A 57,991-nucleotide genomic window follows, 5' to 3' on the forward strand; every position below is an offset into this window, starting at 1 on the left:
GTTCAGAATGTAGCTTTACAGTGTGGCAGCATAAAACTAAGGCTTTCCTTTTTTGAAGGATTTTCTCTTTTATGGTAAGGATTCTTGTTTTTTTAAAAAACTAGGTTTTTTAGAGTACAAATATAAGAAAGGGGGGGGGGGGAGAGAAAACCAAGTACCTTGGTTTAAAAGGGTATACAAATTCATTGCGGTCTAGATTGTCAAGTAAGAAATTACACATAGCAGTTGGATCCAGCCTTAGATGTATTTAAAGAAGAGGCAGTAAAATAAATTGGACAAGTGTGATTCAGTTCCTGCACATTTACAATATAATACTGTTGTTCTCTTTTGGTTTTTACTCCAGATTTATCTAAGCCATCTGTATGTATCCCTTACGCATTTACATAAGCAGTGAAAAAATCACCACACATTAACTATGAAACTTTATATATTCAACTCTGTAGCACAATTATTTTTATATCTGTTCACTTCAGAAGGACAGATACCTGTGCAATTATTCACTTGTGAATCCTGGCAAAGATCAAATGTAATCAGAATAACATCTAATACTCACTAACATATTCTCACTTGGACTCAATTGAGCTAGTGCATAATATCTCTTGCAATATACACCCCATTATAAAAGAAAATAAACCTGCAAAGCTCTGATAAGGACTTCTGGATCTCATTATTTTAAAAGATTATACCACTATAACTGAATAAGGGAAAAACAGATGTCTAGAAGTGTTTGTCTTCTTTCTCAGCAAATTTTTGGATGAATGAAGTTGAAAATGTGTTCTCAGCTCTCCCAAAGGCAAAAGTCATGGTTGCAAACTCTGCATATTAAGAAGAAAGTACATGTCTTCTTTTTAGCTACTGAAGAAAGGAAAACTACAAAGTCATGAATTGTTTTTGCATAGGCCAATCCCAGTTTGATAAACTAACACAGAGATAGGCATTTTTGGCCATTCAAGCCATTCAACACAAATAAGCAAACAAACCAGAAATCTTCCATTAAGTATAGTTTCCCATTTCACCTGAAGTAGGCAATAGTGTTTCATAGCTTTAGAACGAGTCACAACATGATACTGAAATTGGAAAAGTGAAGCTAGCTATATTTTCCAAATTCAGATGAAACAAGAAATTATAGGTAAGAATTTCTGGTTCACTTCTCCCCTTAGGCAAAGGGGCTGCATGTGCAACTAAAAGATTTGTTCCTATTTCATTTTATTAAGCTAAGATACAATACTCCAAATGAAACATCCATTATGCTCTATTTATTCTAATATATGTTTGGCATTCTTTGTTGCTGTGTGCCTTCAAGTCATTTCTGACTTACGCTGACCCTACGATGATCCTTACCATGAGATTTTCTTCGCAGGCTTTGTTCAGAGGGGGTTTATGCTTGCCCTCCACTGAGGTTGAGAGAGTGTGACTTACCCAAGGCCATTCATTGGCCTTCCATGGTAGAGAGCAGATTCAACATCTCCAGCAAGAACTTCAATGAAATCCTGAGGAAGCACAGCCCACATTCATCTCAACATGGAGGGAAATTACTGTCCCCATTATGTAAGAGGTGAAAAAAGGTGAAGTGTGAGTCACTGGTGGCTTCTCCCCATTTCCCCACCCGATTTCCATGTGACACCAATAGCTGCCCTAACAGGAGAGCTTTGAAAAATTACTTTTTTGCATTACAAACTAAATCTCCTCCCTACCCAGACTAGATGATGCTATCATCCCCAGAGAATGTACAAAAGACAATACTGACATGGTACAAGTGCCTGTGTTTCTCCTCCAGGACAGCCACTCTAGGGAGTAAACTAGAACAAGAAGAGTTTGGCATCTCTCCAGTGATCTCCCACATCACCAGTTTGAGTCTTACATCAAGATCTTATATCAGTGTTATTGTGGGGGAAGGTGCAGAATTTGGGATACTCCAGATGCTTTAAACTAAACTTCTAATAATGTCTTACCATTGCCCATGTGTTCCATGGCACCACAAGTGAATGCAAAGCTTTGAGGCCCACTGTGTGATCAGTTGCACAACGAACAGATTCAGCTTAACTCTGCCAGCATTTATTTGACCTATACTAAAAGTAGCTTTTTTTTCTTTTTTGCCCCAGAAAATCTCTGCCTCAGCAAACAAAACACTGAAGATGGTCTCCCACTGGTAAAATCACTGGTCACAACTGCATGTGCCTGTATGCTTTGGCAATGAAAATGATACAAAACTACTTTAGCTGGCAGGGCAGCAGGGTAGGAAAACTTTAACAAAAAATGCAAAAGAAGGTGCTATTTCCTTCCACTGCATTTTGGACCCAATCCAGATTGCCCACCTACAGCTGATTTTTATACAAGATAAAGGTTTCTTTGTATAGATGTTTTTAATCATCAAAAGACCACTTTCAGTGAAGGGAATTTTGATTAGAACAAACTACACAAAAACAAACAGCTTCATTTATATACCGCTTCATACTGAACTGACAGTGTCTAAGTGGTTTACAATTGTAAGCTAACTGCTCTAACTGCCATGGCTCAACACACATTTGGGAGAGAAAAAAGGAGTCAGCAGCTATTGACTACATGACTATGAGAAAAAGGAAGAAGCACATGGCAGTAAGTAGCGTCCCAAGAGCATCATTCTAAGAGGGAAAATAGAGGAAACAAGACACTAGGGAAGGGAAACTATTTGTCCCTTCTTCTATTGCCACCTAGTGGTGACATATGCGCATATTTCTCCATTTAAAGTAGTGAGAAATCAAGGGAACAAATATACACTCGTCCCTCCACATTGGGAACATGACTCTTCTAGAATCCAGCAGAGCTTCTACAGCTGCATTTAAATAGTAATTAGTTAACAGTGATAATGCTCCCAAGCCCCTCAAATTTTAGATATATTGTATTTTTACAAAGCAATTCTTTACATACTAGTTTCCAGAAGTAATTAAAATGGTACTGTATGCTACAAACTGATTTTAATGTACCATAATGTACAAAACTGAAGTTATCCCTCATTAAAATACAATCTTAATGACATATGGGCCCGAACAGACAGGCCAAAATAAAGCTGCTTCGTCACTTTGGAAGTATGCTGTTTAAATGATGCATGCGCCCTAAGAGGCCGGAAGCTGCACCAAAGACACACTCCAGTCCTAAGGACTAATGTGCAGCTTTGGCACAGCTTCTGGCCTCTTAAGATGCATGTGGCATTTAAACACCATACCTCCAAAGTGACCCAAAGTAGTTTTATTTTGGACTGTCTGTTTGGGCCCATATATTAGTATCTTAAGTAAAATCTGCACTGTAGAAATAATGCAGTTTGACACCACTTTAACTGCCATGGCTCAATGCTATGGAATTCTGGGATTTGTAGTTCGATTAGATTTTTAGCCATCTCTGTCAGAGAGCTCTTCTGCCACAACAAATGACAAATTCTCTAAGATGGAGCTATGACATTTAAAGCAGCGTCAAACTGCATTCATCAGCTTCTTTGACTTCCAGTTTTTTGGGAGGATGGGCTATTAATCTTAATCATTATCATCATCATCATCATCATCTGCAATATGGCAGAAGCCTTAGTCACTACAAGGTAAAGATAAAAATAAATAATTACTTTCCAAATGACACCACTGTATTGTTATTTTTGCAGTAATTTATATACATGTAGAACAGTTACTATTCTTACACAATATGGCTCTTCCAAGATCCTAAAACTGTGTAACACTGTGCTTGTCATCTCTGTCCCTTTGTCCCAAAACTAGTTCATTATTGTTAAATGAATCTTCAATGTTGGTTGTTTGTCTATTCCTAAGATGTCCTTTTGCTTTATTGTTCCAAGTAAACCTATACATTGCTCTTATTTTCATTAAATAGCCTACTTTACTAATATGTATCACTATTTAAATTGTTCCAGTAATCATCTGTGTAGTGGTCAGGCTCATTACTAATACACTTAATTCAGTCAGCTATAACACAATGTCATCATAATACTTGATCCTTCATTTTTGTTACAAAACAGTAGTACATGTTTAAGCAAATTCCACAAAAATCTAACAACTTAATTGCTATAAGCCATAACACAAAATGGTAACATAACCCACTGTTACCATCTCTATACTGCAGGTAACTATCTGAGAGGATAATGACTTACCTAAAGCCATCCACCAAGTTCTGAATGCATTGGGAACTCCTGGCCCACAAGACTGCTTCCAAAATTACTATAATAGAAGAAAAGGTCAGGCAAGGAAAAGTACATTCTGCTTCCTGACAACATGAGGAACACGAGGAACAATTACTTTTGTTCCCTTTGGCAAGTTATCAGCTTTCACTGCAAACATTAATTTCCTGATATTTTTGTTCATGATTGTAATTTCGCCTAGATATAGTGGAACTGTAAACCCACTGGTATGTTTTATTGATTCTCTAAACAGCTCCTTCTTCTCCACCTATTACCGGTGGCATTGCAAGCCTACAAAAGCAAAAAGGCAGTTTGGTAATAGAAAGTACAAGAAATCTCCACAAGCCAACTTTCCCTAGCCTCAAATCCTATGCATATTTGCTAACTAAATACATTTGCTATTCTATGTAATAGTGTCAAGGATTGTGCTATTCATCTGGGCTTTTCTAGTGGAATACCCTGGTAATCAGACTTTTTTGAACATGGATTCTGTGTGCCATTCGCCAAATTATCAAGAGATTGATAACTCTGGATTCTATGTTCACTCTACTGGACAAGATTACTGAAAGAAAATATCAAAACCTGGTACAAAATATTTTATTTTAGGGTTGCCATAAGTGGAAAACAGCTTGAAAGCCAACAACAGCAACACACTTTGGAAGTTAAAAGTGTGTAATTCTGAGGCCTGTATCCAAAACAAATAGTTGAATATGTTATGCAGAGTGCCAAAGATCAACTCTCTCAGTTAATTCATATCACAGAATAATAGGAAGAAATACAAGATGCAATCAGCACAAAGTTCTTTCTGTGTATCTAAAAGTAAACGAGACCTTACATGAATGAAATGCAAAGGACTGAAAATGAAAAACTGAAGAATTTCTAAGGTAAATCAATATGGAAATCATGAATACATTTCTACATTCTACATTTAAATTAAAGATACCTTGCACAATTCTGCACATTAATCTCAAATAATCGCCTGGCCAAAATGGTGATGGAGAAATTTTAAAATGCAGAAAGAGCTGTTTTGTCTTGACTGGCCATAAATAAATATAAAATCACCCTTCTGCCATCCCACAATTATACTTTATTTGGGATGGTCAACTGTGATCCTTCAGATGTTTGGGTGGGTTGGTCTGACCTACACCTCCCAGAAACCCTATTTGACACAACCAATGGTGAGGGATTTGGGGAGTTGCAGTTCAAAAACATCCAGAGGGCCATATATGCCCACCTCCGCTTTACACAACTGTACTAGTTCAGCATTAATAGTGTGATAATAATAAAAAATGCAGGAAAGCTGCAAAGTTCTCTTGCTAGAAAATTAAAACAATGTGGCTGTGGCCCAAGGTAAATAGACTTGGTGGGTCAGAGTAATTCTGCACACAAAATAAGTTCAGTTTAGCAGCAGACTGCCAGAACTTTCTAACATCTCACTACTATAACCAGATACTAAGAATCACTGCTGAACCAGCTGGAATCCAGATATAATGCAGTCATTTCCAAGTTAAGCAAATGGCTCCAAAGAGAGCGGTTCTTTCAAGCAGTTTTTAAAAACCCTTATCCAAGATCCCAGTGTGCTGGGTAATACCTTTGGGAACTCTTCAACTGATGAAAGCAAAAGGCCTTATTAAATTCTACAGCTCCTAAGGGATCTCTTTGTAGGAAGAATGGGAGGCGAGAATGGGAGGCGAGAGAGAGAAGATGTTCCATCAAACCATATTCTCACAAAGCTTATTAGCAATATGTAAAAGGCTTTACTCATGCCAGGCACATAGCATAGCATGACATATTAATGAAACAGCAATTACAGTAAAATTAATTAATTAATCTGCCAAGTACAGAATACAAATGTAAAGCATTTTCTAACCTTTAGTCTCACCTATTGCTGTTTAAGCCAATGGGTACCGGTCTCCTCTCAATACTGAAAAACCCATTGGGAAACATGTCAGTCTCACAGAACATTCTGCCCAGGATCTAGTAAAATACAGTATTGCCACTGAATCATCTGCCAATATCAGCAGCTCCCCTTTTCTCCCTCAACCACTCCTCCCTAAAAAAAACTGCAGAAGTCTAGAAAACTGTTTAGAGCAAATGTTTAGGGTGAACCAGGGTCTGTGATTGTTTGCTATTGTGTTATTAACTGCTATCAGACTTCAAGATATGGTGACTTTATGAATGAAAGATCTCCACCACTGTAGCTGCACTGCAGAAATAATCCAGTTTGAATAACACCACCTTAACTGCTATGGCTCAATGCTATGGAATTCTGGGAAGTGTAGTTTGTTGCATCAACAGAGCTTTCTTGGCAGGATTTCTTCAGAGCGGTTTTGCCATTGCCATTCTCTGAGGCTGAGAGAGTGTGACTTGTTCAAGGTCACCCAATGGGTTTCCATGGCCAAGTGCAGATTCAGACTCTGGTCCGCAGAGCCACTGTCCAATGCCCAAACTACGCCACTGGCTCTCAGGATGCATCTATATTGTAGAAATAATGCAGTTTGACACTACTTTAAGTGCTGTAGCTCCAGCCTATCCTGGTGCCTCTTGTTGCAGTTGTAGTTGTTGTTGTGTGCCTCCAAGTCATTTTTGACTTTTGGTGACCCTGTCATGGGGCTTGCTTGGCAACCTTCTTCCGAGGGAGCCCAAACTACAAATCCCAGGTGTGAGATACAGATTTTTCTAAGTACCAAAGTACCAAATCAAATGAATCAGGACAAAACAAGTGAAGCAGCATTTTCCAATTTATTAGTTACAATCTTGCAAGAAGGGATGTCTCAGGCAAGAGGCACGCAGTCTGAGGCGAGGTAGGCAATCTTTTTGAGCCGGGGGCCGGGTTGCTGTCCCTCATACAACTGGGGGGCCGAAGCCAAAAAATAAATAATTAAATATTTTTTTAAAAAAATTAAATATATAAATAAACCAGGACAAATGTAGGACAAATTTTTCAAATGGAAGACACTTTTTTTTAAAAAAAATGGAGGACACGCGAAAAAAATTGCTGATTTTTAAAAAAATGTTAATATAAATGCATGTTTCTGAGGCTTCTATAGACAATTGCCCCCCAAAGGCCCCGGCGGCAATCGGCGGCAGGACCGGGCTGGGGCTGGCCGGTCCCAAGGCCTCGCCGGGCTGCATCCAGCCCGCGGGCCGCAGGTTGCCTACCCCTGGTCTGAGGTTTCACACAGTATTTATAAGACATTTTCTGTTACAATATTTCTATCTCATTTTTTTATTGGCCAGATCTAGACATGTGATCAATTTTAAGACCACCTTTTTAAGTATGTAAAAACTCCACCCATAACATATATCATCATATGTCTCATGACCATTTAAATTAGCCATTATAGATTCATAGGTGTGTTCTATTATTCATCACCCCCCATTACGCATGCTCAAAAGGGGATATCTCTTGACTTTTAGTAACCCCACCAAAAAAAAATAGTGTTCTTGGCATTTAATGAGGATGGAGCTCTCTTATCAGTTGGCTCCAAAAACTGTTTTGTCTCCTTCTTTGCAAAGTTGTCCTTGAAGTCCAGGTGCAGTCTTATTTATTTATTTATTTATTTATTTATTAAACAGAACACTTAGCCATTTTGATAATCTTAACAGAGATAAAAATATTATTTAAAATAACTAAGTCCAGCATATTTTATAAGTGTATCTTATTTATTATCAACAATATAACCCCCTTTATTCTTATAAAATAATATATTTAATATTTAATAAATAACAGTGTTATATAAAGCTTATCTAAAAACTCTTTCTTTTACTAACTTATATATTTTTATAAAATTCCCTTTCAGTTAAAGGGCCTCAGCTGAGCTTTACTCAATCCTATTAGAATAGATATATTGATTATAATAATATACATGTAGATATGTAGTTTCATATTATCTATATATGTAATTTAATTATAGTATACGTTTATATAGTCTAACAAAATTTCTATTTTATTCATGTGTTTCTAACTCTTTTATTAAATCTTATGTGTTTGATTAAAATCCATTTCTCTCACCAGGATTCTGTCAAATGCAGAGTGCCCAGATTACCTAACCCCAAAGGAGGAAAAGGCACCATAAAATGTAGGACCTTGGAGAAAAGTCGGGGACAAAATAAAAGCTAACAACACTCATATAAATATAAATTCATGCTTTTATATTCCTGCTCAGAATGGAGGACATTTTGGGATTCCTCCTGGACAGAAGGATGAAATGGAAGGCAGGTCAAATTCAAAAAGGTGGTTGAGAAACTGGAGCATGTCCAGAGAAGGGTGACCAAAATGGTGAAGGAAGCCATGCTTTATCAGGAAAGACTTAGGGAACTGGGTATGTTTAGCCTGGAAAAGAAACATTTAAGAGGTGATATGTATTTGAATGGATGTCATATTGAGGAGAAAGCAAGCTTGTTTTCTGCTGCTCCAGAGAATAGAACAAGGCACAGGCCTAGAAAAAAGCACACCTGAAAGATAGGATCTGTTTAAGTGGAAATGGAGAATAATGAGTGAATGTTAAATGAAAGTGAGGATAAATAGTAAGATGAAGTAACGAGAAGATAGAGAGAGGAGAAATTAAACTATCCTCGGATCCAAGGTAAAGGAGAAGAAGGAATAAAGAAAGTGTGAGAAGTTAGAGAAAGTGTAAAAGTAGAGGAAGAGAGGGAAAGAGAAGGTAGCAAGGGAAGAAAATGAGAGATGGTAGAATTGAAGAGAGAGTAGAGGAAGAAAGGAGGAGAAACGAAGAGAAAATATGAGAATGAAATATAAGGACAGAGACGACGGAAAGGATCTGAAAATAATATAGGTATAGTTTTTTGTTTTAAGTATAAATGTGGAGTAGATTGTAGGCGGTTATTTGTATAATGTTGATTTGTAATGTTATATATATGTGTGTGTGTGTTATGTATAATTTTTCTTTTAAAGGAGGAACTTCTTGACAGTGAGAGCTGTTCAACAGTGGAATACACTCCCTCAGAGAGTGGTGGAGTCTCCTTCTTTAGAGGCTTTTAAACAGAGGATTGACGGCCATTTTGGGGGTGCTTGAATGTGAGTTCCTGCATGGCAGAGGCGCTTTGACTATGAGTTCCTGCATGACAGAATGGGGTTGGGCTGGATAGCCCTGGGGTCTCTTTATGATTCTCTCAGAGACTGAGGAGCCGAGTGACGTTGTCCCTGAGAAGTACCTCAGAGGAGCTGAGGAGATTTGGGACTGAGAGGCCTCATCCTCAAAGCTCCGGAACTGAGGGCAATCTTCAGACGATAAAGCAGCTTATTATAATATGGGGGCGTGGCCGATGGGGTGATGACGTATTAGGGACGGGGCTTAGAGGCTCGGTGCGCTAAACTCAAAATGGCGGAAGCGGAGGAGGAGAGTGTAACGGATTCGTCCCTTCGGCCTGTTTCCTTAGCAAAGAAGGCGGCGGCAGCAGCAGCAGCAGCGGCTAAGGCTAAGGCTAAGGCTTGCCCGTTCCCTTCCCCGGAGGCGGAGGTAGTGGCCGCCGGGTGGATGCTCGACTTCGCCTGCCGCTGCCTCTGCCGCCATTTTTGCGAGGAAAACCGGAAAGATTTCGAGCGGAGCCGAGAGCTGGCGCTGAGTGAGGAATGGGGGGGCGAGAGTAAGGGAAGCTCTCGCGAGACTCGGCGGGATTTGGGGAGAGTGAGGGCGGTGAGGTCAAGGCGGCCATCTTCCTCTCGGGCAATGCCCCCCATTGTGCCAGAAGCCCTCCTCGGGCTGGATATTTGGCCCTAAAAGGCACTGGTTTCCAAACTCTACTCCTCCAGATGTTTTGGACTTCAGCTCCCAGGATTCCTGACTGCTGGCCAAGCTGTCTAGGGGCTTCTGGGAGCTGAAGACCAAAGCGCTGGCTCAGTGCTAGGGAATCCTGGGAATTGTAGTTTATTGTGGCACCAGAGCGCTTTCTGACAGAGAGGTCTAAATGCCTAACAAAAGTACATTTCCCACAGTTCCCTAGCACTGAGCCAGGGCAGTTCAAGGGGTCTCAAACTGGATCATTTCTGCAGTGTCTTCGGGACCAGAGTCGAAGTCTTTGAGAACTACCGCAATTAGGCTGCGGAGCAGGGACTGGTCGCTCATGTGACCAACACTGAAGGCATAATAAAGTGTTCGTTTTAAAAAGTATTGGGTTAAATCTAGTTCTTCGTTTTGAAAACAAACACATATTCATTTGTCACTGAGTTATTTTCCAAGGAGTAGCATCCAAGTTTACTTGGAAGTAATATGTTAGCAATATACAGTGACAGCCAAAATCCACAGAACAGTCATACCTTTCTTGGGCAGCTGAAATGCACAAAATGCATGATGCACCCTTTTGGAGCTCCACTGGATTCTTCATCAGGAAATACAGTCAGCCCTCCTCCGTGTTTGAGGCTTTGACTTTTGTGGATCTCATTATTTGCAGTTTTGACTAATATGTTCTCTCTAGGAATCTCAGTGTCCTCCAACGCAACTCTGCTGAAAGTTGACCATAGAGTTGTGCTGGAGAACCTAGAAGTTCCTAGAGAAAACACTTCTCTAGGCGTTTGTGGATCCTCCAACTTCTTGAAGATGCTGACCATAGAGTTGCATTGGAGGATCTGGAGATTCCTAGAGAGGTGTTCTTTCCGGTTAAAAGAAAATAGTGTGTGTGTTTTTAGTTGCGTTTCCCCCCACTTTTCATGGGGCTCCTGTACCCCTAACCCCAGCGAATGTGGAGGGACCACTGTATGTTACTTTCTAAAGCATGTTTTAAGAAACATGAGCAAAATCAAAAATGGCCCTGAATGACCCTATAATAAGCAATGAGCAAAATAACAATGGTCACATTACTATTATTATTATTATTATTATTATTATTATTATTTTAAATAGCATCATTGCCTCCCTTGTTACCATCAAAACCATTCAGTACTCTTAAGTACTCTGGCTCCCTCTGCAGTCTAGAATAACTATAAAACGCAGTTTAAAGGGGAACAAATGTAAATGTAATTTGGCAGTCTGACCAGTCATGTGGGCTTTATTGAAAGAGCATTAGTGGCAATGACTAAATATAAATTGCCCCTCAGTACTCCAGTCCTAAATACATTTATTTGGAAAGTAGTTCCATTTTGGGCGCCATGGTTTCAAGTAACAACATATGGGATTACTGGCCAAGTTGCTGATACTGGTAACCACACAGTGGCACTGCAGGAACAAAAATCAGTTAACCATATCTGCTTTCTTTATTTCAGCTATTATCAAAGGGTTACGCAAAATAGAAATTCATCAGGTGAAAACAGTGTGCCTTTGTCAGCTGCTGGCATATGTCGGAGAAGGAAAGTTGCTCGGTAAAACATGTTGCTGTTTTTCCCTCTCATGTTTCACTTTAAATTATAATTGCAGACAGGTTAATCAGATGAGGCTGCTGTAATTGTTTAGTGCCATCAGTGCACATGGTAATTCATAGTGACATAATATAAAGTGATAGAAGACCTCCTTCTTTTGAGGAGCTTAACAGTCTCTACCAATGATTCCCAAGCTTTGGTCCTCTACACATTTTGGACTTCAACTCCCAGAATTCCTGACTGTTGGCCAAGTTGACTGGGGCTATTGGGAGTTGAAGTACAAAACAGCTGGAGGGCCAGATTTTGGGAACCACTGGTCTTCCCTTTGACATAGTTTAGATAAGGAGGGAACACACGGCAGATATTATTGGGGTCTAAAATAGCAATAGCAAGTGCGTTTCTACACCACTTATCAGTGCACTTAAGCACTCCCTAAGTGGTTTACAAAATGTAAGCTAATCTGGGTACTCATTTTAGCAACTTCCTCGGAAGGATGCAAGCCTGAGTCGAGCTTGAACCCTTTTGCTGGTCTTGAACTCGCAACCTTATAGATTGTGAGTGAGTGGCTGCAGTACAGGCATTTATCCACTGCACCACCAGGGCTCCTGTCTGTACTGTCTGTTCTTGACAGAGCTTGTCTTGTGATTCTTCTACACACTGCTGGTGGCTCAGTAGTTAAATGCCAGTACTGCAGCCACTCACAGTTGTAAGGTTCAATACCAGCCAGGGGCTCCAAGGTCGATTCAGCCTGGCATCCTTCCAAGGTCAATAAAATTAGTACCCAGCTTGTTGTGGGCAATTGGTTTACACATTGTAAACCGCTTAGGGAGTGCTTAAGTGCACTGATAAGTGGTATAGAAATGTACTGTACAGTACTTGCTATTCTTGTTGTTGGTCGAAAATGTGGTACAAACTGAGAAAATGATTGTGGCCCTCTGAACCCAAAACAAAGGCACTCTTTATTTGGCCTGAGCAATGAAGATGTATGCAAACAAGTGTGTGTTACTGCTTCAAGGGGCTACCTGGCAAACAGTGAGAGGCTGATTTCCAAATCTTCTGGCAGAGGACTCATGTATCCATACAACTCAGTGGTAAGGTAGGAGCCAGCAGTGTCATGTCTGTTCACAAATATGTGAGATCTCCAGCAAGTGATTTGTGGTTGCTGAAGGGGACCTGGCAGCCACATTCAGAGAAGGCAGTCTATCTGGGTTGTTGGTTTTTATCCCCCCAAAAAGATTTTTGCTTCCTTAAGCAAACCACAAGGGAGAAGAAACTTCAAGCCATTAACTTACTTTTTTGAAGCGTTACATTTCACCTGAAATGGTAATCTGTTTTTAGTGGAGAATTTGTTGCATCAGTGAAGTGCATAAGAACCAGTGTTTGCTGAGCAGTAAAAATGCAAATTAGAAATGTTTCTTAAATATGGACTAAAATCAGTAGCAATAAACAGTTTATTTTTCTATAGTTTTATGTGGGTTTTTCAGGCTATGTGGCCATGCTCTAGAAGAGTTTCTTCTTGGCGTTTCGCCAGCATCTGTGGCTGGCATCTTCAGAGTTTATTTTTTCTCCTGCATGGGAATATTTTCTTTTAATACCCAGTGATAGCAGAGCATGATTGATGCTTCAGTCAAAAGGTGGACAGGCAAGCAAGTTTTCCTAAGTAACAAAGGCTGATGTTAAGTTGCAAAAGACTAAAGGAGCTGATACAGTAACACTGGGATATCTGCTGCTTTTAGTAAGGAGATGGGTGCATAGACTTCTCAGCGGGTTCAGTGAGACTGGCTATTTACTCTAGCTGCTCAGAAAATGTTGAAAATGAGTGCTGTAGTTCTACAAATAATTGCTTTAAAAGGTGATTTTTGTCTTCTATCTTGAGTCACAAAAAGCAAATAAGGTGGAGGTTATTTGTGTTTTACACTCTAGAATTGAGATAAGAATTTGATATTTCTTATTTTCATACATTTTCTAAATTATTTGTTGAATGTAAATCCCAAATAACCTGCTGAGTATATCTTAAACAGTGGTCAGTATTATCCACCTGTTCTGTTCATACAATAATTTATGGAAAGTTTTACTTAATAATCATTAAATACTATGACTGGTCTGGGTGATGTTGGAAGAGGAATGAACAGACATGAAGAGTGTACTAGAATTGTGGTTGTGATGGAAAATCCAATTGATAACTATACAGTCAAAATTGGTGTTCTACATGATTGTAGATACCATTTTGTAATATTGCAAATGGTGTATTTTAGAATTTCTGAGTTAAAGGTTACTGTCTTGAAACAGTAACATTTAATTTGTTTGTGTTTGTAATATCTGTCTGGTTACACTAGTCTAACCAAACCCAGTGTGCAAACAATAGAGGTCTGACTTCTTGTATAACTGGTAAATTGGTGTGTTTAAATGTTTTTTAGTCTGCAAAGAGTTATAAGATTATTGTTAAACTTTATCAATTTATTTCCTCATAAGAGTCTCATTTTGAGAGTGAACAAAGACTATCACCACTGGAAAATGCTTTCTTGGTTTGGACTTCATTTCTAAAATCGCAAAACAAACAAGAGAAACTACATGAAGATATCAAGCGCTTGATTCAGATTCAGGTCTGTTTATAGCTCTTACTAGCCTTCTGAATGGGCGATTGAAGGAAGTCAGAATACAATTTCTTTATAGGTTGTATCTCTCTTATGTGGAATTCCAAAATCCAAAACATTTTTCATGGGTAGCTGAGATAGTGACACATTTGTTTTCTGATGGTTCAGTATACAAAAACTTTGTTTCAGACTCAAAATTATTTTAATTTTTTTAAAAAAAATCCTTTCAGGTTATGTATATGAAGGTATATAAAAACATAAATGAATTCCATGGTTAGACCTGGGTCCCATCTGCAAAATATCTCCTTATGTATATGCAAATATTCCAATATCAGAAAGAATCCAAAACACTTATGGTCCCAAACATTTCAGATAAGGGACAATCAACCTGTACTACTTCATGGACTCTTAGATAAAGCATAACCATCATGCCATTAGAATAAAGTCTTAGAAAAGAAAACTAACTGGTCACTGGAACGTTTGATTGGTCATAATGTTAAGCTTTGGTCTCAAATTTCTTAGAAATTATGGATTTTTCTGAAACTGGCCTTCCCAATCTGATCTTCTAGGTGTATTGGACTAACTCCCAGTATCCTTTAGAACTGGTCATATTAATTGGAGCTGATGTGAATTGCAATCCAAAACATCTGAGAGATACAAGGTTAGCAAGGTTTACCACAATTACTTACCAGCCCAGAATTTATTAGATGGAAAACAATATGTTCACTTTTTTTTCTTTTCAGGCTGTAGCAGTGTATATGGAGAAGGGATATTTTAAGGAGGCTGCAGAGGTCATAGAAAGATTATTTCCAGATTCTCTCTCAAATGAGGTAATACTGGATAAGCAAGACATGTTTTGAAACCCTCTTAAATAGAAATAGATCAAACTACCTAAAAGGACTAGTATTTTTGCCAGTGAACATCTGTTTGTAAAAGTATAAGGCAGGGGTAGGCAACCTGCGGTCCGCGGGCCGGATGTGGCCTGGCGAGGCCTTGGGACTGGCCCCAGCCCAGTCCTGCCGCCGATTGCCGCCGGGGCCTTTGGGGGGCGATTGTCTATAGAAGTCTCAGAAACATGCATTTATCTTAACATGTTTTAAAAAATCAGCAAATTTTTTCACGTGTCCTCTATTTTTTAATCTAAAAAGTGCCCTCCATTTGAAATTTTTGTCCTACATTTGTCCCGGTTTATTTATTTATTTAATTCTTTAAAAATTATTTAATTATTTATTTTTTGGCTTTGGCCCCCCAGTTGTCTGAGGGACAGCAACCCGGCCCCCGGCTCAAAAGAGTTGCCTACCCCTGGTATAAGGCCTAAATGAAGGCTGAAATTCTAGATCTGTTCTCCAGCCCACTCCCTGTCCTGCCAGTGATCTGCAGTGTGATAATCAAAAACAGGATCCCTGTTGCAATTCCTCCTTACACCAGAGAATGCTCACAGGAGTAGAGTGGAAACATCAGTCTGCTGTGTCCCAATCTACAGGAGAACAGATCCATCACTCACAGTGGCTGATGCCTAGTAAGTCCTGATTGGAAACTCTTATTATCCCTATGTATTCCTTACACCATTGAATATGTAAGGGTCACAGATGTGAATCAGTAGTAGTAGTAATAATAATAATAATAATAATAATAATAATAAAATTTATTTCTATACCGCTTTTCCGCAGTGATCAAAGCGGTGTACATAGTGATCATGAATTCCCAAGGCAGTTGTTAATCTCTGTTATAGATCCATTAGATCTTTCAAACTTGGTAAGTCTAAACTTATGTAAATATTTAATTTATACCTTTTTCCCAATATAGGGCCTAGGATGGCTCACAGCATACTTTAAAAATATAACTAAAAAGAGTGATTATAATTTTAAAAGTTTTTTTAAAAATAAACTATTATGTTAAAACAGCCCAAATTTAAACCAGAACCAGCATGGTTTGAGTATTGGAATAGGACTCTGGGAGATCAAGGTTCATATCTCCAACTAAGCCATGGAAACCCTCTGCATGGCCTTGGACAAGTTACAGACACTTAGCCTCAGAGGAAAACAATGCTAAACCTGTAAAGAAATCCTGCCAAGAAAACCCCATAATAGGTTCACCTTAGAGTTTCTGTATGTCAGAAATGCCCTGAAGGCACACAACAGTAATAATTTAAAGCATTAAAAGCATAACAATGAATAAAAGTACAACACCACATATTCAAAGACCTTTCTGAAACATCCAGTTATGTAGATTAATTGAATGAATTAAATCTTATTTATTTGATATGTCTAGTCTATTTAGAATTAAAAATTTGTTTTGGTCTATGTCATAAGGATGTAATTGACAACATTAACACTGTATATTTTGAATTTTCTGGATTTAGCCTTTGAGAATGAAGCTGTCTGCAGTAGCAAAACAGAAAGATCCATACCATCCATTTCTTCAGTATTTCAGTTTCAGTCTTCTGATTGAAAAAATCAAGTCTTACATCACTGTTTTCTTGAATGATGAATCTAATAATTTTCTAATGAAGGTATGTTGAAAACAAGAGAACTAAACACTAAAATCTGAATAACATTGGATAATATTGCTTCAAAGGCAAAACAAAATACTAAGGACTTGGAGCTGAAAAATACCCAGTTCATGTTCAGTTGCCATTTTATATGGTGAATGAATTCATTACTCATTTTGAAATATGCTCATTAAAATATGTACAGCAAAACAGCTTCATTTATATGTCGCTTCATACCAAACTAGCAGTGTCTAAGCGGTTTACAATTGTAAGCTAATTGCCCCCAACAATCTGGGTACTCATTTTAGCGACCTCGGAAGGATGTAAGCCTGAATCAAGCTTGAGCCCTTTCGCTGGTATTGAACTCGCAACCCCTATGGTTTTGAGTGAGTGGCTGCAGTACAGGCATTTAACCACTGCATACAGCACTACAAAAAGAATAAAATTGTAGTTGATGGGCACAATAGTTTTCAAGACTAATGCATTACTGTTAATGTTAATGGTTTAGAATGATGTTAATGAAGAAATGCCTGCACCTGTATAAATGTGTCTGGATCTGAAAAATCAGCCATAGACTCCCTTCTTGTATTTGTTGTTGTTGTGTGCCTTCAAGTAATTTCTGGCAAATATCACATGGCTTTCTTGGCAAAATTTGTCCAGAAGCGGTTTTGCCTTCTCAGGAACAGAGAGAATGTGTCTTACCCAAGGTCACCCAGTAGGTTTCCACGGCTGAGCAGGAATTCAAACCCTGGTCTCCAGAGTCATAGTCCAACATTCAGATCACTAAACTATGTTGGTTCTCTGATTTGTAGTATATCTGTGAATAATTTGTCCTAATTAGTACTGAATGAGTTTGCAATTATTGTACGTCAGGAGTGGACAAAATGCAGCTTCATGTAGCTTCATCCTATCGAATCTAGGATTCGAACCCTGGTCTGTAGGGTTGTAGTCCATTGCTCAAACCACTACCTACTTGTATGCCTGAGGTGACTATATAGAATTCTCTCTTAAGGGAAGTTAAAGCCTTTCTTTCCTACATTTAGGCAGGTTTTAAACTTTTTGTTTATATCTGTCTTGGGTGAAATGATGGTTTGGTTTTTAAAGACTTACTGTGCAGGTTATTTGTCTGAATCAGAAACTGTTTTACTTTGCTCTTCTTAATGTAAAATTTTTAGTTATTTAAAAACTTACATTTTAAATCTTTCATGACACTGGTGGTAAAATGCTCTAGAAAGAGGTCTGGCATAAATATGCTAGTATTGGAGTAGATTCAGTGGAAGTTATATATAGGTTCCATTGATTCAATGGGCTTGCTCAAACTGGGAGTAACAATTGCATTTAGGGCTTTGTCTTTAAAAAAAAAGAATGTGCTGTAGTAGTTTGAATGTCATACTAAGATTCCAGAAGATCAAGGTTTGAATACCCTCTCAGCCATGGAAAACCATGGGATGACCTTGGGCAAGATCATAATGGCAAACCACCTCTTAATAAATCTTGCCCTCAAAATGTTACAGTATGACAGGGTGGCCATAAGCCAGAGTCAGCTCGAAGGCTCCTAGCAACAATTTGAAAATCAGTATAAAAATCTTTAAATAAGGTTGTTTTGTTTTACAGGAAGCTACAAAAGAGGTAGAAACTAAATATTCAGAAAAAATCATGGTCCCTGTAGAATATGATAAATTAATGGAAGTAAACATAGAAAACTATTTTGAAATTACGCAAAGGTTAGTACCATAAGTCTCCTATTGAAACACAGTACTTCAGTACTTTGGGATGTTATTGTACTTTGCTGTTTGGCCAACACAGCTATGCTGGATATGAAGTATAGTTTTGTTGCTGAAATTTTATTAAAACATAGATAATACTGTACATGTCCTTATGCAGGTTTATGCTGAAATTCCTGGAAATCTGTAGTCCAAAACACACTGCAGAAATAATCCAATTTGAAACCACTTTAACTGCTCTGGCTCAGTGCTATGAATTTTGGGAACTGTAGCTTTGTTTAACATTTAGCCTTCTCTGGCAGAGAGCTGTGATGCCACAATAAACTACAATTCCCAAGATTCCCTAGCATTGAGTCAGGGCGGTTAAAGCAGTCTCTAACTGGATTATTTCAGCAGTGTGTTTGAACCTATGATTTCTTTTGTTTTTTACCTTTATCTTGTTGTGTGCCTTCAAGTTGTTTCTGCCTTGAACCTAAGACTTTGCCATTATCATCCTGAGGCTGAGAGTATGAGACTTGCTCAAGGTCACCCAGTAGGTATCATGGCTCAATGAAGATTTGACCCCTGGTCTCCAGAGTCATAGTCCAGCACTCAGACCTCTATACCACACTGGCTAACTAAAAATTGTGTTTGCTTTTTTCTTTACTACATAGGTCTCTTTTGTAATGTATCTTAACAATTGTTCAAGAGTGCTGTTATGTTACCTTGGGTTTATTCTCAATTATATACTTGTACTATATATAAATTGTATGTAAATTATATACACTTATCTGTCCATATTTGCTAGAGTTAGGGGTATAAGACCCCCGTGAATATGGAAAAACTGCAAATAACAAAAGCATGTTTTTACCTGCGAGGGCACCTCTCTAGGAATCTCTGGGTCCTCCAAAGCAACTCTATGGTCAACATTCAACAAACACTGACCATAGAACTGCCCTGGGGGAGCTACAAAGTCCTAGTAGAGTATTCTCTCTAGGAACCTCTAGGTCTTTCAGTACATTTTAGTTACAGTTGACTGTAGGGCTGCACTGGAGGACCTAGATACTCGTAGAGAAGACATATTAATCAAATCCTTGAATAATCAAAGCCGCAAATATGGAGGAATGAGTGTACTAATATATTTGTTCTCAAATTATGTTCAGCTTCTTCCCAATTAATAATAGAGCAAGGTGGTAGAAACGCCATGAAGCAAGAAACTGGTGGCCACATACAGAGGAAAAATCATTTTTCAAGCACTGTATTCAGTATTATTAGCTAAATGTCAAAGTTTGAAATATCTGTCTTTCCAATTCTGTTACAGATCTGATAAACAGTTTTATTCCTTCGCTGATGAAACATTTATTAATCCAGGGCAGATAAAACCGTCCTTGAGACCAAAAAAGAGGAAACAAAATGTTCTTAAAAGTAAGTGTTACAGATCCTGTCAGCTGATACAATCCCTATTTTAATTTTGCTGAAGAAATGATTAGGCTTGTGTTCTTAGTTTCAAACTTGTGAAAATGCTGAAAAACATTATGCACTAATACTGGAGTTGCAGCCTTAAATTTTATGTAATAGTTATAATTTAATTCTATTTTAATGTTGACTTTCTGTAGGTTTTTAATTATATTGTTTCATAAGCCATCTTGAGCCCCAGTCTTGTGGGGAATAGGCAGGATATAGATGATGAAAATGAGCTTTTTACATGACAGTTTCCTGTGGTCATTTCAGGCAATGAGGCATGTGTATCAGCATGATTATGTTTTGAAGTACATTCGGCCCTTCTTATACACAGATTTTTTAATATACGGATTCAAGGATCCACAGTCTGAAAAGGTTCAAAAAAAGTATAAATTTCAAATATCAAACCTTGATTTTCCATTTTTTTATAAGGGACACCATTTTGCTATGTCATTATATTTAATGGGACTTGAACATCCATGGATTTTGTTATCCATGGAGGATTTTGGAACCAAACCCCAGCGTATAACAAGGGTCCACTGTACAGTCGTCCTCCATATTTGCGGGGGTTAAGGGAACAAGACCCCCACAAATATAGAAAATTTGTGAATAGTGCAAGTCATGCCCCCTCTTCCTCCAATGCCTGGAAAAGCTGCAGCCACCTGTCCTGCGCATGAGAGAAGGAGACTGGGCAGCTAGAGGGAGAGCCCCGCCCACCTTCTCCTGTGCCTGGGACAGCTGCAGCCGATCATGTTGAGATTGCAAATAATCAAATTCACAAATCCACAAATGGGAAGGGAGGACTGTATAATTTTTTTACCTATAAATACTTTATGTTTTAATTTGTCAAAAAGAGGTAGAAACCTAACCTTTTAACTCCTCTCTATGAAATAGCCTACCAAGTAAGAGTTCTGGAAATCTGTTGCTCTTAATCAACAACATAACACATCTTGTATGATGTGTCTAGATATGTCTATTTGTTCATTTCATTTTAAATTACTGCTGTGACATTCATTTGTTGCTATGTAAAATCAGACAAATGTAATGATGGCCATGTCTGTGTCTTATCAGGGACTAATTTCAATGCATTTTTCACAATATAAAATCATGGAATCATAGAGTTGGAAGAGACCACAAGAGCCATCCCCCCTGCCGTGCAGGAACTTTCAATAAAAAGCATACCTGACTGATTGAAAATGTAGTGTATCAGAACAATAGTCCCTGCTCAATGTATTGCACGAAGTTTCCATTGTATCTACATAAATGGCTATTTTTGTTACTGTGTTTAAATATTACAGTTAAGCTATGAATTAAATCTGCTTCTACTTGGTCTTAAGTCAGCCTGCAATAAACAAATAATCACAGTATAAGGCTATTAATAATACATTCAGTTTAAAGAATATGAAATACTTATTTTGTGTATCTTAACTAGGTAAGAAAGAGTTGCAGAATATTGAAAATGGTCAACAAAGTTGTCTGTCAACAGGTCAAAAGAAACAGGTATGAATGGGGAAGATTCTGAAATCTTGTTCATATTATATTATCACATTAGGAGGATGTTAAAAACTACCATGGAGTCAGCAAAATTCCAGTTTAAAGAAGCTTCCTGCAGGTGACTATCCTCCTATAACCATGCATTTTCTATGTGGTCAAGCAAACCAGTAACTTGGAACAGCCTCCAGCCACACCCTGTTTGGCATGAGACCGCAACAACCAGACACCACAGTCCCAAGGCTGGCTGCAACCACAATCCCAAATGGGCTGGCAGCAAGGAGCACTTTTTTGCACTCCATTTCCCAGTGGCCCCAAGCCACCTTAGTTACCCAGAGCACAGCTTCAGCTCTATCTGAGGGCATGCATCATCTGAACACCACGTCCCCAGATCAGGCCAAAGCTGGTGCTTTTTGCCCATCTGTTTCAGGCCTATTTTAGCCTACTTCTCCAAGGTTTTGAAAATACATAAATTAGGACGATGTGAGACAAAAGTATCTAGCTGCTTCTACTTTCAACAGAACATTCTACTCAGCATAGGAACTTGCTATGTATCAATTAGTGAGAAGAACTAAGTGGTACTGTCACATATTTATTTACTTATAATATTTATATTCTACCCAATAATAATCTTCTGGACAGTTTGCATTAAAACTTGTAGTCAAAGTATGCAAAGTAAAACAAACGGTAGAACAGAATAAAATGAAAATAAAGCCAGTGACAGAGAATAACAAGATTGCAAAAGATCCAAAAAGGACAAAACAGAAATCCTGGGACAATAAAGTGTTCATCTGACACCAAAAAGAGCAAAGACCAGGTGAAACTATCACTGAAGAGAGCATTCTACAATCAGGGCACCACCACTGAAAAGGCCCTTTGTCTAGTAGTTACCTGCGTCACCTCTTCTGGCACTTTTGTTGAAACTACTTAGCCAAAGAAAGGCAAAAAGCTCCTGCCCTCACATAATCCTCCTCTGTGCTCAGACCTTGGCAAAGACATCAAAGCTTGGCAGGAGAGGTTCTTGGCTCATCAGGCTTGGGAAGCTGGCAATCCCTGGCTTACATCTGCCTTCTCCTTGAACAATTCCAAGTTTCTCCTACAATAAGCAGGCATATGACTTTTTCTATTTATCCAAATTCTTTATTATTGAAAACTTAGGCAGAAGGCAGCTCTTCTGATATTACAAATGACTTGAGTGTCCTCATGTCAATAGTGATGGCTATTGAATGTCATAGCAGTAGTTCATGTCAATCTTCTGGTTCCCACCGAGTTATTGTCATAGTTAATTTACATATATGGGTCTGTATCTTGATCTTAAACTTTTGCAGTTCAAGATATAATCCAGAAGGTCATGTTACAGTCATGTCTTAAACCATTGGTCATAGAGCATATATTATGATAGATATGGAAATCAAGTAATTGGCAACTTTTGGTTGATGTGGCTTAGAAAAAAAATCATACTATAATATACAGTGGCCATTGTATTATCTGTGATGTCTCGTCTACATTTACACATCAGATTTGATGCTTTCTGTAAAGTACAGTATTTCTAGAACTTTCCACATAAACAGTTTAGACAGCAGATCTCATTCAGGGTGGGGGGGGGGGGTGGATGGACCATTTTGCTATGCCCTGTAGAGCAAATCCTTGAAATGCTTCACATCTATAGGATGCAAATATGCAAAGACTTAATATTAACTTTTTCCATCCTAGAAATATAAGTTGCCAGGAACTGAAGGTTTCTTTCAACTCATTACTGAAACTGAAGATTTAAGCATTTTAAAAGTTAAGTGTGTATTTAAACACCGCTGTCTTTTTTTCCCCCTTCCCTAAAGCGATGGAGTTGGGAAGAAGATCAGAAACTTAAAAATGGTGTGGAGAAGTTTGGAGTAGGAAACTGGATTAAAATTCTTCAACATTATGACTTTAATGAACGAACTAACGTAATGCTGAAAGACAGATGGAGAACTATGGTCCGATTAGGCATGGTTTAAACTGCCTTTTCCACATTCCTTAGCTGTTTCCCTGTCCTTCCCTCACCGTGGTGTCTTGATTTAAATGTGTGATCAGGTGTCATTTTTACATGTACACTATATTTATGAGGTTTGTATTTAATTAATGTACATGGGTCTATAACATTTTAATGCTTTTTATGCATCTTAAGGTATTCAGAATTGCAGAGGGAATGGTAAGAGGTTTTCTATTTGATTTTCAACTGAATAGAATGGTGACGCCATGTAGCATCAGAATGATTCATTTGTATCTCCTGCATTACTGCATAAAATACTGCTACAAAACTATTCTAAGGATAAAAATAAAAGAAAAGGTAAAACCCAACTGAAGACTTGAACATCCATGGACTGTGCTGTTATCTATCATAAGCAAACTAAAGGCCCTTCACAGAGTTCTCCATAAGAAAAATATGGCTAGTTAACTATTTGGTGCCAAATGTCAAAAAACAATGAAATTATGCTTCTGGGAACAGGAAAGGGGTTAACTCCAGACAACTGTCACTTGTTCAAAACTGCCAGTATTAATATTGTGCTGTAACAGTTCTTAGTAGTTATAAGAGTGCTGCCTTTTTAACTTAAGCATTGGAAAAACCAAGGTTGGCTGGCTTAATTTTCTTTTACTTAATAACATATCCAAAATTAACCACTTATTTGTACATTATTTGGAAGAGAATTGTATTGGAGTAAGGAAGGTTTACTGTATATAGATTGTTGTATATAGCTACTACCCCAGAGCCAGAGGGTCTAAAATAGTGTAATTAATACCATCTAGACTTATCAAACTAACTAAGCTTCCCTTGATAACCCATGAAGTTGGTACTGTATATCTTACTTTATTGCGAATTTGTGAATGGAAAGTATGGTAATAACATACCTGCAATATAAACAATATTTTATAAGTCCTTGTCTCTCTGACTTTTATTTCACACGTATACTGCATTTGTAAAGCTGCTCATTTGCATTATATGTTTTTTTAGGAATGGTACTCTACATTATTAGTATGGTTCACCACAGCTTTTACTAAGGCAAGAGGTTCCAAATATAAAGCTAGTTCATTTTCTCAAAGTGGGCTACCATGTTTCAAGACCTCCATTTCTGATGGAACTGTCATGAGAAAAAAATATTTTTATATCATGAATATTACATCATTTAAGAGGTAATTGATCAGGGTTGGACAACCACAGGGCCACATTCCAGATGTTTGAAATGGCCAAGGGCCACACTTCATTATTTCTTTATTATTAAACATTTCTGTGACTGATATTTTAATGAATTAAATTATAACATTAAATTCCTTATAAACAAATTTGTCTGTAAATAACCATGGGTTTTCATGACCAAAGGAGACAGGACAAGCAAGATCTCAGTTGCTCCCCCTATTTCTGTACAACTACTGTGACTGAAAAAGCAGATGGGGGAGGGCTTTTCTAAGGCTTCTGTCCCCAAAGGTTCCAAAACAACATCTCAATCCCACTCAACACACACCCTCAGTTGTCCTCTTTCTGCTATACTAGCTGCAAGAGGAGAAGGGATATAATTCGCTTGCTGTAATCGTCATCACCACTCATACTCTTTGCTGCAAAAGACAAAAATTGGGGAATTCCTGTCCCTCACACACACACCCCAAAAAAAGAAGACAGGCTAGATCTCAATGGCATTCTGTGTCATTTCATCTGCAGAAGGAGAGGAAGATTTTTCTCTGTCTCCTAAATCCTGAGAACTAATAAGAAAGAAGGTATAACTCAACATTTCCCGTGTTCATGAAAACACTTACACTTGCTTTTAACTCCATTTGTTCGCTGATGGAGATTCTGTAGTGGTAATTTACTGCAAAACATGTTAACAAACTACATCATCCTCTGCTCCTACCACTTTCTTTTCAACTTGTTGGTAATTAAAGAGAGCTAGAAGTTCAGGGGCCACAAAAATGGGTGTAGCATGCCATATTTTCCACAACCCAATCTAAATGTAAAAAAATTCTGATGCTTGCAAGCCTTTGCGGGTAGCGGTTTTCTTACATGTAAGTCATTCTAATTCAGAGACCGAACTGAAGCAGGTGAGCGGCTCTCCTTTTGCATTTGTGTTAATCTTAAATCTTCATTGCTGATATTTCTGAATGCTGCTGTGTGCTTTCAAGTTGTTTCCAACTTATGGCAACCCTAAGGTGAACCTGTCATGGGAGTTTCTTGACAAGATTTGTTCAGATGAAGTTTGCCATTACCTTCCCCTGTGGCTGAGAGCATGTGACTTGCACAAGGTCACCCAATGATTTTCATGGCCGAGCTGGGAAACAAACCCTAGTCTTCAGAATTGTAGCCCAATGCTCAAACCACTACACCACACTGCTTTTATTTCTATCCTGCTATTATAATAATAATAATTAGGAGCCCTGGTGGCGCAGTGGTTAAATGCCTGTACTGCAGCCACTCACAATCCATAAGGTTGTGAGTTCAATACCAGCAAAAGGGCTCAAGCTTGACTCAGGCTTGCATCCTTCCAAGGAAGTTGCTAAAATGAGTACCCAGATTGTTGGGGGCAATTAGCTTACACTTTGTAAACTGCTTAGGGAGTGCTGAAGTGCACTGATAAGCGGTATAGAAATGTACTTGCTATTGCTATAATAACTATTCTTTTTAACAGTTCTGTGGAAAGCAGTTTGGACATAAAGGATTAGAAGCAGCCTAGCAGATGGAACTTATGAGGAAAGGAAATTCTGATCAGGGATGAACAATGTATAGCCATCCGGATGTGGCTAAATTGCTCACCAGTGCCAGTGCTGGTTAAGGATTGTAGGAGCTGCACTATAATCACATCCAGAAGGCCACATTTGGTTTCCTTCCAATCTACCTGGGTAGTTTCAGATGACTAGGTGCCACATGGAAGCAGTTCTTGCTTCACAACAGCTCTAGTCATGCAGGAAACTATTCACTCATTATGAAAAGATGCTATATTATGCAGCAGCCTTCCTACCATTTGTTCAAGTTAAGCAGGCAGGCTTTCCAACAACTTAATATTTGGTTTCTAAGGAAATGGTCATGTTGCAAAGTGAATATGGCTGGAATTTACATATTAATCTTAGGAGTTTTATTTGAGCAGTTTCTCTCATTTTGTGGACAAAGCAAACATTTGCACTTGAGAAATCACGACCCTGATAAGATAAATTGAAGCATGTGACTCTGGATCATCCATCATCCACCTCAGATCATGCAAACGAACAATCATGCAAAGTCAAATTCCACTGTAATACCAAGTTCTGTCTTCAGAGCTGCCTGGTATAATTTGGGGATTGTTACCTCAATGTTCCTCACTGCAGGAAAGGATAAGTGTGATTCCAAAAGTTTGGCTTCTCACTTGCTTAAAAGTAATGTCTTTTACACAAGTCCAGTACTTGAGTAGCTTTCTTGTTTCCATCAAAGGTATGTGTTCAAGCTGCTACGTAAAAATAAAGCTATGTACTAGAGGGCATGAGCATTCTTCCACTTGCTGAACTTTCTTCCACGTGCCACGGCAGGATGGATTGCCTACTGCTTGCCAATGAAGAACTTTATTCCTAAAACAGAACAGATATTTATTATGCGAATGGGGTGGTTAGTCCTTCATCGCATCTTAATATTCAATTTAAAAGAACATCCTGTATAAAGAACTACTTTACTGCTGATTAACACTTAATTGGTAAAATTATTTGTGGTGATATATCTACCAGTGCAACACCTGCAAAATACTGTCACATGAGCGACTACCATTTGCTATGTTTTCCCAGAGAACAAATAGCTTACAATAAAAAAATACAATGGGTTGGATTCAGTTTGACTATTATGCAAAAAGATGGAACTAGCAGAAGCCAGAGTAAGGGGTAAAACAATTCCCATTCACAACAGTTGCAGAACAGTTTTTTGTGGGTTTTTCAGGCTATGAGGCCCTGTTCTAGAAGAGTTAATTCCTGACGTTTTGCCAGCAGCTATGGCTGGCATCTTCAGAGAATGCTGGCATGGAGGTTAGTGGGGTATATATACTGCTGGTTGAGAGGAAGCGATTTACATGTTAATTTATGTATTGTTCTGTTCTGTATTGTTCTGTTACCTCAAGGTATCTGTTTAATTAATGATCCCAATGCTGGCAAAACGGCAGGAATAAACTCTTCTAGAACATGGCCTCATAGCCTGAAAAACTCACAAAAAAACCTATGGATGCAGGCTGTGAAAGCCTTCAATTTCACAGTTACAGAACAAATCATTCCCCCTCATTATAATTAACTTGATTGTTAATTGTTCCACAGGCTTACAAGGAGAAAAGGAAACAACATGCAACTATTGTGCCTTTATTTCTAGTCTAAAAAGTTACCTAAACCAGTAATAATCTCACTTAAACAGTTTATATATTATATATAAACCTGGATTGTCATCTATATATATATGATACTGCTCTGGGGGGAAAAAAATTTTTTAAATGCAGCTCAATAGTACTACTATACCTTTGATTACTACTTCCAGAATTTCCCAGTCAGCCTAGCCAAAAATAATTTATGTATTTGTAGTTAAATAACTTTCTTACAAGGAGTGAGAGCATTGCAGCTGTTACTTATTCAAAGAGCCCTTCAACCCATAAGTGTAAAACCACAAAAAACAGATTTTTTGCCAGTTTTTATGGAGCAGATATGTAAGCAATTGGTTTAACAACAACAACAACAGTTACAGAAGTTCTTTTTAAAAACAACCACAGACTACCTAGTCAATTAAGATTTGTATTCAAGACTTTTAACCACTGTAGGAGTACGCTTCTATGGTGGTGTTGTATCAGAGCAGCAACAGAGGTGGATATAATACTCCAAACTATCTCCAGATGTAGTAAAGGGACATCATGTACAGCTATTGCATACTAGAAATTTTTTCTGTTATAGCACCTTGTTGTTATTGTTGTTGTGTGCCTTCAAGTTGTTTACTTATATCTACCTCAAGATATATTTTGAACATCTATATATTTGTAGCAATTTACTCTGGAGTAACTAATATTGTTTATTAAAATTTATTAAAATATTATTCAAGGCAGTGTATAGATATAACAAGAAACAGTTTAAATCATTTCCAGTTTAAAACAATAAATTATTATTATTATTATTATTATTATTATTATTATTATTAATACCCTGCTCTTCAGCCAAGCTGGGACGGGATAAAAAATGTAATAAACAGAACAAATGAAAACACTTTAAAAGGCTACAACAATTCAAATCCTGTATATGTACCTTGGAAGTAAATTAAGCCCCAAATGCTTTAATAAAAAGCCCAAAATAAACCAATGATGCTGCCAATTGGACCACCAAGGAGACGGTGTTCCATAATTGGGACATTACAACCAAGATGGTGCTCTCCCATGTCCTCCTGCAGACATCAGTCGTGAGCACCTACGTATGGTTGCTCTGATTGAGAGACATAAACCGCAATAACGCTGCTTTCAAAGATGTTGCTTTTGAATGAGGGTTGGAAGTGGAGACTACCCCACCCAGCAAAAAAGTATTAGTATTTGTACAAAACAACAGAGGAATACACCTAGGTAGTACTATTGTCCTTAGAACATAGAAGGGTGGTCCTGTTCTACAAGTGGTTTTAAGCAATTACATTACATTAAATTTTTCTCAGTATTCTCTTCTGTTTCGAACTTTTTCAATATGATGTATAATCTAAAAGTTTTCTCTTATTGCCAGGAGTTCAGCTATAAGATTCATTTGCTTACCTATCAGCATCAACACCATCTCCATAACAGCGGTGGCTAACGGTATGCATTGCTGGAGGCTGGCAGGTTACACACACAGTATATCCTTCTCGCAGATACTGCATCCATCGAGCATATGGGCGAGTCTCCATAGAGCAATAAGGCGACAACGATTCAGTTTTAAATTCCACACAGTAGCTCCTTCAGGGAGGAAAAACTTGTTAACAACTTAAATTATCCATTCAGGAAATCTAGGTTGTAATTATAGAGTAACTGTAGTCTGCAATGCAGAAATAGTATGCAAATAGGTCATCTATCTGTCAGTTGTAAAAGGAATGAGCCCACATGAAATTTATGTAGTAACTGGATAAGCCAAAGTAAGCTGAATGAAACCCAGTCCTTGTGTTTTAACTGATGCTATATACTGATGGCATTAACATTGCATTCTATTTGTTACAGCGATGTGCCATTTACAGCTAGCAAGCTGACAATGATTTCAGAGGGCTAACAATCTTTTAACACAATGGCTTCTAAGTCAGTCATATCACTGACTTAGTTCTGAGTTTGAACCTATCACAAATCAAACTGCCTCTATTACTGTACAATACAGACAGGAAAGCATATTTGAGCAGTGAATAGTGTTGAATAATAAAATAATGATCAGAATCATGTTGGTGACTTTCAATTGCATAGGTTGGACTTTTTGGTAATTGTGGTGGTCAGAATTCTGCTCTGTTCATGCAACAACCCACTTTGTAAGCAACACAGCCACCTCTCAACACACCCATTTTCATGCTGTTGGAAAGCAGTGGGATCAACAAGAATACAACCAGCTCTTTTCCTGCAGCTGGATTAGCAGCAAGGGATGTCATCACCAGAATGCTTGCAAGGACTCCTAAAGGCCCCTGCAGATACCTGTCATAGAGTGTCCATAGAATCATAGAGTTGGAAGAGACCGCAAGGGCCATCCAGTCCAACCCCCTGCCATACAGGAAATCTTAATCAAAGCATCCCCAACAGATGGCCATGCAGCCTCCGCTTAAAGACGTTCAAAGAAGGAGACTCTACCACACTCCAAGGGAGTGTGTTCCCCTGTCGAACAGCCCTTACTGTTAAGAAATTCCTCCTAATGTTGAGGTGGAATCTCTTTTCCTGTAGCTTGCATCTACTGCTCCGGGTCCTAGTCTCTGGAGCAGCAGAAAACAAGCTAGTTCCCTCTTCATTGTGACATCCCTTCAAATATTTAAACAGAGCTATCATATCACCTCTTAACTGTCTCTTCTCCAGGCTGAACATTCCCAGATCCCTAAGTCATTCCTCATAGGGTATGGCTCCCAGACCCTTCACCATTTTAGTCACCCTCCTTTGGACACGCTCCAGTTTCTCAACATCCTTTTTAAATTGTGATGCCCAGAACTGGACACAATATTCCAAGTGGGGCCTGACCAGAGCAGAATAGAGTGGCACTATTACTTACCTTGATCTAGACACTATGCTTCTATTGATGCAGCCTAAAATCGCATTGGCCTTGTTAGCTGCCACATTGCACTGTTGATTCATGTTCAATTTGTGGTCGACTTGGACTCCTAGATTCCTTTCACACGTAGTTTCATTCAGCCAGGTGTCCCCCATCCTATATCTGTGCAATTCATTTTTCTGCCCTAAGTTCAGTACCTTACATTTCTCCGTGTTGAAATTCATTTTAGCTTTGGCCCAGCTTTCTAGTCTATTCAGGTCATTTTCAATTTTGATCCTGTCCTCTGGGGTATTAGCTACTCCTCCCAGTTTGGTGTCATCTACAAATTTGATATGCCCCCAATTCTGTCATCCAAGTCATTGATAAAGATGTTGAATAGCACTGGGCCCAGGACAGAGCCCTGTGGGATCCCACTGGTCACTTCTCTCCAGGATGAAAAGGAGCCATTGTTGAGCACCCTTTGGGTTCGGCCAGTTAACCAATTACAAATCCATGTAACATAGCTGGACACCCCTCCATTATTTCCCATTTTCTGACAATACAGAAATCACAGTGCTTGAGGGGGAGTGGCATAATCTTACGAAATGTTCAGTATAAATTCAATAAAGGGTCTAAAAATAAAGAAGGAAAACAAGGTGGTGGTATATTGTGTTTCACTATATGAAGTTTCAATATATGCCTTCTAGTAATATATGAAACACTTCCCCTTTAGCTAAATAATCCAGTCATATAAGAAAACAAACATATAATATATCCTTATAGATATGCAAGAGAAAACCCCACTGCATTCAATGAGACATATGCCCAAGATAATAAGAAAGAATGGCATCCTTAATTACCTAGACTCTTCTGTTTCTGAAGACCATCTTGGGTTTACAGCTCTCTTTTTTCTCTCTTTATTATATTCAAAACTAGTTATGAATGCAGGAACTAGAGGGGGAAAAGTAATTAAAAACAAGAATAAATAAAGCTGATGAAAGAAGCTGGCACTGCTATTTAACAGCAGCCATGTAGACAGCTTGAAAAAGTATCCCTAGAAACTACATTTGGCATCAAATTATTAAAGTAGTAGGATATGCTAGAAAGATATGTAACATCACATGGACTTGTCATGGATTCCAAAGCACTGTTTCCACATTTTACCAAAAGACAGTTAGTAATTGTTATGGCTGACTTTATCAAATAGTTGATGTTTGTTGTTAAGTGCCAGCAAGCAGGCTTTGGCTCATGGTGACCATATGAATGCAAGATTTCTAAGATTTCTAAGAAACCTGTTATTAAAAGCTCTACTCAGGTCTTGCAAATAGAATATATAAATGTTTTTACATATTCCAATAAATATTTATGTATTTGTAGTTAAATAACTTTCTTACAAGGAGTGAGAGCATTGCAGCTGTTACTTATTCAAAGAGCCCTTCAACCCATAAGTGTAAAACCACAAAAAACAGATTTTTTGCCAGTTTTTATGGAGTAGATATGTAAGCAATTGGTTTAACAACAACAACAACAGTTACAGAAGTTCTTTTTAAAAACAACCACAGACTACCTAGTCAATTAAGATTTGTATTCAAGACTTTTAACCACTGTAGGAGTACGCTTCTATGGTGGTGTTGTATCAGAGCAGCAACAGAGGTGGATATAATACTCCAAACTATCTCCAGATGTAGTAAAGGGACATCATGTACAGCTATTGCATACTAGAAAATCTAGCAGAAAAGCACAGGTGCTCTGGTTACAAAAGAACGCTCTCTAAAAGGCTGGCCCACCGCCAAACCATTTGGGCATAATTTTGAAGCCTAGTGAGAATTGCTTTTGCCAACAAAAGGGGCAGGATCCCACCCCACTCCTTTAGCCCTCTGTGTGTCCTCAAATATCTGCATCCAGAGAATATTTTCCAGCAGTGAAGAGGACTTCAGGGTTGGGGGAAAGACACATGCCCATTGCACTAGTGGACTTCAATAATGTGATGTTAGCTTTAATTCTGTAAAATTGAATACCTATTTCTTAAGCTGCCTCCAAACATACATGGGATGGGACAACACATGCTTTTATCTCCTGGGTTGCTTCTAGCACTACGTTGTTCTTAAGTGTCCCCTGGAAGCATGGTTTGAATGTTGTTATCCTACACATTTTTGAAGGGGAAAAAGAAAAATAACCTAACCTAAGTCATTTATAAGCACAGAGATCTATTTGTTTTCTGTTTAGAGTCAGCAAGAGCTCTAATATTCCTGAAACGTGTCTTATATTGGATTATAGAGAGCCATGGTTCTCCCTTGAAAGACGTTCTGCTCTGTTCTTCCTTTAATCTTGAATAAACGAATGAAGAGAATTAACAGTGCTAAAATGTTTTCTGTGCCTTTTGGAGCATATATTATTATACCTGGAGTTTCACAACTAGTTATTGTAATTGAATGGTTTAAAAAAAACAGTGCTTAGGGATGCTAACTCAGTCAAAAATTCAAAGAGAAATAGTAGGTATGTGTACCATGTTCATTTGCACACTCTTGCCCCTCATAAGTAGTATATTCCAGGCATCCAGCTTTCTCTTCTAATGGAGGACAAGGCTCCCCACCATTTTTGGGTTCCTGCTGTACACTGCGTCTACGCATACGGAATTTTGGTTGACACTGTTCAGCACATCCACTCCAGTGACTCCATTCCCCAACAATGCATGGAACAGCTAGAAAGAAATGCATAAAGATTATCACTTAATCAGAAAAATCTATGTAAATTAATCCTTCTCTTTTTCAGTTAAAATTTAGCAATACTTGCCCACTTGGGTGAATTGTTGCTATTATCCTCCCCACATCACAGGCTCCCACTAGCAAGGAAAAGGGGAAACCATATGGGCAGATCTCACAAAACATTATGAGGACAAGAGAAAGTAGAGCATTCAAGAATAGGCTGCCATTTTCACAATCCTTGGGCACAATGTAACATTCAACTCTGCCCTTGAAGGAACCTTGCTTTGCAAGGTAGACCTCTTCACCCTCCCTCCTCCCACCTTTCCTCCCAGCCAATCAAAACCGACACCGGTCCTTCCCCTGCTTTGCCAAACTTGGTATGCTCCTCATTTCCAAAGCCCTTCCCTTTGAATCAAATGTTTGCAGTCACCTCTCGGAAGAACCAACTTCTCTCCCCAATTCCTCCTCCCCCACTCTCCCAAACAGACAAAGGCGACACCTTACCTTCCGTTTGTGCTGATGGCTGCAAAAATTGGATTCAAAGTTGAAAGACTTTGGAAATGAGGAGTATGCAAAGTTTGTCAAAGTGGGGATGATACGGTGTTGTTTTTGTGTTGCTGTGGGGGAGGAAGAAGAGAGAAGGTGGATCCTCTGTAGCAGGTGGCTGCTAACATAAGATTGAAAGTGGAAACTCTTTGAAAATGTGGGGGAGGCTATGTGTTGCAAGGTTACTAAGAGAGTTGCGGGTGGTGCTCTTGGTGGGAGAAAACTTTATCATTCATGCTGGGGGGGCTAACATATTCATGGTTTTTCCACTTTCATGGGGGTGCTCAGTCCCTAACCCCCACAAATGTGGAGGGATGACTGTAGTTAACCATGGCTGGAATTCACTTGTGTAGTTACAGATGAGTAACCAATATAGTTACACATCCTGACTATGTGAAGACATCCAGCCCTATTTCCCTAATCCCCACTTAGCAGGCAGCAGCCATTGCAATTGATGGAGTTTGTTTCCCTGTTGTCAGGAGCAGATCACTGTCATTTCCATCTCCTCCTATGAGTGATCTCGAGGCAGAAGCAGGGTCCATGTTGCAATCCTCTCTGGGGTGTTGGTGGTTACATGAGTCAGCCGCTTTCCAATCGGCAGGGGACAGACCTCCAATCAGTCAAAGTGGCTGCTGCCTAGCAACTGGGGATAGGGAGACTATTATGGTCCCTATGTATCCCTCAAACTAGAAAATATGTAAGGGAGCATGGAGTTTAAGATTTACACGTGACTTACAGTACTCTGTGAACACACAGAAAAGGCATATCTCACATTAGATGGACAAAAGTAGTTATTAAAATAGGAATTATTTATTTTTAGATATGTGTATAAACTGCTTTGCATATCCCTCAGCAATATTCAAGTGGTCTGCAGTTGAAGAGAAGTTTGAGAAATACTGCATTATGAGATTCATACATCTAACTAAAGTAAGAACACTGAATCTATCAGATTTACATAACTCTTAATTCACCATTCAACAATCAAATCAAAATGGGTCTACTCTAGTTTACTCTAGCCATTTGATTTAGCAATTACACATTTGTTGTTCCTCACAGGAATAATATAATACTGCATTTAAAAGTATGTCCTCAGTCCATGGTTATTTTCAAAATCCAGGAAGAACAGAATAGACAAATGCAAACTGCTATTTAAACCATCTTATTATTTTTTTTATCGATCTCAGCTTGCATGTCCCTTAAGGCCTCTCACCCACCTCATATTTGAAAGCCTCTCCTCTTTTCTCATTCCAAAAATAATACATATCCATAACTTACAATGTTCCTTTAAAATCCTTTAATGAACATTTTAATCTTTATATTTATCATCGTCATTAGAAGATTATTGCCTCATGCATGATGATGTGTCTTTTCAGTCCACAATCTGGTGAGAAAGTGCAACAACAAACACTCACCCAGAAAGCCAAATGCCTCAAAGTAGCAGCCTGTTGCTAGCACCCTGGCCCACCCAGAAGGGAGACCACCTTGGCTGTCCAGCTGATGGGAGTGGAGGCCTCTAAGGAATAGCTCTCTATGGTCTGGTCAGTGACATTATCCTCATGATCAGTTAATGTGTATGATATTTTTTCCATGGAAATCCCATGCTTAAAGTGGTTTGAAGCAACATAAAAAATTGTACATGGTCAAATACAACAACAGTTTCTAGATAACTTAATAACAAAGACAAGACGTTAGACTAAACATCTAACAGAAATAAACTGAAATTAAACAACCCACTCATTCTATGGCCTTACAATAACAAAAATGAAGAAAGGAAAAGAATGCCAGGGAATAAAGTATCAGGAGAATTAATATGTACGTTTAATCTAAAGCCAGCATGGTGTAATGGTATGAACACAGGACTATGACTCTGGAGACCAGAATCTGAATCTTCACTTGGCCATGGAAACCCATTGGATGACCCTAGGCAAATCACACTCTCTCAGCTTGAGAGGTACCCTTCTGAAAAACCCATGATAGATTTGTCTTAAGGTCACCATAAACTGAAAGGCACACATCAAAAACAACAATCCAAAGCTAAATGCTAACTTTAGCATAAATGCTAAATAAGACCCAACTTCATGTTTCTGAGTATGTTATATGACTCCAAGGGTCTCTTCCTTCTCAAACTCTCCCTCCTCCTACTGCATCTTGCATCCCAAAACTGGGAGGAGGAAAAGTCATGCTGAAAAGAGGTTTCACTGGAACCAAAGTAAATATTTAGTAAATCATTCTTTTCTAAAATGGAAGTGCTTGAGGGCTCAGGCCAGGGAGTTTATCTGGGTATTACTTGACTTGTGCTGCTGTTACTGGATTTTGCAAAGAAACCATAGAATCATACAGCTGGAAGAGGCTTCATGGGCTATTGAGTCAAACATCTGCTCAATGCAGGAACTTCAGCTAAAGCATCCCCAAGAGGCAGCTGTCCAGTCTTTAGGCTAAGATCAAACCATCAGGATGAGAGATTACTCTTTCCTATGAGCTGTCTGCATTCTGTAGTGCACTAAGAAATGGGAGACAGGCAATATCCAGAAAGAAGGAGCTGTCACACATGGAGATTTTTAGAGCTTTTGCAGGCCAGTTCCGACGTGACTGCACTTCCAATGATGTGCATTCCACGTCATAACGTGAATGTGTTTACAGACGTGATTCCTTTCTATGGAAGCCCCTTCCGTGGCGCTTCCACAGTGATTCTAAAGTGACCCCTCATTTTGATGAATTCAGAAAAAAAGGGAATTCACAGAATTTGCATTCAAGCTCACTTCGATTTCACTCCAAATTGGTCTGGTGTGGAAAACCACTCTGCTGTCGCCCCCCTTGGCCCCCTGCGTCCTGGTCCGTCATTCCCCTCCTCCTCCTTCACCCCATCTCGCCCCCTCTGCCACCCTGCCACCCATCCCATCATTCCCATCATCCTCTGCTTTCTCCTGCATCCCAATCCTGGCCCCAGTGACCCATAGCGACCTATCCCATTATCCTCTGCCTTCTCCTGCATCCCAATCTTGGCCCCAGCTACTCCCAGAGACCTATCCCATCATCCTCTGCCTTCTCCTGTATCCCAGTCTTGGCCCCAGCTACTCCCAGAGACCTATCCCATCATCCTCTGCCTTCTCCTGTATCCCAATCCTGGCCCCAGCGATCCCCAGCGACCTATCCCATCATCCCCTGCCTTCTGCATCCCAATCCTCGCCCCAGTGACCCCCAGAGACCTATCCCATCCTCCTCTGCCTTCTCCTGCATCCCAATCCTGGCCCCAGCGACCCCCAGTGACCTATCCCATCATCTGCTTCCTTCTTCTGCATCCCAATCCTGGCCCCAGCGACCTATCCCATCATCGTCTGCCTTCTCCTGCATCCCAATCCTGGTCCCAGCTACTCCCAACAACCTATCCCATCATCCTCTGCCTTCTCCTGCATCCCAGTCCTGGCCCCAGCGATCCCCAGCGACCTATCCCATCATCCCCTGCCTTCTTCTGCATCCCAATCCTGGCCCCAGCGACCTATCCCATCATCATCTGCCTTCTCCTGCATCCCAGTCCTGGCCCCAGCGACCTATCCCATCATCCCCTGACTGCTTCTTCACCCCATGAAGGATGACAGCTAAGGAGGGGGCAGGGAAGGATGACAGCATCCAGAGCCCCACTGAGCATGTGTAAAGGTGCCAATTCGAATCGTTGAACCTTCCAATGTGGTAATACAATGTGCACTCACTCTGCTTTGCTTGAATCGGCATCACATGACTTGCTTGGAATAGAACTGACTTCGCTTCCCCCTCAATTTGGAAGGGCAACAGAAAAGCAATCAGGTGTGGTAAAACATCACCTTTTATTTTTTTTCCCTTTATTTATTTATTTGCTCAAGACTTAACAAAAATTCATAACATCCGATATATATTTGTACAAAGATTTCCAACGTCTTGAACTTAATCTTTTTCCCCCCATAAATAAAACCACCCTATCCCCACCCCCTCTGCTATATACATTGTTTTCTTGAGAATTAATTTCTTATCAAGCAATGCTGAAAAAGTAACCCTCTTTTGACATTGTCTCTATCGATCTGTGTGATTTGACTATTATCCACGACTCTGTTTTCCATAAACATTTCCCTTCCAACCGGAGATATATACTTAGTGTACTGGAACTATATACATTACAGTCCAGATAACATGTCCCATATATAATCTTTACACAAAAGTTTTATAATCCATAACCATAATCCGTATCTGCTAGTTTACTTATATTTACCTACAAACTCATACAGTCATTCTCCCAATCTTGAGACCATCTATCACTTCTTAGCAAAGTTAGTTTATCTAGTTGAACCATACTTAGCCATTTTTCCAGCCATTCCTGCACTGTAGGGATATTCTTATCTTTCCATTTTCGGGCGTAACATAATCTCGCTGCCGTATAAGCATATAATAGAATTTTCAAGTATCTACGTTCTTGTTTTTCTACAATAATATTCAAAAGATAACTCTCTGGTTTAAATTTAATCTTAATTTGTAGAATCTTTTGTGTTATGTCATGGACTTCTTTCCAGAATTTATTAACTGATGGACATGTCCACCAAACATGATATAATGTGGCCTGCTTACTTTGACATTTCCAGCAATTGCTGATGTTACTGCCTTGCATCTTTGCAATTTTATTAGGTGAATAATGCCAACGATAAAGCATTTTGTAGAAATTCTCTTTAACGTCCATGCTATCAGTGAGTTTTAAATCTTGTCCCCATGTTTTATGCCAAGTGTCAATGGGAATAGAGTATCCAAAATTTTGCAACCACTTCACACAGGCTTCCTTTATTATTTCCATTTCTGTCTTTCTTTTTAACAATAATTTATATATTTTAGCTATGGTTGCGTCTTTTGAATACAGTAATATCTCATCTAATTCGTTCTCTCCTTCCTCAATTCCATAAATTTTTAAGTCAGACTTTAATCTCTCCGCTAATTGATAAAAAGTAAACCAACTCATGTTATACCCGAGATCTCTTAATTGTTCTATTGATAACATTTGAGGATTATTGCCTTCCCATTCCAACAGAGTTTTACATCTGATTGTATTTTGGGCTTGTTCTCGCCCATAACCCCAAGCCTCTTGAAGCGAAGTCCAGACTGGTAGTTTCTTATAGAATTTCTTTTTGATCTTTACCCATGTTACATAAAGTGCATTCCTAACCACATGATTAACAAAATCTTTATGTTTTTCTTTTCTATCATAACATAAATACCCATGCCACCCATATCTTATATTAATACCCTCTAGTTGTAACAAATCTTGGTCCTCAAAATTAATCCAGTTTCTTACCCACTCTAAGACACATGCATAGTAATATAGTTTCAGATCCGGGACACCCAGACCACCATTTTCTTTCAAATCCTTCATAATTATTCTCTTTATCCGGGGTTTCTTCTTTTTCCAAATAAACTCAAAAATCTTTTGTTCCCACTGTATAAAAGGCTTATCATCTTTAACAATTGGCAGGTTTTGAAAAAGAAACATAAATTGTGGAAGAATATTCATTTTAATTGAGGCTATCCTGCCGAAGAGAGACAGATTCAGTTTTGTCCACCTTTCCAGATCTTTAGTAACTTTTTTCCACATGCGTATATAGTTATTTTCAAATAGTTCAGAAGGTTTTTTTGATAGTATTATTCCCAAATATTCAACTCTATTACTTATATTTAATCCAAGTTGTTGTTGAAGATGAATTTCTTCTTCAGCATTTAAATTTAGAGTCATCATCTGAGTTTTGTCTTTATTTATTTTGAGACCAGCAAATTTTCCAAATTCTTTAATTATATTCAAAATGTCGTCAATATTTTCCTGAGGATTTTCCACTATCAGAGCCAGGTCATCAGCATATGCTAAAATTTTACATGAAGTTCTTTTTATGGGATTCCACTACTATGTTATCTCTTCTAAGCTGATTCAACAAAACTTCTAGTGATAGAATGAAAATCAAAGGGGAAAGGGGACAGCCTTGTCTCGTGTCTCTATTAATTTTACAGTTTTCAGTCCTTTCTTCATTCACAAGGATTTGAGCTGACTGTGTGCTATATATCGCCTCAATCCAATTACAAAACTTACTTCCCATTTGAGTTGTTTTCATTACTGCTTTCATGTATTCCCAGTCTAACATGTCGAACGCCTTTTCTGCGTCTAGAAAGACGCATGCACATTTTTTTGAGGGGTTCTTATCATAATATTCTACCATACTGACTATGTATCTTATATTTCGTTTCATCTGTCTCTTGGGTAAGAAACCTTTTTTGATTTTCTGTTGTAAGATTTTTTTTCAGTCTGTTAGCTACAATTGCTGAAAAGATTTTATAATCTTGATTAAGTAATGATATCGGACGGAAGTTTTGAGGGTATTTAGATTCTATTCCACTTTTGGGTATTATTATTATAAATGCATTGGTCCATGATTCCGGAATTCCACTAACCGCTAAATCATTCATTAGTTCCAACAAAGGTAAACATAACTCATCATGCAGAGTCTTGTAATAGCCTGACGACAGTCCATCCGGGCCAGGGGCTTTCCCCTTTTTCAGATCCTTTATAACTTCCACCATTTCGCTCATCGTGATGTTATTATTCAGTAATTCTTTTTGTTCTTCTTCCAACCCCGGTAAACCAAATTTGTCTAGATAGATTTCTAATTCTTTTGAGAAAGTTTTCTTTTCTTTTTTTCACATTTTAACCTTAATTCGCATTGCTAGACAGGAGTGACTCTGGATCTGGTGTGAAAAAACATCACGCTTCACATTGCTAGAACAGGAGTGACTGAAGATCTGAGCTGCAAACACCCCCCCACACACACACACATGTGTGATAAGGTCCACTGTCAGAGGCAAGTGAGCCTGCTTATTGTACAATGGGCCCTTGATATCCACTGGAGTTTGGTTCCAGGACCTCCCATGGATACCAAATTCAATGGATGCTCATGTCCCATTAAATACAGTTGCATAGTAAAATGGTGCCCCTTATATGAAATGGCAAAATCAAAGTTTGCTTTTTGGAATTTATATGTATTTTTAAATATTTTCAAGCCATGGATGTATGCATCTGAAAATGTACTAATACTATTTGGTGTCTAAGATCAAATACATTACATAGTGAATATATGCTAGATATGCATAAACATGCCGAAACATTGTATACCTGTTGAAACTTGTCTTGTATTTACATGCGTTACTATTATACAACAAAAACGTGTGTGTGTGTGTTTCAAGTCATCTGTCAACCTATGGTGACCCCAAGTTTTTCTTAGGCACGGAATAGCCAGAGGTGGTTTTGCCAGTTCTTTATTCTGAAATATAGCGTACAGCACCTGATATTTATTGGTGATCTACCATTCAAGTACTAACCAAGGCTTAGCTCAGATCAGACAGATCTGGTGCCTTCACAGAATCATAGAATTGTAGAGTTGGAAGAGACCACAAAGATCATCCAATCCAACCTCCTGCCATGCAGGAGCTCACAATCAAAACTCCCCAAAAAGATGGCCATTCAGCCTCTGTTTAAAAACCTCCAAAGAAAGAGACTCCACAAGTCTGTGGGAGTGTGTTCTATTGTCAAACAGTTCTTAGGGGCTGTGTAGATCGCACCTAAGGGGCAGCCTGCAGCCGCCTCCATCTTCGCCGGATCGGTGCCGCAGCAACCGCATGCTGCAGCCTCGATCTGGCCTTTCCAAGATGCAAAAAAGGAGCCACAAAAAGTGACTCATTTTTTGTGCCCTGGAAAGGGCGCAATATCTGCAGTGCTGTGGCTTTAAGGCATTCCTTTGGTGCTGTGTCATGTGGACACAGCACCAGAGGAGCGCCGGTGCGCGGTGTTACACCGGCGGAGTCAGGGCATGTGTCATGTGGATGCCACACCCGACTCTGCCCCCAGGCTGGCCTTAATGGCCAGTGTGCACAGTCCCTTACCATCAGGAAGTTCCTCTTAATGTTTAGGGAGAATCTCTTTTCCTGTAGTTTGAATCCATTGCTCAGGGTCCTATTCTATGAAGCAGCAGAAAACAAGCTTGTTCCATCCTCAATATGATACTCTCGCTGGGAGAGATCATCCGGAGACACGGGGCGCGGTGTTTTCAGTACGCTGATGACACCCAGATATGTTTCTCTGTGTCGCCGACTGCTGCAGTGTCTAAGGATGGTGTCTCTCCTCTAAATGCCTGCTTAGAGTCAGTAATGGGCTGGATGAGGAAAAACAAACTCAGCTTGAATCCAGAGAAAAACGGAAGTACTAGTGATAGGTTCCCCAGGCCCGGGGAAGGAAATTTGTCCACCCGTCCTGAAGGGGGTCACACTTCCCCTGAAAGACTCAATTCGCAGTTTGGGAGTGCTTCTGGATTCATCCCTGCAATTGTCATCCCAAGTTGATGCGACGGTCAGAAGCACTTGTTATCAACGTCGGTTGATATGCCAACTGCGACCCTACCTGGGCCAAAGGGACCTTGAAATGGTGGTACATGCTCTGGTAACCTCTCGTTTGGATTTCTGTAATGCGCTCTATATGGGGCAACCCTTGTACCAAACTCGGAAGCTTCAATTAGTACAAAACATGGCCGCCAGATTGGTCACCGGTCGTTCCAGGTTTGACCACATAACACCAATCTTAAAAAATCTTCACTGGCTGCCTATTCGCTTCCGAGCACAATACAAGGTGTTGGTAATTACCTATAAAGCCCTACATGGCTTGGGCCCGAGTTACTTGAAGGACCACATCTCCCCATATAATCCGCCCTGCACTCCTGAACAACCGGGAAGAACTTGCTCGAAGTCCCTACTTCGAGATATGTTACTACTTCTCAGAGGGCCTTTTCAGTAACGGCCCCCAAGCATTGGAATAGTCTTCCCAAGGAGCTCCGTCTCATTACCTCCCTTGAACTGTTTAAAAAGAGACTTAAAACCTTTCTCTTTAACCAAGCATTCCCCCATGTACACTGAAGTTATGCTCGATCCCCTTTCCTCCCTCTCACTTGCATACACTTATGAATTGGATTTTAATTGTATATTGTAATTAATGTAATGTGGTTTTAATTTTATGTTGTTTTAATAATTTTACTATGTACACCGCTTTGATCACTGCGAAAAAGCGGTATAGAAATAAATTTTATTATTATTATTATTATTATTTTCTTCTCCAGGCTAAACATCCCCAGCTCCTTAAACCTCTCTTCTTAAGGCATGGTTTCCAGACACGTCACCAATTTGGTTGCCCTCCTCTGGACCATCTCCAGTTTGTCAATTAGGCCCTCAGGAAAAACATACTTCATACCAATACTATAAACCTGTATTTGTTATCTGCCAAATCAAGTTATTTTTCTACTTTCTCAATGCTTCCAAAGACACAAATTGTCCCAGCATGCCTGCTCCACTAATATAGTCCTTTCATTCTTCAGCTGCCCCTTGAGGTCTAGCCAAATTTAAAGCATGCCAACATTCAATGTACTTGAATCAGTGGTCAGTGCAGGAAAGTCTGGGAGGTGATAAGTAAAGAGAGGCAAGGTCTGTACTTTATAACAATAGGCCATATTCTGTTCAGGCACCTCTTAGCCACCATTACAATGCAATGCTTCAAAAGAGATCTTATCAGAGTATGAACATGTTACTTTTTTTTTACACTGCATTTCCAAAAATTGTCCAGTCAGCAGGGCCAGTAACTTTTTAAATCACTGATTACATTACATAGTCAAGCAACAGCTAACACAATCAGAACTAGAAAAGTTTATGTTTTTGGACTATAGCTCCCCAGGTGGCTGAGGGATTCTTGGATCTGTATTCCAAAAAATACAAATACAAGAGAGAGAGCGAGAGAGACTAACAAGGGACTCCTATACAACAGGTGGTTCATTTTAAGGCATGCCACAAGGGCTTTTTTGGCAAGATAGAATTGAAAAAAAAGAAAGGGATATTTAAAACTTCCTCTATTTACTCATTCTTTTCCACACTTCTTCATGTTTCCCCCACACTTTCTAGACATTTCTGTTCTCAGAAGTGGATGACAAGATAATGAATTAAAAGGGTTTGAAGAAGAGTTTGGTGCACAGCACCTGTGAGAGAGTTAAGCATCATCTCTAGTTGAACTATTCTCATTGACAAATGCCCCTGTATTAGCATTATGAGCTAAACCTGGGGCTACAGATCCAATTTTTGCCTTTAAAACTGTAATTCTTCCTTTAAATTATTCTAAATGTCACTTCTGATATAATTTTTTTCCTGCTCATATGATCCCATGAGCAACTGATCATCAAATCCATCTTTCCCCCTGAGGCAGGATTTTCCCCACTGCAGCCTCCCTCCATACTCCACAGATTAATCCACATAATCCATTCCAAAATGCATCAAACAGAGCAGAAAGAAACCCAGTGCATCCGTCCAAGATGCCTGCAGAGCAGACAGCTCCAAGCCATTCAAGCAAATGAGTTAAGCTTACACATCACAAGAGGGAAGTCAGAAATGAATATCACTTTAAATAGAAATAAGTGGTCTTTCTATTTATCTTTTAGGACTGTGGACCTCCAGGGTTCAAATTTAACAGACATCCTCTTACACCTGCTCCTTTTTAACCAGCTGAGCAAAACAAAACAAAAAAAAGCATTCAAAAGCGGAATCAAAATTGTTAATTCAAACAATGTAAAGGTAGATTTTGCAATGTCACCAGAAATGTTTTTGCTAGGAATTATGGGTAAATAATTGGATAGTAAATGGGCTACTTCTTTGATATACGATAACAGTTGCAAAAGCGCTGTTTGCTCAAACTTGGAAACACACCAAAGCAACGTCAACTGAATAATGGATTGTTAAGGTTGTGGAAATAGCCCAAATTGCCAAATTAATGTAGGTCTTAAAGGATGAATTAATTGAAGACTTTTTGAAAAACTGGAAACCATTACCTTTATAATATAGCTTTTCTATATATCTCCAACAAATATCCACTTCACCATATATGGACTTTTTGAACAATAAGAACTCTCATGATGTAATAATCTGTGGTTATGTTTATCAGTAACTCTAGTAAGTTTATTTAGTTGGATCTGTAATGCTAGAATGATATATTCATTCTTTCGGCTTTGTTTTTTTCTTTCATTACAGTTTGGATACTGAGTTCAGAGTCCTTTTGTATTTTAGTCAGTATTTAGCATGATTAGTTTGTGTTTAGTGCTTTAGTTTAGTGTTTCAATATTGTTTTTTAACTTTTGCTTTATTTATATAGGTATATTTATCCATATATGTATATTTTTTCCCATTTCTCTCTCTTTTTTCTTCTTCTTCTGTTTGCTTTGGTTGTGAATATGACTGTTTGTATGAAAATTAATAAATAAATAATTTAAAAAGAGGAATCAAGGTAACCTCCAAAATTGAGGTGGGATGTGTGTCTCAAAGCTGGGAAGACATGGCTGTCTGGCTTTCAGACTCTGGCTCCAGCTGTTATATCAAAAATTTCCAAAGGGGTAGCCATTTTTCTCTGTTGCAGCAAACACAACGAAAGTAAAGTTGTTGTTGTTGTATTTATTTCTATCTCACTTTTTTCAAGATTGGGATTCAAAGTGGTTTATAACAATTAAATAACATTGTTAAAATCCATAAAATACAAAAGTTAAAACACAATTAAACATTCAGAAAAAATTAAAACAAAGTCAAAACATATATCATTAAAACCCACACATTAGCACAGCAATTAGCAATATTTAGTACGCTGTGTAAGAGGGCCTTTCATCTCTCATCAAGGTGTGGCACCTTGGAGACTAGCAAATTTTACTTGGCCCAAGGTTTCATGGACTGCAACCCACTGGCATCTGAAATGGACACCAGTCCACAAAAACTTCCATTAAATAAAAAAATCTTAGTTTTGATTGTACCATGAGAATGTGTATATGTGTGTGTATATGTGTTTGTAGCATAAAAAGCCTAAAATAGGTCTGGACAGGATTTTAATATTCACTGAGAAGTATATCCATTACTGGGAAGAGCAGTTGGGGCCTGCTAGTTTCACCTTTTGAATTGACCAATTACAGATCTGAAAAAAGCTACAAATCTTGTGGTGGTGGGGCTATGATTTCACTAAAACTTAAGGGGTGCCACAGTGTGAGCTTTTAGATTTCATTGTGACCCCCTACCTCTCCCCTAACAATTCAAGCAGACTTCTACATTATTCTCTGGTGTTAGGAAAAAAAAGCAAACATTTATGAAGGATATTTTTGCAGAACACTAATCCAGAAAGGGTCTCTGCAGTGCCCTCATATCCTTTACATTTGATACAATTTTCAAAAGAATTCAATATCCTGGTCTCTTGAGTTTCAAAGCCTCCAAATAAATATGTCTCCCTGAGTCACTTCCTTGCATTTTGTTTCTCAGCTGGATTTCCCGTATAAAAGAAAAACCAGGAAAGTAAGTTTTTTGTATGCTTTATATAATGCTTTTTTTACAAAGTCCCTTGGGAGGATCAGATGGGACAGAGGGATGGTCAAAGAAAAGGTTGGGAAGGAGCCCAACATTGGGCTGAAGTTTTAATAGCAGTGAAGTTGGCAGTGAGGACCTGTTTGGCATTTATTGCAGCTTACTAGGCGTCAACCTACAGAGAAACTCAGGGGGACCAGACACCCTCCTTTTCCAGGACATGTCCTACATTTAAACCTTCTGTCCAGGAGGTATTTCAGAATGTCCTCCTTTTTTAGAATGATAAAGAAGCATACATTTATATTTATATAAATATATTTTTCTTTTTTTGGTCATGTTCTCTATTTTTCTTGAATGTCCTACATTTTGCAGTGCCTTGTCCTCCTCTGTGTTTATAACATCTGGTCACACTGGCCACGGCTCAGTGCTATGGGATTCTGGGAATTATAGTTTGTGGTGGCACCAGAGCTCTCTTGCAGAGAAGGATAAATGCAGGATGACCAGATATCCTAACTGCAAAGGAGCACAAGGCTCCACAAAAATGTAGGACATACAACAAAAATGGAGGGCATTCCAAATAAAAACACTCATATAAATAAAAAGTCATGCTTCTTAATCATGTTCAAAATAAAGGAAATTTCTGGAGTCCTCCTTGACTAAAGGATGATATGTAGGACATGACCAGATAAATATTATTTCATTTGTATGCCACCTTTCTCCCAGAAGGGGCCCAAGGTGGCTGATAGATTTTTTAAAAAGTTTTTTAAACATTACAATAAAAATTCAAAACAGTTAAAACCATCTTTAAAAATATACCACATTAAAATATACAAAGACTATAAAGGTACACCCAATACACCCCCACCCACCCCCACAAAAGCCACCCTGGCGTGATTATATATACAGTATTAAATGCCTACTTAAACAAAAAACTTTTATCTTGCTTTCGCTAGTTCTTTTATGTCACAACTATTGACTGTACATTTAGTGATATGCAGAAATTATGATTTACAAGTAACATTAGTACGTACAAAAACATTCCTATGGGTTCTGTATGGTGTGGTAGGGGAGGAAATCAATGGGGCAGGGAATTGACACCATGAGTTACCGCACTTGGTGACCTCAACCCTAGTGACACCACAGCTATGAGGCTGCATCTACACTGCAGTTGTAATCCAGGTTGGCACCTCTTGAACTGCCAAGGCTCAATGCCATGACACCAAACCTAATGACACCACTGGTTTGGGGAACCAACGGTGTCACCCTTCCCTTAGAGTGTTACCTGGTGCGATCAGCACCCCCCCCCACACACACACACACACACACCTCTAATGATACTCCTCCCATTAGACATTTTTAAAGTCTTTTTTTAAAATAGAACTTTCAGGCTTTCTGCTAGTATGCTGATATCCATCTCTTCTGTTTCAGTGATCTCATAATAACAGAGCCAGTTGGACATCTCTCATTCATAGGGTTGCCATAAGTTGAAGTCAGCTTGGTGGGGGTGGGGTGTGTGCTGTGTGCCTTCAAGTCATTTCTGACTTACAGCAACCCTAAAGTGAACCTATCATGGGGTTTTCTTAGAATCATAGAGTTGGAAAAGACCCCAAGAGCCATCTAGTCCAACCCCCTGCCATACAGGAACTCACAATCAAAGCACCCCCAAAAGATGGCCATCCAGACTCTTTTTAAAAACCGCTAAAGAAGAAGACTCCACCACTCTCCACCACTACCATCGTATCACCTGTAAAGAGATGGTGCAGCACTTTTGAGCCTAATTGCTCTTCCTAAAGATTCCAAGAAGGTGGAATCTTCTTGGCAAGATTTGTTCAGAGGAGGTTGGCCATTGCCTTCCCCTGAGGCAGAGAGAGTGTTAACTTGCCAAAGGTCATCCACCTTTTTTGTTGTTGTTGTGTGCCTTCAAGTCGTTTCTGACTTATGGTGACCCTAATGCTATCATGGGGTTTTCTTGGCAAGATTTGTTCAGAGGAGGTTGTCAGAGGAGGTTGGCCCTTGCCTTTCCTGGAGTTTATCACAATGGGGCTAATTTTGGCATTAAAGAGAGATGAAAGCACATTTAAAGCATCCTGCAAATGAAGTGAAAATGGTGAGTAATTGTGCAAATGATTATTACACACAATTGTGCAAATAAAGTGATATTGGAAAAGCATTGTCGCTGAAATCCTGAAAGTAAAAAGATGCGCATTAATGCTTCTTTGTGACCACTTTAACGGCAGGTTTTGTGCGACATTGGGTGAAATGGATACGTGTAATTACCCGATATTCACGGGATAAACTGCCATGTGATAAACTCCCCTGAGGCTGAGAACATGTGACTTGCCCAAGGTGACCCAGTGGGTTTCATGGCTGGGCTGGGAATCAAACCCTGGTCTCCAGAGCCCTGGTCCAACTCTCAAACCACAACACTACTACTGTGACTACTGTGGCAAATAGTATAAATGCAATTAGTTTGACTGGCATTGTGCTGATTTGCCCTTGCCTTGCTTGAGGCTGGGAGAGTGTGACTTGCACAAGCCTCTCCTCCCCCCCACACACACACACCTTTGCCGTGTGTCTTCCAGTCATTTCCAACGTATGGCGGCCCTAAGGAGGAGTATCAGGGGTTTTTCTTGGCCAGATTTGTTCAGAGGAGGCTGGCCCTTGCCTTTCCCTGAGGCTGAGAACATGTGGCTTGCCCAAAGTGACCCAGTGGTGAGCCAGTGGGTTTGATGGCTGAGCTGGGAATCAACCCCTGGTCTCCAGAGTCCTAGCTGCCTTGTGTCCCTGTGCTGGGAGGAAGGCAGGATATAAATAAACATAATAATAATAATAATAATCATCATCATCATCATCATCCAACTGTCAAACCACAATGCTACTGCTGTAGCAACTGTGGCCAATAGTATAAATGCAGTTAGCTTGGCTGGCGTTGCGCTGATTTGCCCTTGCCTTCTCCTGAGGCTGAGAGAGTGTGACTTGCCCAAGGTCATGGCTGAGCTGGGACTCAAGCTGAGGTCTCCAGAGAGTCCTACTCCAACTCTCAAACCACAATGCTACCGCTGTACCTACTGTAGCAAATAGTATAAATAGATAGTTTTTGGTGAGGTTTTGGGAGGGCTATGTGGCCCTGTTCTAGAAGAGTTTCTTCCTGATGTTTTGCCAACATCTGTGGCTGGCATTCTCTGAAAATGCCACATAGCCCCCAAAAAACCACAAGAAACGATGGATGCCAGCCATGAATGCTGTCGACTTCAGATTGGAAATCAATATAAATACATCCCCTTAGCTTGACTGGTGTTGCACTGATTTGCCCTTACCTTCCGCTGAGGCTGAGAGAGTGTGACTTGTACAAGCCCCCCTCCCCCCCTTTGCTTGAGTCGAAATAGACCACAAGGGTCATGCAGCCCAACCCTGCCTCCCCTGCCATGCACCAGAAATCTTTTCCAGAGTAAAAAACATGCTTCTAAACCTGGCATACTGAATCGGTTTTGTTGCAGGTCACTCCTGGCGCCCCGAAGGAGGAGGACTATCAGGGGGTTTTCTTGGCCAGATTTGCGCAGAGGAGGCTGAGGGCAGGAGGAAGCCCCCCTTGGGAGCCTGGCAGCCCCTTCCTCCCAGGGCCAGGGCTCCCCCCTTCCTTCCTTCCTTCCTTCCTTCCTTCCATGGCATCCCTACCTGGGCACACCTGGGCGTAGTCGTAGCAGCAGTCGCCCGTCCGCTGGCACTCCTCGTCGCAGTAGCAGGTGCCATAGGCTCGGCTGAGGCGCCAACCGGTGCTGGCACAGCTGGGCTCCTTGCCTGGGCAGCAGCGCCCTTCTGCAGCACAGCCAGCCCTGGCACAACGAGCCAGTGCCAGCAGCAGCAGCAGCAGCGCCAGCAGCACCCCAAAAGCCAGGCTCCCCATCTCCCTGCAGAGGAGGGCAGAAGAGGGGGGTAAGCAAGCCCCCTGGCAAGCTCTGCCCTGGGCTCTTTTCCCTGCTGCCCACCTTCTTACCCTGCCCTCCTTCTGTGGGCCATGGAGAGGCAGGGAAGGAGGCTTTCAGTGCCAAGTCCAGAAGACAGAGGAGACCCTTCAGTCACACACCACTTAAAAAAGGCGCCAAAAGGAGGGAGCCCCTCTCTGTCCCGGCTGCAGCGAGCCAGGAGGGATTGCGGGGCTCTGCTGGAGGGAAAGGAGGGATGCTCCAGGGCCAGCCAGGAGGAGGAGGAGGAGGAGGAGGAGGGAGGGCTGGCAGAGGGAGAGCAGCCCAAGAGCCTCCAGGGCAGAGAGGGACAGCCTCTGGGCCGCCTCTCTCTCTCTCTCTCTCTCTCTCTCTCTTCAGCCACCTCTGCTGACCTCCTCCTTCCCTCCAGGCCCAGCAGGAGAGGTTGGGAAAGTGAGAGGGGGGCACCTCCAGGATCAGAATGGCTTGGAAAGATCTTGGAGTGTCCAGAACTGGACCAGTTCACACGCTCCCTCAGGAAGAGAGCTCTCCACAAGGTTAAAGCAGAACGGTTACCGACCGTGGAGAGAGAGAGAGAGCGCATGTAAGACTGTGAAGGATAATGGTTCAAAGGTACCATTTTTAGTGGCCATCGATGTTTATCTGGGAAAGCCAACATCTCTTTTTGGCAATTACTTTTAAAAAAGGAAAAATTATCAATAAAATGTTATAGCAAATAGAGGACAACTCAAATGAGAAAGATCGTTCCGAGTTAGATACTTAAAAAGTCTGTATTTCTAGAATAGAACCTATTTTAATTTAATTTTTATAACAATATGCGGTGTGATATGTATGTATGTAAGATGGTACTTATTATCAATAAATAAAGATTTATTTATTTGTTGTAAAGGAAAAGTGCCTCCCTGAAAGGGGTGCCTTCAAAGCGCAGAGATGCCCTGGGATTCTGAGGGGGTCTAACTTTGGGGAGACATTTATCCATAGTCACCAGACCTGGCCTTCCTTTATTTGTTTGTTTGTTTTGCCTCCATTTCAGCCTCCTTGTCCAGGAGGAGTTCCAAAAAGCTCTTCCCTTTGGAGCAGGACTCAGAAGCAGGGATTCATATGGGCTTCATTCCCACTTATGAATCAATCAGTTTGCAATCCGAATCGATGGAGCAATTTGGCAGCGGAGTGTGGTTCCCATTACATTTGCCCTGATCGCATTCCCCTCCCCTGTAAAATAACCCACTTGTGGTTCACACTGACAAATGAATTGATTCAAAATGGACCCTCTCCAGCTGGCCGAAGGGCAAATATAAATCGATTCCTATCCGCATCTGGTTCACGCTTGCACAGAATTAATTTATCCAAAAAGACACAGAAAACATCACACGGAAATATTCCTCTTTTATATGTTAGGGTCTTACTTTTTTTTATGGCAAATTAAGATTTTACTTGACCACATCAGCTAGATTAATATACACATCAAAATGGAAAGAAAATAACAACACCAGACATAAAAGATTGGTTATTGAAAGTGTATAATTGAATGGAAATTGATACGTTAACACAGTCATTACAAAAAAAAAGACCTCTTGAAAGCTTTAAGAGAGATTGGAACCCTTTGATCAATTACTTAAAAAAACCAAATGGGGACAAAATTGGGTTATAGATCTGGAATGAATGATAACAAACAGATTGACAGAAAGTAAAAGGAAGATAAACACCAAATTACATATTTCTGGAAGACCTGTTCTTCCTTTGGTCACAATAATTATGTGATAAATGTATTGTTTGCTGTATTTGAGAGAAAGGTTTATATTAACAAATATCAGAAGAAAATGGAAAGTGAGGAAGATTCATAGATAGTTTAAATATGAGGTCCTACATTTTTTTTGTGGTGCTTTGTCCACCTTGGCAGTGAGGACAGGGTGACCAGATGTCCTCCTTATTCCAGGACCTGTCCTCCATTTCAGCCTTCTTCCATCTAGGAGGCATTTCATTTATACGAGTAAATTTATAGGACTTTTTTGAGTTTTTCCTGTGGTCATGTCCTCCATTTTTCTTGAATGTCCTGCATTTTGTGGCACTTTCTCCTTTGTGGTTTAAAACATCTGGTCACCCTTGAAGGAGAGGATGAGAGTGGGAAGACTGGGATATGTGCATTTTCTCTTGCATGAAGGAGCCCCTGAACTAGGGTGACCAGATGTCCTCTAACTGCAAAGGAGGATAAGGCACCACAAAATGAAGGACATTCGGGGGAAATTGAGGACATGACCAAAGAAAAGCAAAAGACACGCCTAGAAATATATAATAATAATAATAATAATAATAATAATAATAATAATAATATGTTCATGCTTCTTAGTCCTGCTCAAAATGGAGGATATTTTGGAATTCCTCCTAGACAGAAGGATGAAATGTAGGGGTTATGGTCACCCTGGTGTTGTATGAAGTATCCCCTGAACAGGTGAAGAGAGTACAGAACTCCTCTCCTGGGGAGAGGTTTCCCACCAGATTTGAATCATACACCCCCCCGCAAGTATCCATTGGCATCATCCAGTGCAGTAACTCATGGTGTCACCCCCACATTGAGTTCCTCCCATACTACACATAAAGAATCCTTAGGAATATTTTTTTTGCACTGCTACTACTCATAAATCATAATCCCCATATATCACTGACTGTCATATTAATAATTGTGAAATAAACAACTAGTAAATTATATAGGTATTTAAAGGTATAAATTATACCTTTAAATTACAAGATTATACTCACAGACTAAATGTACAGTTGGCCCTCCACATTTGCAGTTTTGATTTTGCAGATTTGATTATTTGTGGGTTTGATCAACATATTCGCTCTAGTAATATCTAAGTCTTCCAGCACAACACTGCCAGAAGTTGGCCATAGAGTTGCGCTGGAGAAACTAGATGTTCCTAGAAAAGAACACTTCTCTAGGTGTTTGTAGTCCTCCAGCATGAGTCTGTGATCAGCTGTGGAACACAGAGTTGCACCGGAAGACTTGGAGATTCCTAGAGATGGGCTCTCTTAGGGTAAAAAGAATAGTGGTTTTTTGTTTGCAGTTTTTCCATATTCATGGGGCTCCTTCACCCCTAAGCCCAGCAAATGTGGAGGGACCACTGTATTTACACATACATAGTTTCATGTGAACATTTGGTAAGATGTTATGTTTTTATGAAAATTTTAAAATAATGTTTTAAAAAAACCTGGGACCTCTCCTTTCTCCTCTCACAGAGTTTCTTCACACTCACACCATCTCTTCGGTATTTTAAAGGGACACAAATTTGAGCAGAAATGGCTGCGGTGTTCACTTGAGGTGCCAACCCTAGGGTATCACGATGTGCGGTCCACACACCCTGCACCTCCCAAGTGATGCCACTGTAAGCATCTCTTTCATTTTTTTTTCTTTCTTTCATTTTTCCCACTAGAAATCCAGCCTTGCCTCTACAATAGTCCAGGAGATTCAATCATTCCTACCTGCTTGAAAGGTTGGGAGGAATTTACATTACAGTTATATATTTATTTTTCTGTATTTACTGGCTGAGTTCCTACATTGTGGTCGCATACCATAAATCTCCCCATGCAGAATTATGCACTGATTTTTTTTTGCACAGCCATGCACTGGAGAGAAAGACTGTAGAATTCAGTGCGCAGATCAATGTATAACCCAAGGCACAAATTGATGCGTGCCTGCCATATATAAAGGCACCACACATGAAAGTTCACTTCCACAACCTTGAAATGAATGTGGACATTCCTCATTAGACAAAAAAAAAAAACATTTCCATAGGAGAACTTATGCATGCATAAGACACCAGCAGGATTCCAGACTTTATCTCGTCAGCAGAGTTCCAGGCAGAGTGCATGATTTTAATTTGATTTGTTTTGCAGAATAACATTGTGAGGAAGCAACTTTGAGAGGGATAAATAAGACTCATTGCTCTTTTGTAGCAAAATTCACAGGGCTTTGTTGCACTTTAAAAAACTAAGGAGGATATCACATGACTGAAATTGGACGTATAATCCAGTGTCATCCTGAATGCAATCATGCGTATTCACGTTATTGTGCAAAAGGTCACCACACGCGATCACTGGCAGTTCGAACGCACTCCGAATGCAATCACGTGTCAATCCACAGTTGAGTAAATTCAGTGAACTAGCGAAGTCATAAACCCTACTCCTAGGCAACTTCGCACTCAGTGCGCTGTTGTTTGGTGTGATGTGCATGTCTCCTTTGGTCCTCATCCCCCCCCCCCAAAATCTGGAAGGGGGGGTTCCCATGAAGCCACACTGTAATTCTGCTTCAATTTTGCTTCCGCTTGTCCTTCAGCATTGCTGAGGGGGGCTGCTGCCTGCTAATTAAGAGGCATGGACTCGGAGCTATTGGATAACCATTATATTCATGTTTTAACATAACAAAAGTGAATATATGCCCGTTTTAACGTGAATAGAGCATGTTCTTTCAACCATTCTTCCCACCCCACCCCCCCAACCTCTTTTGTAAATTGTGGGGTTCCTTGGTTCCTCTCTCTCACTTGCCTAAATATGCTATGCTCCAGTCATCTGGAGTCTCACTGAGCATGCTCAAGGGTGCCAATTCACAATTAAGAACCCACCGATGTGATGGCTTACTTTGCACAGAATCTGGGTCATGTTCGGGGAGGCCATTACAGTGACTTTAAGGTGTGATACGTAATCACATAATTGCGTGAATTTTCGAATTGACCTTGCTATCTTCTCTTTCAAAATTGAGAGCCTCCCGTCCCATTTGATAAACTCCTAAGAACATAATCACACCATACAGTTATTCCATCATAGCAATGCATTAGTCCCATTTTTGTGTCAGACTTTTCATATGATGTCATTGCTCTCCAGGCACTCTTGTACTGCAGCATCATTGAAAACATAGGGTTTTTTTCCACACTGGAAATAATCATGTAATGACCTCTTTCCTGCAACAATTCAGTAACCATTTTGGGTGTGGATGTCTCATAGCATATTGTTCCACAAATTATCCATTAGTGGGTGTGGTGTGAGTGTGTCCCACCCTAAAGGATCCCGAAGGATATCTCTACCAAAGAAGCCTCAAACCACCTACAGCGTGAGGGAGGAATCATAGAATCATAGAATCGTAGAGTTGGAAGAGACCACTAGGGCCATCCAGTCCAACCCCCTGCCATGCAGGAAATCCAAATCAAAGCATCCCTGACAGATGGCCATCCAGCCTCTGTTTAAAGACCTCCAAGGAAGGAGACTCTATCACCTTCCGAGGAAGTGCATTCCACTCTCGAACAGCCCTTACTGTCAGGAAGTTCCTCCTAATGTTCAGGTGGAATCTCTTTTCCTGTAGCTTGCATCCATTGTTCCGGGTCCGGGAAGCTGAGGGGCTTGTGCACATGGAAATCCATAACTGCTGTCTGCAAGTACTGTCCAAATGGGCTTATGCACATGGAAGTCACTGCTCACTGCAAGTGGAGAACAGTGCTTCATGATCCCCTACATATGTGTATGTGTCTTGGGGGGAAGAATGTTACTGATTTCCATGTGCACAAGCCCCTTTTTGGACAGTGCTTTGTGATTCCCTACTTCTAGGAAGCAGAGTTATTGACTTCTATATGCACAAATACCTTTTTGGGCAGTGTTTCATGATCCCCTGTATCTGGGGAAAAGAGTTATTGACTTCCATGTGCACAAGTCCATTGTACAGTTATGATGTCATAACATTATTGTGCTATTATGCAATACTTTTTTTTTAAAGGCCAAACATATGGAAGAAAAAACACATTGCATTCTCTATTCTCTTTGAAGGAGAAAGAAATAAAGATGGCAAGGGATGGCGTGATTGATAGTAATGGCATCATAGACGTATTGCACTATTATGGCTACAAACTGTTTTTTAAAAAATTAGACAAACCAATCAAGAAGTGAGATGTGGAGCACAGAAATTGGTAACGACGGTATTAATGCAGAGAGAGAAAATAATGTAAATGACAGACAGTACAGTGTGCCCTTCCTCTCTGTGGGGATTTGTTCTGGACCCCTCTACAGAGAAGGAAAAATGTGGGACATTAGTCCCATTGTCCTCAATGGTGGACGCGATATGTGCATGGTCGCATGCACACACCCCTATTGAAAGCAGTGGGGCTTGCAGTCTACTGGTGCGTAAATCCATGGATAGCACACCCACAGATATAAAGAGTCCACTATATTAAAGTGCAAATGCAGCAAGGGTGTGATAGAGAACGTCAGTAATCAGCTACTTCCACAAGAATGGCTGAAGTAGATTTCAAATGGAACAATGCAGCATAAATGAGTGGTGTGATAAGGCCCTAACAAATTTATTCTGGCATCATGGGTTTCTTACACATTTGATGAAGTAAAGTCTACAAAAGGTTATGCCATAATATACAAATTAGTCAAATGACACAGGAGCTTTTGCCGTGTTTCCCATGCAGTAAAACAGGCCAAATTGCTCTATCTTTCTTTTAAAGCAAACTTAAGTAAAACTATTTGCCAAAAGTACTTAATAGATGTTTAGAGCAAGTGGAGTCTTGAAATAGTGAATAACACTGCAGTTTATTCAGTAGAAATATTGCACCGCAATACTGCAATATACATTGCAGTGTGAGTGTGTGTGTGTGTGTGTGTGTGTGTCTGTGTGTGTGTGTGTAGTACAATTGTTTACACATTTATCTGCAATTGAATTCAGTGGAGTTTACTTCTAGGTCAGTGAGTACAGGGCTGCATCCACACTGCAGAAATAATCCAGTCTGACACCGCTCTAATTGCCCTGGCTTGATGCTGTGGAATTCTGGGGATTATAGTTTTGTGAGACATTCAGCCTTCTCTGTCAGAGAGCTTTGGTGCCAGAATAAATTACACTTCCCAGAATTCCATAGCACTGAGCCATGGCAGTTAAAGTGATGTCAAACTGTGTTATTTTTGTAGTGCGGTTGCAGCTCAGGACTACATTTTGAGACCCAAGTGCCTCATGATGGAGTGAGCTCCTGTCACTAGTCCCAGCTTCTGCTAACCTAGCAGTTCAAAGCCATGCAAATGCAAGTGGGAAATAGGTAACACTGGTGAGAAGGTAACAGTGTTCTGTGCAGTCACGCTGGCCACATGATCACAGAGCCATCTTTGACAATGCTGCCTCTTCAGCTTAGTAACGAAGATGAGCACTGCCCTCCGCAAGTCAGACATGACTAGACAATCTTGTCAAGGGAAAACCTTTGCCTTTGTTTAAGTAGCCAAAACAGTACCATCGCTAGATAACAAGAAGGCATCAGGTGTTGAGGAGTTGTCAAGCTATCAAAATACAGGGCCCACTGTATTTTGTTGCCATCCCCACTTGTTAATACTGGACTATTAAGAAACTGAAGTTTTAATTTAAAAAAAAAGTTATTGGCAAGGTGGAATGTGTCCTAGGAAGGTAACCAAGATGTTAAAGGCTCTGGAAGCCAAGCCCAATGAAAAATGTTTGAGAGATTTGGGAATATTTATTCCAAAGAAGAGACTAACAGACAAACTATGACAGTCTGAAGGACTGTCATGTGGAAAACAGAAGGAGATATCCTCACCCATGGCTCCAGAATGTAAGATTCAATGGACTCAAATTACAAGATAGGAGCTTCTGGATAAGCATTAGGAAGAAGAGCTGTTTGACAATTGAATAGTTTCTCTCTGAAGGGATGGACTCTCCTTCATTGTAGCTTTTTAAACAGTCATTGGACAGCCACATGTCAGGGATGCTTTTGCTGTGGATTCCTGTACTGACAGGGAGTTGGAGTAGATGGCCCCTGGTGTCCCTTCCAACTCTATGATCCCACAATTCTACAAACTGAGCTGAAAAAATATACTATGCTCTTCATCCTTTACATCATTGTTTTTATTAAGTATGCCAAAATCAAGTACATTCTGCAGTGGCTGAAATAAAATTTACAGATCTGTATGTATGGTCTCCTGCTCTGAAATAGCTGATTATCTGTTTGTAA

At 39.8% G+C, this 57,991-nt stretch overlaps 2 protein-coding genes across 5 annotated transcripts; one reads left to right on the plus strand and one right to left on the minus strand.

Moving 5' to 3' along the window:
* Positions 1–9,495: 9,495 nt before the first annotated feature.
* TERF1 (telomeric repeat binding factor 1) lies at positions 9,496–24,118 on the plus strand. 4 transcript variants are annotated; one of them, XM_089517454.1, is made up of 9 exons: positions 9,496–9,745; positions 11,379–11,474; positions 13,944–14,074; positions 14,809–14,895; positions 16,428–16,577; positions 18,171–18,280; positions 19,581–19,684; positions 21,153–21,220; positions 23,047–24,118. In XM_089517454.1, exons 1-9 carry the CDS (start codon positions 9,502–9,504, stop codon positions 23,203–23,205), a joined length of 1,149 nt encoding a protein of 382 aa, XP_089373580.1. In that variant the 5' UTR covers positions 9,496–9,501; the 3' UTR covers positions 23,206–24,118. The 4 variants fall into 4 exon arrangements, with proteins under 4 accessions (XP_089373580.1, XP_089373582.1, XP_089373581.1 ...); XM_089517456.1 differs by lacking the exon at positions 16,428–16,577; XM_089517455.1 differs by lacking the exon at positions 14,809–14,895.
* On the minus strand, positions 24,116–50,229 carry SBSPON (somatomedin B and thrombospondin type 1 domain containing). The gene is made up of 5 exons (XM_089517458.1): positions 49,726–50,229; positions 32,895–33,089; positions 31,249–31,339; positions 28,954–29,133; positions 24,116–26,773 (listed from the first exon to the last, which is right to left on the minus strand). Exons 1-5 carry the CDS (start codon positions 49,952–49,954, stop codon positions 26,656–26,658), a joined length of 813 nt encoding a protein of 270 aa, XP_089373584.1. The 5' UTR covers positions 49,955–50,229; the 3' UTR covers positions 24,116–26,655.
* Positions 50,230–57,991: the final 7,762 nt, after the last annotated feature.

Source organism: Sceloporus occidentalis, unplaced genomic scaffold, assembly GCF_023333645.1.
Source record: "Sceloporus occidentalis isolate IW3139 unplaced genomic scaffold, rSceOcc1.0.p SCAF_3, whole genome shotgun sequence".
NCBI classification, from domain to species: domain Eukaryota; kingdom Metazoa; phylum Chordata; class Lepidosauria; order Squamata; family Phrynosomatidae; genus Sceloporus; species Sceloporus occidentalis.

Bases quoted from the DNA above. Each gene is read 5' to 3' on its own strand.
- TERF1 (XM_089517454.1), top strand. From the start codon at position 9,502: ATGGCGGAAGCGGAGGAGGAGAGTGTAACGGATTCGTCCCTTCGGCCT. The intron at 11,475-13,943 runs GTAAAACATGTT...TTTCCTCATAAG, and splicing joins CGGAGAAGGAAAGTTGCTCG to AGTCTCATTTTGAGAGTGAA. The intron at 14,896-16,427 runs GTAATACTGGAT...TTCTGGATTTAG, and splicing joins CAGATTCTCTCTCAAATGAG to CCTTTGAGAATGAAGCTGTC.
- SBSPON (XM_089517458.1), bottom strand. From the start codon at position 49,954: ATGGGGAGCCTGGCTTTTGGGGTGCTGCTGGCGCTGCTGCTGCTGCTG. The intron at 29,134-31,248 runs GTAATTAAGGAT...TCCTCCCTGAAG, and splicing joins TCAGAAACAGAAGAGTCTAG to GAGCTACTGTGTGGAATTTA. The intron at 26,774-28,953 runs GTAAGCAAATGA...GTTCTGTTTTAG, and splicing joins GATGGTGTTGATGCTGATAG to GAATAAAGTTCTTCATTGGC.